The 72,089-nt window shown below is 44.0% G+C and overlaps 1 protein-coding gene across 1 annotated transcript; it reads left to right on the top strand.

Moving 5' to 3' along the window:
- Positions 1 to 23,423: 23,423 nt before the first annotated feature.
- On the top strand, positions 23,424 to 40,282 carry TENT5B (terminal nucleotidyltransferase 5B). The gene is made up of 2 exons (XM_061596819.1): positions 23,424 to 23,958; positions 36,768 to 40,282. Exons 1-2 carry the CDS (start codon positions 23,734 to 23,736, stop codon positions 37,785 to 37,787), a joined length of 1,245 nt encoding a protein of 414 aa, XP_061452803.1. The 5' UTR covers positions 23,424 to 23,733; the 3' UTR covers positions 37,788 to 40,282.
- The last annotated feature ends 31,807 nt before the right edge of the window (positions 40,283 to 72,089 follow it).

Genomic DNA, 72,089 nt, shown 5'->3' with positions numbered 1-72,089 from the left:
AGGGCTGTAGCCAGTGGTGGCTGGTGCTCACTAGACTTGATAGGGCTGCTATGGGGGTGTGGCCAGTGAGCCATAGGGGAGTGGCCAAGTTTTGGGTTTCTGCCCATCCTCTTCCCTTGAAAACAACCTGTGGATACTTAAGCATTCCAGTTTTGCATATAGCACCACCTAACTAAACTGTAAAGTATCTTACTTTGGTTCAGTAGAGATTCCAGCTACTGTCACAGTTCCTTCTCTGATGGAGAAAAAGTTGTGTGGCCTGGATCTTTCCCTGTACTCCTGCTTTACAAAGAAATAGCAGACACTTAAAACGCTGCAGTTTTAGTAACACTTAGCATCTAACAGACCTGTAGTCCTCTGCTTGTGCTCATGAATGTACACACAGTTAAGTCATATTTCCTCATTAGTGAAGAGAAAATTAGATTTCTCCTCATTAAGTAATAATCTTTCAAGCTTGTTTTTTTAAAACAAACACATACGCAGAGTGAGGGAGTCACTGGAAACTCACATTTAGTAGGCACTAGCTCCACAGAATACAGTGAGATTTACTTACTTCTGAATAAGATTAAAATGACTGTGTTAGTAACCAGCAGTGCTTGGAAACTTCATTTTACAAAGGAACAAAATAGTTCAAGCTCATCCAAACGCACTTTTAATTCATAATAATTTCTGCCCGCCACACAACTGTACAAGAGTGCTACTCTCCTCCTATGCCAACCCTAAACAATACAAAGAGCTCTAGTGAAGAGTAAAAAGAAAAGAAAAAACACATTTGGGCAACTTGATAATATATTTTTAAATTAACGCTTATTTAAAACAAGCATCTGCAATTGTATAAATGTAACGGATAGGATATTGGACTAGGACCTGGAAGATGGGGGTTCAATTCTACAGCTACTTAAATAAACACAGTGGGGCTTACTTCTAAGTAAAAATAATAGGATTATTTATTACTACAGCTAAATCATACGTCCTCCTTGGTATAATTAAGCAATATACATGTGAGGCAATGTGTCACCCCTATGGAGAAAAACAGCAAATATTACTTTCAGGATTATGTTTTATTTAAGCTACGCCTGGAGTATTCTCTGGTACAAAGAAAGAACCTCCCTGACCTGGAGCAGTGTATTTAAGTATCATGGATAATACTTATTGCCTAAAGATCTCCAGAGTTTCGTTTTTAAAAAATAAAATCAATTCTGCAAATTGTAAGTTCCTATCGCTCAGAGAAAAAGTTATAGCAGGTGGGGAAAAACAGGAAAGCAAAATGTTAGGGAAAAAAGCCTTTCACACCATATGATCGGTTCTGAATGCTGTAGCAGAATGTTCCACAAGTTCCTCCAGTATTCCACTGGTGTGGGGACTCAGACATTCACAAAATATATTTAAGTCTCTTGGCTTTTATGTATATATTTGGGGCTTTTTAGTTTAGAGAAAAGGCGAGTCAGAGAAGACATGATAGAAGTGTGTAAAATTATGCATGGCATTGAGAAAGTGGATAGAGAAAAGTTCTTCTCCCTCTCTCATAATACTAGAACTCGTGGACATTCAAAGAAGCTGAATGTTGGAAGATTCAGGACAGACAAAAGGAAGTACTTCTTTACTCAGCGCATAGTTAAACTATGGAAATTGCTCCCACAAGACGCAGTAATGGCCACCAGCTTGGATGGCTTTAAAAGATTAGACAAATTCATGGACGACAGGGCTATCAAGTTGGTGACAAAGAATCTCCTCTTCCCCCTAGTCTGACAATAAAAAGGCCTATTTTGGCCCATGAAGAAACCAGATCCCCCCCCCCCAATGACACTAGCCAAACATTTTTAGGGGCAGTTTGCCACCAAGAACAATCTCCTCTCCCCAACCCCTACAATAAACAGTCTGACAAGCAGGCAGACCAAGGAGAGGGACCTCTTTGCCATAGCTACATTAGCTCCGAGGGAAGCTCAGAGGATGGCAACAAGGGAGAGGGCCTTCTCAGTGGTGGCCCCCAAATTATGGAATGATCTCTCTGATGAGGTGCGCCTGACGCCAACACTGTAATTTTTTTGGCACCAGGTCAAGACTTTCCTCTTCTCCCAGGAATTTTAGCATGTGTTTTTAAATTGTTTTTTTTTTAAATGTGTTTTTACATTTGTATATTTGTTTTTAATGTTTTTAATTGTTGTAAACCGCCCAGAGAGCTTCGGCTATGGAGAGGTATAGAAATACAATGAATGAATAAATAAATTTTTGGATTAGGATTGGCCAAGTAATGCACAGAGCTGATTGGCCAAAGAACTGTAGATTGACACAAATGTTTGTAGAACTTCTCTGAATTCAAATAGAAGAATAAAGTGTGTGTATGGAACAAGAAAGAGTGTGTGGCTTTGAGATTTTTTTTGCGGGGGGATTTTACAAATGACTTGACCTTCTCATTGGGAGGGCTGTGCCCAAGTAGACAGAACGAACTAGCCTCCACTGGCTGTAGCTCATTGGTAGAGCATCTCCTTTGCATGCAGAAGGTCCCAGGTTCAATCCCCATAATCTCCAGGTAGGGCTGGGAGAGACTCCTGACTGAAAGCCCTAAAGGACTGGGTGGGAAAGATGATAGGAAAGACCTCCCGCCTGAGACCCCGGAGAGCCTCTACCAGTCAGAAAAAATAATATTGGCTTAAATGGCCAAACAGGCTGACCTAGTATAAGGCGGCTTCCAATGGAAGGATTTAAAAATATGATCCTGAAATGAAGTCTGGGCCAAAATTTTATTTCTACTTTTCTGATAAAAATCACCCACATCTGAAAATGGGGATCTGCTTTCTTTAGGAAAGGGAGACATTTCCCTGAAGTTCTCAGCAGAGGGAGGGGCTGCCTTTTATCAGGAAGTGCAGCTGGCAGGAGCTGTGGAGGGAGCCTTCTGCCACTTCCCATTGTCCACTCTTCCCAGAAGGCTTAGGGCAGGAGTGGCAACAGATGGGCAAATCTGTCCATTTGGGTTTCTCTCCGTTTCTCATTTTCCCAATCTTGTTCAGTTCTCCGCATGTCTATTTCAGTTCGCAATTATAAAAAAAAAAAGTCCTCAGGAAAACTCATCACCATTTTCCTGCAAATTTCTCCTACTATGCACATTTTATATGCACTTTGGCCTAATAGACACATTTTGCAAGGCCATTTCCCCTAATATCATGCATTTTTGTAATTTTCAGCAATACATGCATTGATATGCACACTTTAATGTATACATTTTTGTAAACATTACTTGGCTGGGGAAACTGCATTGCAAATTTCGAAGGATGCGAATTTCGAAGAACGGCTGTGTTTCAGTTTGCACAGTGTTTTCAAAAGTTTGACTTAGGTAAGTTCACTTTTAAATGCAAACTGAATCAAATTTCTCCTCCATCCCTAGGGATGACTAACATTTTTTGGCCCGAGGGCTGCATTCACCCTCTGGGGGCCAGATGCCAGTGGTGGGTGTGGCCAAGAGTGGGCATGGCCAACCCCACATTCTCACACACAGGACACATGCACACATATCATGTACACCCAGGCACACAGCTTTCCTCCTCAGCTGATCATAGCAGCTCTGCTGGACCTAGAAAGAGGGGGATTATCACCCCCTCTCTAACTCATCAAATGAACGATCTGAGGACCAGGGATGAGGGAGCGATCTGCATCTTGACCAGGGTGCTGGGCTGTGCCTGTCCCAGCACTATGGCGACTTTATGTTATTTTCCTTTTGTCACCACCAAATTCAGTGAGGTCTCGGAAGCCAGAAGCATTTGCTGGGGGGCGGGGGGGCAGAGGAGCTGAATCAGGCACATGAATTGGGGGGGGAGGGTAGCCACTCCGGGAAGTGTGGCTGGTGGAAAGTTGCAGAGGGAGCCTTGCCACACTATGAGCAGCACAGGACAGTTTAAAAGTTTTTAAAAGGGAGGAAACGGAATCCTTGGCCACTTCATAAGGTTAAATTAAGAAGTAACAGCTTCCCAAAAAATCTAGAGAAAATTTGTCTTCCTCCCCCCCCCCAAAAAATGATCTTTTGGGAGGGATTTGATTCTCCCCTCACTCATCCAACAATGATCAAAAAGAAGCATTCGACATTTCAAATGCTGGATGTGCATTCTCTATCCATTTGGCTGGATGTGCATTCTAGAGACAGCTTATTTGATACTTCTCTTTCCACTGAGTGAGATATTAAAGTTCAAAGGGAAAAAAATCAACAGCAGCTTGCCTCAGAGGCATGGCTGTTCTCAAGGGTAGAAAACATCTAGCCGCCACTTGTAGAAACACGCACAGCGGAAAGCGAGGAAATTCTATGCTGAGAACACTCACAAAGGAAGGAAGGTTCTTGTAGCCCAATTAAACTGATCACACAAGTTAGAAGAAAGGGGGCCACTAGTGTGGTGTAGTGGCGAGAGTGTTGGAGTAGGACCGGGGAGACCAGGGTTCAAATCCCCACTCAGCTGTGAAGCTTGCCAGATGATCTTGGGCCATTCACATTCTATCAGCTTAACCTGCCTCACAGGGTTGTTATGAGAATAAAATAGAGGGGGGGAACCAAGTATGTCACCTTGAGTTCCTTGGAGGAAAGTGGGATACAAATATGAGGAGGAGGAGAGAGATCACTGAATCCACGAGCAATCCAGATACAGAGGCAGAGGTTACAGAAGCACCAAATAAGAGCCAGATCAAATTCATGGCTCTGAGGTGACTGATGGTGATAAAGGGACTATAGCACTTGATGCTGTTCGACAGGACCCTCCAGAAGAACCTCCCGGACCACCAGGGCCTGTAGGCCCAAAGCCCAGACCTGCAAGGGCACCTTCCCCTAACCCTGATGTACCAGACGCCTCCCACTGCACATTGCCGGCCCAACAGTGCAGGGGGCGCACCAGGAAGGAGGCTATGGAATGAAGAGGAATGCCGTCTTCAGGCCAGAGGATTGGCCCTTTAAGACTCTGTTGTTCTCTACAAGGGGAAGAGTCTGGAGGAGGTAATCTGGAGACAGAGGTTTAAAAGGCCTCAGTATGCTTCCAGTCTTTGCTGGAGCAAGTTAATCACTCAGAGCTATCCTTGGTCTGGGAAGCCTCTGCCTCACTTTTTTTTTTATGTGCAATCCTTGAACTAGTTTATGACCGCCTCCTTCCATGTGGGCCTCCTGGTCACTCAGGTGAGCTTCAGAGACTCTACTCTATACCCCCAACACCATCTGGAACTTGTTAAATGACCCGACGTCACTGGGCCTTTTCAGGGGTGGCTCGTAGGCTTTGGAATGACTTTGTCACTGCTTGCTTTGCGTCACCCTGCTGAACACCCTGGCTATTCTAAAGAACTTTTGAAAGAAGTTGAAATGAAATCATGTCCAGACCTACAGTTGTTGACTGATCAGACTGCTTTCTGCTGTGGACGGACAGAGACGGACACGCACGCACGTGCACACACACACACACACACAGAGGACTTTGCACGCCAACCCCCCTGGCACCCCCTTTTCAACCAAAATCATTCGTGAAACAACCCAATATTGAGCAGGAGTGGCTGGCAGGGAGGTGAGGTGCCACACGCCTGGAGCTAATCAGTGCACCCACACAGTGCCAACCTCCCTGCTGCATTGCCCATTCTCCTCCTGGTAAGCAACAGAGACACTGCTGCTGCCAAGAGGCCATGTGTGTTGCGCCACCCCTGATGACAGCCAGTCCTGCTACCAAGGCATCTAGGCCTGGTACTTTTGGTGTGGGAAGGCCAGGGTAAATGGACGGATCTGTTGGTGAAAGAACCCCACCTAATTTCCCTAGGGGAAGCATTCCACATAGTGAGCAGTACACAATATGTTGTTTTATATTGCTTTACAGTGTTTTATTTATTTATTTATTCTTTAAATCCACACTGTAATTTTAACACGTTTCAAAACGAAGAAGTCAAAAACCATAAAACAATCATTACAATCAGCCAAATAAAATAAATGGTCATACATTTTCTTGAACTTTTTGCTCCAGTATGTAACAAACTCCATTTCTGTATAAACAAATTATTCTGCCTCCTACCTTCTCTGACCCTTACAATGTTACTCAATTTACCCACATACGCAACATCCCATAATTTAACAATCCACTCCTCTACAGCTGGAACTTTTGCTTGTTTCCAGCACTCGTGCTGTCGTTAGGAAATGTGTCAACATGTCTCTATCAACAGGGTGTATTAAGCCTTTAACAGATACAGAAAGTGCAATTAAAGGGTCATATGGAAGACTGTATCCTGTTATTATATCAATCTCGTCTGATATTTTTATCCAAAATTTAATTACAGTGTTCTATACGGGTTTTTAAATAGTCATGAGGTGACTGGGGGGCGGGGGGTCTTATTAGACAGCAAAGTGCAATGCAAAGAGTTTAAACAGTCTGTTCAGTAACATTCATGAAATGATCATCTGGAGAAGGGTTAGTTGTTTAACAAGATGTGAACTGAGCAACCATGCTCATTGGCATATAGATCCAATCCATTCTAGCTGGATATAGCACAAAAAACATGCACAAAGTAGGATCTGCTGTGCATTCAAGCATTCAAGGTGGCCTCCCTGAGAGTCACAACCCATGTTTGGAATGAAGCTGGTGTAATGGAAAGACAATGCATGCTTATCACAGATCTTCAAATGCAATCTTAATGAGGCCAGTTTATGAAGGGTGCCTTTCAGGTGCAAGAGCCCTCTGCCTCCTTGGTCTACATTTGTAGGCCTGGAGGCAGCTGTGTTTATGTCGTCATGGTTGACCACTCCTAGTTGAGCGCATGGGGAATACCATCTGGTGCTGAAAAGGAGCAGAAATCCATTATTTTCTTGACAGGTTGCCTGAAGTGGAAGATACACAAAGCCAGAAAAGAGGGGGGGGGAATCTGGTACAATCATTCTTGCCATTAATGTGCATTGTGCATGCATGAGTTCTCTTAGCACAAGCATGTTTGCAAAGGCATTGCGTGGGTGGGAGCAGCTGCACTTAACATAGTGTCCGCAACATGGCGTTTTGCTTCTTTAACAACAAGATCGTGGAGGTACCTATTCTAGCACAGTTTTGCAGGATGGATCCAGTGAGATTGCTTGCATCTGCCTTGTTCTCCCAGCCTCAACCAGGGAGTCCTGAGTAGAGTGTGAACACTTCTTTCCCTCGTTGCTATGACTAAGGACTGGCAAATATGTCGTTTTCATTTTCTCTCAGTTTTTCATTTTTCTGTTCTTATCAGTTCATAATATATATTTTTTAAAACGTCCTCATGAAAATTGATTAGCATTTAGTTTGAATTCTTCCCAATAAAAACATTTTGTATGCAATTTTGCCTAATATGGATATTTTTAGAAAGCATATTTTCTTTAATATTTATATTTTCCCTAATATAATGTATTTTTGTATTTTTCACTTATACATGAATTTTTATGCACACTTTACCTTAGTATGTGCATTTTTTAACCCAGTACTTGGCTGGAGAGGTGCATTGCAAAATTTGGAGAAGTGTGAATTTTGGAGGATGGCTGTAGTTTGGATTACATATTGAATGAGCGCCAATGATTTCAGTGTGCTCCACAGACATTAAAGCTGGAATACTTGGATTTAGGCTAGGGCTCAGCCCAAACTGTTTGATGAGTGTCAAATGCTACCTTCTCTTTCCCCCCCCTTGGCAAAAAAGCATTGTTTTCTTGCCTGTATTTGTCACTTGTAGCACTGTTTCCGTTCTGCTGCAGTTCATCTTCTGCCAAAACCAACACTATTCATCTTGCTGTCTTTTGTGACAAAATTACATGATTTATGTAATTTACGTAATTTATTACGTCAATTACGTTGTCAGTAGATTATTCCATCCTGTTCATTTCAATCCAAAGGAAACACAATGCAAATGGAGCGGGGAGTAATCAATTATATATCATTTGTAGACTGAAAGGAACAACAGGGAAAACTGATCATATTCGCTGGATTGATTTCCATCCTGGACATGGAACAAATAAGCAAATACAGTATCAGCAATTTCTATTCCTATTTCCATTTTCATCAGAATTTGCCAACACATCTATTGGCAACCTTCTACATTCATACTGAGCATATTTACATTGTTTTGATGCTGTTCTGATGCTGTTCTGTGCCATTTCCTTTTTTCTCCTCCCTGCCTTCTTCTTCTCCTTCTTTTTTGCCCTCACTGTCCTTGGCCTCATTTGCCTTGTATCCCAATCAGCTATGGTAGTTCATGCAATTTTTGAGAATGATGTCATGGATGCCCATTAACAAAGCCACATGGGTGTCCACAGCCAATTGTGTTAAATGGCAGTGTGGCCAAATGAGAGCAAAGACAGTGAGGGCAAGGCAGAAGAAGGGAAATGATGCCAAGAAGATGCAGCATCGAAACAATGTGAATGTTTGGCGAGGTGAGTATTTGGGAGGAATCATCTGTTTGGCCCCATCAAATGTGTTAGTTTGAACTGAATGTTGAAATTAGAAGATATTCAGCATTTCTGTTATTATAGTCAGTTTAGCCCCCTAATATGGTCCTCTCAATTCTAACATTTACACCAAGGCACCCGCAATGCTGCCATATCACAGTCACAAAAACACCATCATAGCATGTTTTGTAATATTTAACTAGTGCAGCTCTCAGCTTGTCATGTCCCGAGGAGGAAGTCATGCAACTCAGTCCTACCTACTGCATGTTTACTCAGAAGTAAGCCCCAAGTTCAGCTGGATTTACTCCCAAGTTAGGGTGCATAAGAGGATGATTGCAGCCTTAGTACCAGGAGGTCGACTGAATCACAGCGCAATTCCTATGCATGATTGCTCAGAAGTAAATTCAGCTTGTTTCAGTGGGGCTAACAGCACAGGCCTATACTTGTAAACTCAGAAATATGTTCCACTCAGTTCAATGAGGCTTACTGTCAGGTAAGGAGAGTCTAGGATTTATTTACTTATTTATTTATTATTTGATTTATATCCCGCCCTTCCTCCTGGCAGGAGCCCAGGACGGCAAACAAAAGTACTAAAAACTTTAAAACATAATAAAAACAAACTTTAAAACACATTGAAACAAAACATCTTTAAAAACGTTTCTTTAGAAAAGCTTTAAAAATATTGTCTAAGATTTAAAACTTTTTTTAGAAAAGGTTTAAGAACATATTAAAAAGCGAGGATTGCAACCTTAAATAGATGCATGTGATGAAGGGGACTCCAGTTCTTGAAAATGCATGCCATAATAAAACTGTTTGAGGTCCTTCAAGACACTGTTTTCACTTTCAAGGATTTGTGGCTAGGATTATCAGTGGGTACAGCAAATCACAGGTTTTCAACATATTCATTTGAGCCACATTGTTACTGCCTCCTCATGATTTGCCTCAATTGCAATTAACTGGAGAGGGAAACTGAACTCTGATCTATTTTTTGTCTCTCAATCTTCCTATCACTGCCTCTTTTAAATAATGGCCTTTGATAAATACTAACCACAAAGTGCTTTTCCATCAGCAAGGGTGTTTGCTTTGGCGCTGGGAGTACCTCTCCAAAGCAGATAGCGACCTATATACCTTATGTAAAAACAGACACCGCCTTCCCCTCTGGGAATTTGCACCGCCCTGCTCTCCTCGCTGATCATTTTCTTGCCCTTCTTACTTGCAGATGTCTGCTTCATCTTCCTAGAAGGATTCAGGGGGGAAAGTGTCCAAAATGAACTTCCAAAGCTGACTTATTACTGGGGGGGGGGGGAGCCAAGACCTGAGACCAGTGCAGTGGTTTATAGGATCTGAGTTGTGTTTTTGTGCTTGTAAACATAGATTCACACCCATTGGCTTTCAGCTGAGATTGACAGGAGAAATATTCAAGCTAGGGTTGCCATTGCTTACCCCAGATACTATACATCTGTAACAACAAGGGATGGATGTATCAGTCAATTTTGATTTCTTTCAGTTTCTTATTTTTCCACTTTTAAGTTCAGTTCTCCACATTTCCACAGCAGCTTATATAATGCATGTTGTATGTTACCTGCACTGATACATGCATTTTTATGTGTGCTTTGTCCTAGTATATGAGTTTTTGTACACATGGCTGGAAAACTGCATTGCAAAATTCAGAAAGAGCACATTTCAAAGAAGGACTGTTTCAGTTCCCATATTGTTCTGGAAAGCGCAAACATGAATGGTTGATTCTAATATAAATGTGGAGTCAAATTTCACACCCAGCTCTAGTAGGAATTCCTCCTCTCACTCATTCTCTCCACAGTCTGCCACTGGCTCCCCTCTCTCGTGTGCCATCTTGCACACACCACTCTCTCTCTCTCTCTCTCTCTCAACCAAACTAACCTCAAAGGGTTGTTGTGAGGATTTATTATTTATACATCATGCCATCTGCATACATGCCACGGCCCACTTTACAGATTACAAGAGAACAGGTCCCTACCCCACGGAGCTTACAGTCTAAGATCCAACACAGAAAACATAATAATAGAAAGGGAGGAAAGTGGATGCAGCTGGGAAACACTAGTAAGTGGCAATTTCTAAAGCTGACTTTCCTTTTCCTAATAAATACAGATGGGCACTTTAGAATTCATGGAATCCTTCACATTTCCAGTGTTCATGATGTGACTGTTATGCAGTGGAGATGGATGGCTCTGATGTCAGTGGGCAGTGAATCCACTCTGGGTTTAGTCCATACTTTCAAGGTGCTGTCACAGCTCCTTGAAAGTATGGACTAAAACCCAAAGTGGATTCACTGCCCCACTGACAATGGAACCACCCATCCCCATTGCTGCTATGTATGTATTTTTAATTTGTAATACAAAATGTCCATTGACTGAAATGGATTCTATTTTCTATACCAAATACTAGAGAAGTTCTTCAGTAAGTGCAAACCATGCCTGTTGGTCATTTCCACTGTCAGTATTTTGCAAGCGGGATACAAGCCCATACCAGAAATCAATGTTTGTGCTATTAAAGTGGATTAAAGAGCTCTGTTAAGTGGCGCAACAAATCCCTTAAAACAAAAACAGAAACCTGGACTTCTTGCAGTTCAGAAATACACTGGAAAGTGTGAGATGAATGAATATATAATTGGAAGACATTTAACCACCACAGAAGCAAATCAGGAAGAATGAACCAGTGTGGTGTTGTAGTTAGAGCATTGGACTAGGACCTGGGAGACAAGCATTTAAATCCCTACTGAGCCATGACGCTTACTGGGTGACCTTGGCCAGTAACAGCCTCTCAGCCTAACCTATCTCACAGTGTTGTTGTTAGGTTAAAATAGAGAGGGAGAAGAACTAAGTAAGCCACCTTGAGCCCCTTGGAGGAAAAGTGAGATATAAAAGTAAATAAATAAATAAATAAATAAAATCAGAATGAATGCTCAGTAAAGAACAGGCACATCCACCTGACAGATTTAAGGTAGATTAATGATCTATCCTTCTCCCAGAGAGCTCTGGGAATTGGTAGTTATGTGAGAGTGGTAAGAGGGATCTCCTAACAATTCTCAGCACCCTGAACAAATTATAATTCCCAGGATTCTTGGGGGGAGGGAAGGAGATCCTGATAATTAAATTGCTTTAAATGCATATTGTGGATAAGCCCATAGTCTAACCTCTGTCAGTAAACCAGGATGGATGCTCAATGGAAAGGTCTATCTATTAGGTTTATATCCTGCCCTTCCTCCCAGTAGGAGCCCAGAGGAGCTCTAAGGTAATTCAAAATGTCCATGAATTTCTACGGCTCATTTGGGAAGGACTCAAAGCTTAGTAGCAAAGCCTACACCAAAAATCTAGTCCTGTCTACTCTGAAGTAAGCCCTGTTGAATTTATTGGGCCTTACTCCCAGGTAAGTCAAGCTAGGATTTCAACCTTAGGTGCTATGTGTAGAAGATTTTTGGTTCAATCCCCAGCAATTCCAATTGTGGCCTGGCTTGCCATGGATCTACCCATAAGGGCAATTCTTGGAAAATACATATGACCCCAGCTAAAGGGACTTGCAATTTGTTTTTGTGTTTGAGAAAGAACCCTGTATAGTTGGAAGCCTTGCCCTTTTTTTCAACAGGTGCAGGGGATCCAACAGTATTTTCTCTTTTGACTGAGGTACCATAGCTTTAGCACACATCAGGCCTGATGTTCACAGTGAAGCACTCGCTTGCTTAGCTGACACTTCAGAAGCCAAGTTGTGCCGCACAAGCAAGTGCCATACCATGGCTGAAATTGCAGTGTATGCATAACACAGGCCTTTTTCGGCTGCGTGTTCTGCAAGGTCTGGAATGTGCCTTCCTTTGTGTCGCCACATGTACCGGCTTTATTGCAGTAGGCAAACAGCAGCTGGGTATTGTTATAGTCTGTTGTTAATGCTCGGCGATTATATAAATGGCTTGCATTCCTTGAGGAGGCTAATTAAGGGTTCCATTCAGCAGCAAGCTCATCTAAGCAAGTGCCATGAATGAAATGAATGGCACCTGAACGTGTTGTGCTACTTTCATGTCCGTGGGCCCAATGCAGGAGAGTTCTTTGCTGGATTATGTCCTATAAATTTATTTAAAACAGCATCATGCCGCTTGAAACAGTCATGGCTTCCAAAATAAGTACATAAATCCTGAGAACTGTTGTTTGTGAAGGATGCTAGAAGCCGTTAGGAGACCCCTATTCCCTTCACAGAGCTGCAGTTCCCAGAGTTCCCTGGGAAAAGGGGCTGACTGTTAAACCACCATGGGAATTGTAGCTCTGTGAAGGGTCTCCTAACAGCTCTCAGCACCCTTCACAAACTACAGTGCCCATGATTCTTTGGAGGAAGCCATGATAGGAAAAGAGGCTTCATCATGTTTTAAAGGTAGAGTGTGGATGTGGCCAGAATTGGTGAGAAGGGATTTAACAGAAGATAAAGGAAGTCCCGTTAATATTAACTGGGGCCGAGAGCCCTTGTAAGGTAGTGGTTAGCATGTCGGACTGGGGGTACCTCCAGACTGTCAGTTTGGGAGGGATTCAAGCAGATACCGGGAAATGTAGGTTTGCACAGTTAGGGTGAATTAAAGTGCACACAATTGCTCTAGCACAACAATTTCACTTTCAAAAGACAACAAGTGGACTTTTGCTGTTAAGAAAGTGACAGGGAAATGCATTGAAAAGTGTGGGGTGAACAAATGATTACTGGTAATGGAGAGGGAAGGATCTGTCAGTTTCAGCTCTCTCAGTTTCTCCTTTATCCCCTCTCAAATTCAGTTCACATTTCTCCAGCTATTTGCAATTTTTTAAAAAGAAACACCCTCATGAAAATTCTTCAGCATTTTTGTGCAGATTTCTCCCAATGAACACATTTTTATGCAGTTTGGACTAATGCACACATTTTTGCAAGCCATTTCTCCTAATGTGATGTATTTTTGTATGTTATTTTCACTAATATACTAATGCTTATGCACACTTGCCCCTAATATATGCATTTTGGTAAACACTGCATGGTTGGAGAACTGCACCGCAAAATTTGGTTAAGTGCAAATTCCAGAGGATGGCTGTGTCAGTTCTTTTTTTGGGGGGGGGGAGGAGTGCAAATTTGATAGACTGGGCTTGAAATGTGAACTGAATCAAATTTCCCCCCCATACCTAACTGGGAAAGACACGTAAATACTTTGCAAGCAAATCAGGACAAATGATCATTGTCATATAAAGTGCCCTGTAAACAAATCAAGTTCCCCTAATAAATTAATTTTTGTGTGTTCTTTTCACTAATACATGTTTAGGCACACTTTATGCACTTTCGTACCCATTACTTGGCTGGTGAAGTGCACTGCAGTACTCAGAGAAGTGTGAATTTCAAAGAATGGCTGTGTTTCGGTTCTTGTTTCAGAAAGTGGGAATTTGGCCTTTAAATGCAAACTGAATGGGATTTTCCCTAGGAACCCAGATTAGATTAGAGCCTATGAGCACATTTGCATACTGGAAAAACTACGGGGGGCACCATGTTAACACCACAACCATGCACACATGCATGCATGATAACCACATGTGCTCTCTCTCACACACACACACAGAGCTAGAAATTGGACTTTAAAAATGTGTTTTGCTTTTTTCAAGCCTGATGGTGGTGGTATGTATTTTTGTAAACATTGGTTGGTTGGCAAACTGCATGGCAAAATTCGAATAAGTGTGAATTTTGAAGGATGGCTGTGTTTCGGTTCTCATACTGTTTAGACAAATGTGAATTTGATAGATTCGACTTGCTCACTCATCACTACCTCTTATGCACCAAGTTGGTGACTCATGGACTAGATCGCGGTAGCCAACATGGGTGCCTTCGAGGTGTTGTTGGACTGCAACTCCCATCATCCCCAGCCAGAATGGCCAATGGTCAGGGATGATGAGAACTATAGTCCAATAACATCTGTAGGGCATCGCATTCATTATCTCTGGACTAGATGCTGATTTTGTTGAGTGATGACTAGAGAAGGAAGCAAGGGAGAAAAAACTGGGATGGAGAACAGGAATGCTGAAGCTAGGAATCCTCTAAATCAGCCTTTCCCAGCCTTCCCAGATCTTAAGCTGTATTTTCATGCTTTCCAATTGAAACAACTTATCATGTAGCTTTAAAGTTGACAATGAGGACACTGAACTTGTCAAGGACTATCAATACCTTGGCACAGTCATTAACCAAAATGGAGACAACAGTCAAGAAATCAGAAGAAGGCTAGGATTGGGTAGGGCAGCTATGAGAGAACTAGAAAAGGTCCTCAAATGCAAAGATGTATCACCAATCTCTATGTATGGATGTGAAAGTTGCACAGTGAAAAAAGCGGCTAAGAGAAAAATCAACTCATTTGAAATGTGGTGTTGGGGACAGCTTTGCGCATACCATGGACTGCAAAATAGACAAATAATTGGGTGTTAGAACAAATTAAACCAGAACTGTCACTAGAAGCTGAAATGATGAAACTGAGGTTATCATACTTTGGACACATAATGAGACCTGATTCACTAGAAAAGGCAATAATGCTGGAAAAAACAGGAGGGAGTAAAAAAATGAGGAAGGCCAAACAAGAGATGGATTGATTCCATCAAGGAAGTCACAGACCTGAACTTACAAGATCTGAACAGGTTGGTTCACGACAGATGCTATTGGAGGTCATTGATTCATAGGGTCACCGTAAGTTGTAATCGACTTGGAGGCACATAACAACAACAACAACTATCAATATCCCCTGGGTGCAACTAGAACGAGATGAAACAGTACCTAGACCGCAAGCACTTCCATTATTATCTCCCTCATGGCCAAAAATTCATAAATTGCAAAATCCATTTTTGAAGACAACACTCATTATATGGAAGCACTGGAGTAAAGTTTTGGCTCCCCCCAAATCCCCCCTCATACCCATTCTTGATCATCCGGACTTCTGTCATGAGATAGATATAAACAGTTCCAAGACTGGGACTCGAAAGGGATCTCTAGAATCAGAGATCTCATGGTTAAAGAACAACCTTTGACAGAACTTTTATTAAAGGAGAAATTAAAAAGCATCAGAAGCAATTGGTTTCAAATGGCTCAGATGGTGATATCTGCAAAGTCCCTTGTGAGAAAAGGAGAATGCCTTCACTCTCTCACAATATAAGAACATATGTGTGTGAGACTGAGTGAGGCTCTACAGGGGGCAGGGGCAGAAATATAAAAATTGCTGGTTGTAAAAGAAATGGGGAATACAGAAGGCTTATGGAATGTGTAGGAGGGTGATCTCAGGATAAAATTTGAGGAGGGTGAATGGGAAAATATTTGGACAAATACTCCTTTTAAAACCATCTCCTCAAGGTTCCCGGAGGCTATGTTAAAACTCCAGTTATGGTGGCACTGGACCATAATGTGATTATAATGAGTGCTGAAGGATTTCTTGCCATGGTGTTGGAGGGGGTACATAATAAAGGGACTTTCTACTATACATGGTGGAAATGTGGAGATATACAGGACTTCTGGCAGAAGGTGTTTGAAGCTCTGGCACTCATGACAGCCCAATCTTTAACTCTTGACCCAGTACTGGCGTTGCTGTCCCTTGAAAGCCACAAAAATCCAAAGGTGGCACAAAAAGATCTTATTGCCTTGCTCCTAGCATCAGCTCGCATGGAGATAGTGAGCCATTGGAAGGGCAACACCCCAACCCCCACTCAGGCAGGGTGGCTTGACAAGGTGTGGAATGTAGCCCTTTCAGAAAAATTGACACAGTACAGGAAAGTAGTCACTGGGACTTCTAAGCATGATCTTTTTGATGAAGTATGGGTTCCCTTCTTTAGTTATATCAATGGTCAGAGGTCAGGGAAATGTCCTCCAGCTACTATAACTCTCTGTGGCTGGACATAGACATACGCAAGTCTTGAGCGATGTGATCTATAAGTATTCTTTTTATTCTTGATTGTACCTCGACTTTGTTTAAACAGACGAGTTGATTGTTAATGTTTGTATATGTACCACAAAACAGAAGACTTTAAAAACATGTGTGTACTGGGGAAATAGCATACAAAAATATATATTGGGAGATATTCGCACTAAAATTCTGATATGTTTTGTCTAAAAATCACAAACTGATGTGGAAATATGGAAAAATGAAAAGCTGAGAGAAACCAAAACTGACTAATTTGGCCATCCCTAATAATCAGTTAGCATCTGTGCAGCAGACTAAGCAGGCGCACAGATCACAATTTTACCATTATGGTGAAATCGATTCTATTTAAATTATAGCAATCACTTCTATATTTACAGCTATTTGCAGAGATAGACAGACAGACAGATACAGGGTATGCAAATATAAATTAACATATTATGCAAATATGTGGCCTTTTTTAAAAAGCAATGTATAGGTGGTCATCCTATAGGTGGAGGAAGGAAATCCTCCTGAGGCCAGACTCCAGACGGCAAAAACTGAAGCACGGTGAACAACAGTTGGCCTCATTGCCCTGATGCATTTTGTCTGTGTAGAATTAAGGACAGCAGGAGCAATCTGGATGAATAAAATCTCCTAATTGCCAGGACAGATAAAACTGTAAAACCAATAAAAGTAAAGAGTTTCAATAGGCATGTCTACTTTACAATCACTGTTCCCTTCACCCTACATCCTCCCACTGGAAGAAATGAAAAAGGCTGAAGAAAATAAGAATGAAACAATCCAGCAGTCGGCTGCTCATAAGGGCAACAGCTGGGAGCCTTTGGTTTCAGGATTTTCAAAGACACTACTGAGAAAGGAACACTGTGTTTGAAGTGAGCACATTCAACTGATTTTGATGTAGTACTAAACCGTAGTTTAGCATCATGAGGATGAACCACAGTGAGCCTTGGGCTCACATGCTCCCCTTTGCAAAGGGGTTGCAAACAGGAATTTGGAAGCTTTCTCTTCCATTTTAGATGAACTGTAGTTTGACCTTGTCATCTGAATCAAACTGTGGTTAATCTTAACTATACTTTGTTGAAACAAGTAATCTTCAATTCATAGTTTAACCATATCGCTTGTTTCAACAAACCATGTTTGGATTTATCATAGTTTACAGTTTTGGATGTAACCCTAACCTGTGGCTAATCTAAAATTAACCTCCTTGCAGCCAGAGAAGGAGAATCAAAGGCTCACTGCAGGTTGGCTTTGTAATGCTAGCCCAGAGTTTAGCTGCTAGCTCAGAGTTTAATGTGATGCGTGAACCAGGACACTGAAAGGCAGAACATTCTGGCTACAACAGTGGCCTTGATGGCACCTGCTTAAAACATAAGACAAGAAGAATTACTTTCCTGGGAATGCCAAAATATCCAGCTTATCCAGAATTTGGGTTTTGGTTTTGTTTTGTTTTAAAAAGCAATCTTTGCCAATATTGCTTTTTAAATGTATTTTTTAATGTTATGTATTTAGTGCTATATTTCTTTCTGAATTTACCTCTATTTTATTGTATTGTGTGATTTTAAATTGTTGCAAGCCATCCTGAGTGCCGCATGGTCTCTAAAAGGGTAGGACAGAAATGTATAGAGAGGGAGGGCGAAGTGCAACGCCCATCCACACCCACAGAGTTTTGAAAGCAACGAACAGAACTTTCACCCAAGCTTGCTGGATCCCTATAAGGATTCAATTAATCACCTAAAACATAGGTAATTGTAAACATAATTGTGATGAACAAAATAGGAGTTTTTATTGTATTACCAAAATGTTTCGGCTTCTGCCTTCATCAGCTACTAACCTACACTTCCCTCACAGCACTACAGTTCCCAGAGTTCCTGGAAAGAGGGATCAGACAAACTGTAGCTCTGCGAGGGGAACACAGGCGTCCTAACAACTCACAAGAGCCTTAACTACAGTTCCCAGGATTTTGTAGGGAAGCCATGACTGCTTTAAATGTATAATGCAGATGGTGCCTTGGATTGATCAGTGAGAGATACAAGAACCTGAAGGTTTCCTGAGTTATGCAAACAGCAACTGTGGTAAACAGTGCACCACAATGTATTTAGAACATTCCGCTCAAATGCAAGGTATTATTATGACAACAATGGAAGCCATGGGTTTTAAAAAACAACACCACCACTTCCGGGACTGTTGGATGTTTACAGCCAAGGAGCAAACGAGCAAGGTTTCACGATGTTCCCTTACAAACAAATCACCCTACTACAAAGACTTGCCTACACAAGTTTTTCTGCAGAATTAGCAAGCCTCTGTGTACTACGTTCACACCCCTTAAATGCTAGTTAATTAACTGCACGGCCACCTCTCTATCCTTCTTCAAACTTGTTTCTTTTATTGATTCAAGGACTGTCAGTATTTTGCAGGAGGGATTCAATTGAGTATAGGAAATTTAACTCTGTGCCATTAAAGGGGATGAAAGTGCTCTGTGACAACAAATCCCCTTATTTAAAAACCCCCAGACTTTTTGCTGTTAGGAAAGTGATAGGAAAATGTGCTACAAAGTGTGGGATTAACTATTGATCAGTGGAAAGACATATAACCATTGTGCCAGGAAATCAGGATGAAATCAGGTTCAATGGTCATATAACCTCCCTACAAACAAATGCTCAATATCAACTGGGCATTGTCTGATCTTCACATAAGCTTTCTGCAAGCCGATCAGGATAAATGCTCAATAACCAGGATAAATGCTTAATTGGAGCCCCAATACAAGTCAATGCAACATTTAAACTAGAATGTGTCATAGTCACACACAAGCCCACAACCATAAGTACAGTCACTGTTTTATTTAAGACATTTGTATTAGTCATTTGCATTTCTAAGTGGTGCACATAAAAACAAGCCATGCATACAGTAAAACACTACCTTAAAGTGCCTGTTGGAACAAGAAAGTTTTATCATGCCCCTGAAGTTCATCAAAGAGAGTGCTTCTTTAATCTCAGTTGGGAGGGAGTTCCACAGGCTTGGGCCCACTACATGGAATGAATGGTTTCTAGTCGTTACAAGCCATATATCTTAGCCATGGGGGACCACCAACAGAGACTCCTAAAAAACTGACAGCAATGGATTCTCCTAAGTCAAGTGATCTGCTTCCTCAAAGCTCTTGTGGTCAGCCCAGTCTCCATTAACTGACAGAAGACATTCAATGATGGAGTTAGGCGGGGGACTGTCTAGCAGGGTTTTTCACAAAAAAGGATGCTACAACTCAACAGGCCCTGACTCCTGTTCCCACCTGCCAAACTTCAGTGCAATAGGATGGATCTCTGATGTTAACGTTCCATTCATTAAGCATAATAAAAATGTATGGTTTGAGAGTGGCCTGTTCTATGAACCCCCAAACTGTGTGCCATGAGAAATAATTAAAGAAGGCTGAAATCCTATACCCTCTAAGCCCTGCTGGATATACTTCTTAATAGACATGTACAGGATTCAGTGGAGACTAGTGGCTCCAATATCAGTGGGGCAGTGAATCTGCTCTGGGTTTTAGTCAAAACTTTCAAGGAGCTGTCCAAAGTGCAACACTAAAATCTGGAGCGGATTCACTTCCCTACCGAGAACAGTGATACCAGTCTCCACTGATAGGATTGTACAGTTACTATTTATTTTAAAGTCTGGATCAATGATACATCCAAATGTGGGATGTGTGTTCTTCAAAGGGCACATAGTTCTTAACTTGTATACACTCTCAAAGTAAACCTTTTCAGCTATAAGCGATAAGAGTGAAGGTCAAGAGGCCTCCAGGTTTAATATGTGCCCCTCCGCTATCCAAACAAGGGTCTATACACTATATACACTATTAAACAGCTTGATGGGGTCTTGAGTCCACATTTACATGCAGGAATTGTAAGCACACCCACACAGAAGTTGGTCCATATAATAGTTCAATTGTACTTCGCTCAGTGGTACAGTATCTGCCTTGCATGCAGATGGTCCCAAGTTCAATCCCCAGCATCTCCAGGTAGGGATGGGAAGGACTCCTGCCTGAAACCCTTGCGAGCCGCTGCCAGCCAATATTGACAGTACTGAGCTAGTTGGATCAATGGTCTGACTCCGTCTAAGGCAAACTTCTTATGGTCCCTATGTTTGGCATGCACAGGTACCAGCACCTGTGGTATGAGGCTGCTTCACAATTCGTTCTGGCGTACACTTCCCCGATACCTGCTTCATTGCCACAAACATTTTGCTGAATCAAGGGACTACACAAGCAACTCAAGCAATCAGACCAGCCCTGCCTGACAAGATCTCTGAAGTTTACCTCGAGCTTGTGAGTCTGAAGACAGATGAGCCCCACTTCACACATTCCTCTTGCTACAGAAGATCAGAAGCATATGATGCTGGCACTGTTAAACTGATGAGTGAACCGGTTCTGTTGAACTCAGTGGGGCTGGCTTCTGTACAATTTGTTAAGCTGCATACACACCAGCACATTTAAAGCACATTTCCCCCCCCCAAAGAATCCTGGAAACTGTAGTTTACTCCTCCCAGAGCTACAATTACCAGCCCAGCACCCTTAACAAGCTACTGTTTCAAAGATTCTTTGTGGGGGAGGGAATGTGCTTTAAATGTATGGTGTGTACACAGCCTTAGGATCAGGGTGCCGGTCTCCAAAGGGAAACCAGTCCTGTAAGCATTAATACTGAACAATGAGACATAAATAAATAGCCTGTCAAAGCACCACATCAGCAGAAGCCCCTCAAGGAAATGTATTACATAAATAAATGCACTCACAGAGAGACATTTGCTAATTGATGCTCAGGGCACTTTACTTATTACACTAGAATACAATGACACCAAATCCAATTAAGACAATTTTGAAAGATAGGAAGAGGAAGCTACGCTAAAGAAGAACCAACAATGGCTCTTTTCAAAGCTCTTGGAAATGTAAATGAGTAAACTGTTTCCAATTAAACCTTTTTTAAAGCATGCAGTCCATGCAGAAGGTGGCAAGCAGGTGGGAATAGGAAAAAGTGGATGGCAGAAAGAGAGAGAAGGGATAACAGAAAGAAAGAAGTGACAGAAAAAGAGGGGGCTCCATTCACCTTTGGCTCTGAGCCCACCCACCTTTCGCTCCTGCCTCACCCGCTGCTGATATGCCACTCTTCTTGACAGATTACCCCCCAAATGGAATGCGACCTTCCAAAGAAATGTTGCCCACCCTCGTTTTAAAGGTTGGCTGTAGCAAAACACTTGAAACATTAATATATTTATTGTGTCTGACGTGCCATGGGTAGGAGCACAATTTGACGGATGCGTTAGAAGCCATTGTGGCGTAGTGGTTAGTATGTAGGGATAGGACTAGGAAGAGGCCATGTTCTAATCCCCATTCAGCTGGGTGACCTTGGGCCAGTCACTCTCTCTCAGTTATATTGTTGCAACCTGCCCTGGGACCTACTGGTGAAGAGCAGGTAATACATTTAATAATAAGCTCCAGCACAGATAATAAAATGGGGCTGTGTATGTGTGTGCATGAGTGAAAGAGAACCATGTATGGTCACATTCCACAACGTACAGTACATTGAAAGCACGTGGCTTCCCCCAAAGAATCCTGGGAACTATAGTTTGTTAAGGGTTCTGGGAAGTGAAGCTCTGTGAGGGGTAAACTACAGCTGCCAGGATTCTTTGGAGGGAGCCATGCACTTTAATGCTTTAAATGTATGGTTAGGATGTGACCTACTCAAGCCATGGGTTCCTTAGAGGAAAAGCCAAATATAACTAAAGATAGGAGAGGCTGCATTTGTTTTTACTTATGGTGCCTTCTAATCCATCAAATTGTCCCACCATCTCAATAATCTCCAAAAGTGATTTCCCAGAGCAATGCCCTCCACCCGTCCATCCTTCAAGCTTCTCCATCCCTCCATTGTGACCATAGCCACGGATGAGTGGGTCTGGTCCCCTCTGCAAGGTTCAAGGCCCTTTAGCTGGTTTTTTAGCGTTTTGTTTTGTTTTGTTTTTAAGTCACATCTCTTGGCTTTCTAAGTCCTGAGGTTGACAGAAACAAACAAACAAAAATATGCAAGCAACATTCCATCAGTTGCTCAGTAAAATCTGTCTGCGGTATTCTGGTCAACACTCCAAGACAGATTTAGGCAGTCTTAAACTCATTGAAATCAGTGGGGTTAATTCTGTGCTGGATTGTGACTGGTGAGTGCAAAGGTACGGGTATGATTGACGATCAACTGCCACTTATTTTGTCATGCATTTTTAATAAATTACATAACTTTAGACATAGTAGAGAACTTACATTGAGGCTGTTGTTATCTCTCATTGTCTTAAGATACCCCACCTGCAATGTACCTGGGAGGCTTCAACAACAAACCTGCAGTGCAGCAGCACCAAACCACTTTCCCTCCCTTATATCCACCCCCTACATTCACTGCACCCCCATATTCTTCTCCCTCCACTTAAAAACCAAAAACCAAAACTCTTTTACACACATCTCTGTAAAATCCCCATACCTCACAATTCCTTCTATGTTCCCACATCCATTTTTCATAAAGACCAGCCAGTCTGTCTCGTTCTCCTCCACACTATCTCCCATTTGCACGGTTCGATTTGGGCCAAGGCTAGACTCTGGATCCTGAGAAGCATGAAGGCGAGAGTACTTCTAAGCATGTGCAAAGTACCGTCCTCCTCTTCTCCCCCCCCTTCGAATAATCACAATAAGCCATGCGCATCGGCGCTTTCAAGATGAAGGACGTGAAATTCAGACCGGTTTTCAGCCCCGTTCGCGTAGACTAGACTAATTTTTGTTAACCTTCCACGGTTGCTTTTGACAGCCTCCTGTCTCTTTAACTATAGGCTTCTCTCCACTGACCAATCAAAGACAGGATTCCCTCCGACGTCCGAGCCAAGACATATCTGTCCTTTTCCAATACTTCATTCTCCCCCCTCTCTCCTCCACCTATTTCCATTCTAATTGATTAAGGAGCGGGGCGCTATTGCGAGGTTCTGTGCTTCCAATGACAACGAGCTTAGCTCCCTAAGTTCGCCGAGGATTGGTTGGCCGAGCCGAACCAATGGCATCGCGTCGCCGTCGGGATATATAAGACAGCTGCTCGCTTACAGACGCTCGCAGTGCTGGAGTGTTGCTAGCATAGTCGGAGGAGGGGACTGGTAGGAGAAAGGGACTTGGCTATTGTACGCGACGAGGTTACGCCTCCCTTGTCCCCACCTCCTCCAGTCCCCTCAGATATATACTTGCTTCCCTCAGGGTTGTGGGGTGGCGTTTTTATCCCCCCGCTCCTTCTGGAATTTTCCTTCGGGTTTTAAAAAATTAATCCGGCTTGGTTTCCTCAGTGACTCAGACCAATATATATATATTTGTCTCCTCCTCCTTCAGCGTTTCCTCTTCATTTTTCTTCTCACCATGCGCGCGGCAGGGTCGGCGGCTGCGGGGACGGGCGCCGGGCCCTCTGGCGCTGCTGCTGGTGCGAACTCTGGGAAACAGCAGCCGGGCGGCGGGTATGGGCGCTTCAGCGTCCTCAGCTGGGAGCAGGTGCAGCGGCTCGACCACATCCTCGAGGAGGCCGTCCCCATCCACGGCCGAGGCAACTTCCCTACCTTATCAGTGCGGCCGCGCAGGATCGTGCAGGTGCGTGACGGGGCCGGTGAGAAGTGGTTGGTGGGTTGGTGGGCGGGCGGCGTGCCTCATTTGTCTCAAAGGCATTCTTAAAAGTTTCCATCCTACGAGCACCTTTGTATGGGAGTAATCCCCCCTGGTTTAAAGGATTTGGCTGTAAATCACAAAAGGGAGGCGGGGGGACCAAGTGTTGAGGCTAAGCTTCTTGTCTCCAGGAGTAATAACTATGGTAGCAGTCTTATGGGCGCATATTTGGGCTCTCGTTTTTATTAAAACTTCGTGGCCCGCCCTTTCTGCTAGCAGCAGCTGGAATGCAATACAGCTTAATAAAACACGCTCTTTAAAGGAGCAGCATTAAAATATTGATTACTTTGCAGGTCAGCATGTGTAAGATTACACTCTTCCTCCAAGTTTAGTATTATGCGTGGTAAAAAGTCCAAGAGCTTCCCTTCTGACAAGGGAGAATTCTGAAAAACAAATCTTGCAGCCTGCTCTAGTCATGTTTACTTGAATGTAAGCCTTGTTGAGTTCAGTGGGTCATACTCCCAAGGAAGCCGCCCTAGGGTTGTAGCCATAGTAAGCAACATAGCTGTCACCTGTCATTAAGTCTCTCTGCAGGCTTCTCTAGCTATTACAAAATGTTAAGTAATTTGACTCATCCTGAGTTAGAATGCCAGCATAAAGCCTGTGTCAGTCAGTTTTGTTCTTCTTACAATGTCATATGACACTATTGATACATTGAAGGGCTCTTCTGTAACTGTTGTTCTTTAGTGGAAAGAGTAGTTGTAGCTAAATCATGACTTTAGTGTGGAATTTGGTCCTCATGACTCCCCCTGCAAAAGCCAAAGAAGCATACTAGCTGTTAGTACTTAGCCTTATATAGTATATTCTGAGAATATAAAGGTTTTTGAGTCATCACACATCCTAATCCCCATTAAATTAAATGTTAACTCCATATCATGGAGTGGAGGCCGAATTTATGGCAAAGGCAACCTTTGGATGCCTCAACTGGCCGCTCAGTCTTTGCTAGCCGTTGTGCCACACTGGCTAGCTGTAGCTGTGACAAATGGAAATTACTTTGGCAGAGGACAACTCAGACCTGTTCTGTGTGTGCTGTGTATGTGAGGCTAGTAATCACAGCAGCCGTGATACTGCTATTCCTAATTACAAATGGGACCCAAGAATAGTGGTTTGCAGCAATATTACACCAGATCTGTAGTCCCTTTTTAATACAATACAATTTCCAAATTCTTAATTGAGTTGAAGAGGGAAAACCTGTGATTGGTAGGATACTGAGAAGTATTCCAATATAGTGGGTATTGCCCTTTTTAAAAGAAATTTACATACCGGCCTTTCTCAAAAGATCACACATGGTTGTTTAACATAAACATAATGCAAAAATAAGTGTAGGCAGCCCATGTTTCAGGGTGGCCTTCTAGATGCTTTGGATTAGAAAAAGGCCCTGGCCCTGAAGCAGAAGGGGGGTGGAAGGCTGCATAAATGACTTCCCTTGGGGTAGCCATGTTAGTCTGTCTCTGCAAAAACAGGAGCTTTGTAACATCTTAAGATGTGTCAGTCCACAGAAGCTTATGGACTATTTGAAGTAGGATCTAAACCATGAAAACTTGTGCCATAATAAATTAAGTCTTTATGGTACTGTGGGGTAAGTGTTGCAGTCTGGTGATGACATCTCAGTTACCAGCTGCAAGGCAATGCTGAACTTAACACGGGATATCAGAACTGACAACCAAAGAAGATAGGTTAGTGTGCAAGTGGAGTTCTTGGATTACAGTAGCAGTAGAGCTGCAGCCCCTGGTAATAAAAGTGGCTTGAGAGGCAAGAGGGACAAAAATTCAGTTGCAAAGGCGGGTGTCTGAATTGAAGGGAGTTTCCATGCACAATACGTGCATTTCATGGAATTTAGAGGGATGGGGAGGGCGTGACAGAACCATCTCAGATCCAGATAGAAAGACGTTTGTAACCTCCTTTCATATCTGAGCAGCTCTTCAGAACTTGCATTCTCTTGAGAGGTGGAAACCCACAACTGAATACTGAACACACTGTGTTCGGGTGCCCTATTTGAAGGCAACCTTGACCTAAAAAGAGCAATTAGGTTAAATGGAGTTGAAAGTATCGGGAGACTTTAGTCATGGGTGTGTGAATGCAATGGGGTGTTGAAGAGGCAACCTCAGGCTTGTAAGCAACAGAGTGAATATGGTGAGCAGAGAAGGCTGGTTGTTCAGGGGAAGTAACCTGTTCCTTTGCTTCCCAACCACCTCTGTGTGTTTCACTATCATATTTCTGGCAACAGTTGGGCTCTAGGCCAATCTTTTGAAGATGGACTGTTGGGAAAGCTTACCAAACCAATGCATGCCAAAATCTATCTGGATACTAGTGCAGAAGAAGAAATTATTCCTTGAGCAGAAGTGTCTGGAGTTGGCCACAGCAAAATCCCATACTGCTGCAGTCCAGCTAGTCCTGCATGAACCAGCTGCCCTGACACTGGGGCAGGTACAGGGAAGGTGGGGTGGAAATAAAAGATGTGGAAGAGGGAGAGGGATTCTTCCCCTTCCCAGAGCTGGGGGTTGTTTTGGTCATGGAGTATTCTTTGCCCAGGTAAATGGTTACCAATATTGTGAAAGTGCGTGGGGCAGAAGAGTCCATGAGACTAAGGTGGGCTACTGCTTCAGAACTAACTTGTGCTGCACCTTCACTTGATCATTCCAATATTTGTCTACTGCCATCCCCCCATACTTCCCAGCTTGAAACATCAGCAGTGTGTTTGAAGTCAATTTTAAGCTGTTTTAAATTGTGTATTGTGTTGAACTGAGATGGTGTATGGATGGCCTGGGTTCTTTTGGGGAAAACAATGGGATTAAAATCTAAATAGCTTGGTTCCTTGAAACAGCTTCTTTGGTAAGGTTGCTTGCTTGGCATGATGGGATTAAAGGCAGGTATCCATGTACCAAGGAAAGTGTAAAACCACAGGATTTCTAAGGCTACAGGGATAAAAGAACACAAATTGGCAGAGATGCCTCTTTATGCCAAGCTGTGTTTGAACAGCTCTTGCTTGATATCTCTTGGGGAGGGAAGAAACCAAGATGTGCAAAGTACCTGGTATCTGTCAAGGGTGTCTCCTTTATAGGAGCAGGATTTCATTTAGCTTTCTCATAAAGCAAGAGGCTTGTTGAAACAAGAGCAATAGATATGGCATTCTTCTGGAGAGGCTCGCGGAGTTGGGAGTTGGAGGTACTGCTTGGCAGTGGTTCCGCTCCTACTTGGCGGGTCGTCTCCAGAAGGTAGTGCTTGGGGAACACTGCTCGACACCGTGGGCACTCCAATATGGAGTCCCGCAGGGGTCAGTTCTGTCCCCCATGCTTTTCAACATCTATATGAAGCCGTTGGGTGCGGTCATCAGGAGATTTGGAGTGCTTTGCCATCAGTACGCTGATGACATGCAGCTCTATTTCTCCTTTTCATCTTCTTCAGGTGAGGCTGTCAATGTGCTGAACCGTTGCCTGGCTGCGATAATGGACTGGATGGGAGCTAACAAACTGAGGCTCAATCCAGACAAGACTGAGATGCTGCTTGTGGGAGGTTTCTCTGACCAGATAGTGGACATACATCCTGTCCTGGACGGGGTTACACTCCCCCTAAAGGAACAGGTTCGTAGTTTGGGAGTTGTTTTAGATCCTTCCTTGTCACTTGAGGCTCAAGTAGCCTCGGTGGCACGGAATGCGTTCTACCAACTTCGGTTGGTAGCCCAGCTACGTCCCTATCTGAGCAGGGAAGACCTAACATCAGTGGTACATGCTCTGGTAACCTCGCGATTGGATTACTGCAATGCGCTCTACGTAGGGCTACCTTTGAAGACAGTTCGGAAGCTGCAGCTCGTGCAAAACGCAGCGGCAAGACTGATAACGAAGACCAAGCGGTCCGAACACATAACACCTGTTCTGGCTCGCTTGACTGGCTGCCAATATGCTTCCGGGCCAGATTCAAAGTGTTGGTTTTGACTTATAAAGCCTTACACGGTGCGGGACCACAATATCTGCTGGAACGCCTCTCCCGATATGAACCTGCTCATACACTACGCTCTACATCGAAGGCCCTCCTCCGAGTTCCGACTCAGAGAGAGGCTCGGAGGGTGGTGACAAGAACTAGGGCCTTCTCGGTGGTGGCCCCTGAACTGTGGAATAGTCTCCCCGATGAGGTGCGCTTGGCGCCGACTCTGTTATCTTTTCGGCGCCAAGTTAAAACCTTCCTCTTTTCTAAGGCATTTTAATCTAATTTTAATCTTAATTTAGTTTTAAACTTCTTATAACTGATTTTAGATTTTCATTTTTATGTGTTTCTTGTTTTATTATGATGGGTTTACTGTATGTATCTGTATTTTGCTGTACACCGCCCAGAGAGCTATGCTAGTCTGGTGGTATAAAAATCTAACAAATAAATAAATAAAATAAATATTGGTGCTTCTGTGTATATCAGCAGCATAGCTACGTCCTCTTTCATGGGCTTGTGGCTTCCTTGATCAGGGAGACAAGGCATCCTTTCACACTCCATCTTTAGCACACTTAATGCATTGCTTTTTCCACAATCAGTTGGGTCTCTTAGCGTGGCTCCATGTGGCATTGAACAGGGTGCTGGATTTCCCATTACAGTCCTTTAGTGCCCCTCCGCTCAAAGCAAAGGCAGAAGCTCAAAGTGCGTTACTGTGCCAGTCAAAGCTCTCAAACAAAAAAGTTTGCAAGTCTACTTATATTTTTTTGTGTTAGTGCAAACCAGGAGGTAAATGCCAGGTATTAAAGTTAATAGAGAGTGGACTGTATGGTTAGGCACATCCCTTTTGCTGGGAAGCAGCTGATCGGCAGGATTTTAAACTGCGTTGGCTGCTTGTGCTTCTGGTTAAAATTAGCTGCTTCCCAACAAAGGGGTGTGTGTCTATTTCCTTGGTTCCTCTGCATAACAGCTGTCAGACTTGCAGCATCATTGAAAGAGACCTATGGAACCACAGCAGAGCAGGCAATACAGAAAGGTGAGTCTTCACCAGCTGCCTCAGACTACTCCACCACACCAGGTGACTCAATAGTACTTTGCCAGACCACATGTGAAGGCTGGTGCTCTAGTTGTGCTGAAAATCTGAAATCTCCATATGCCGTGTCTATGACAAGAGAACAGGGACAACATAGAATGCAATACCGAATCATTGTCTGCATTCTCTAGGAAATTAGTAAAATGTAATTTCTTCAGAACAGTGAGTGTGTGTATGTGTAGAAGCACCCAAGGTCACTCAGCATTAGATGCCACCACTGACTAATCTGACTAAACCAGTTCATGTCAAATGTAGGACTTTATCCTGATGATCTTGCATGCTGGCTGGCCCTTCACTTGGCACTCCACTGTCAGCTTATATGGAGTTTGGAATCTGCTAGCAGAAAATAAATCTGCTGAGGCAGTGATATCTGGTCTCTTGGTCTTGGCTCTGTGCCATCAGGGCTCAGGATTCTCTGGTTGGAAGGAAACTCCTGTTTGGTAGCTGTAGCTAGCTATGGAGTAGGAATGGGAAAGTCTGTGCAAGCTTCCTAGTCCATATGGCTGGGAGATATGGGCATCTGACAGAAGGGGGTTTAAAATATTTTGAACTTCTTCCAAGGGGCATGAAGTACATTCTATTCTTGATGTCAAGTATGGCAGGTGGCCCCTATCCAGTAAGACTGCATTGCAAGTAAACTGGATAGAAATGGATTATCGGCTTTGATAAGCAGTAAAAAGGTTTAAGCAATGGCAGGCTGTACAGATGTGTGGACAAGGAAAAAGTCTACAGAATCTGTTGATGTACTTCAAGAAGTGTAGGTTTACATACATGGGTTTATTGCAACAGCCCGGTGAAGTAGGTTAGGCTGAAATAATGGTGACTTGCCCAAGGCCACTTTGCTAAATGTCATGGGTTCAGATCTCTACTTGATGTGCTCAAGAGAACTGTTGTAAAACTGACCTACAGATGGTGGGAGGAACAAAAGGGTTAAGTGGGAAACTTAATGATAGATGATCACATATGGGGAGGGTAGTAACAAAGACAGTGCTCATGCTGAATGAGCCAAATTTTTACTGTTGACAATAGATTGTCATCAAGACAATATTCAACAAGAAATTGCCAAGGTTCAGTAATATGATAGGCTGACATGTTCTAGATTTGTATAGAAACCTAAACCTTACAGCAATATCCAGTTTAGCATCAGCTGATATTGCAGTTCTCATATCTGCAGCACACTCTGACTTGTTCCTGTTCTTTGCCTGCTGTGCCTTCTGAGTTCATTAACCCTACAAGTTTAACAGACATAAAGCAACTTGCTGTACCAAACTTGACCAAGAACGTGGACTTCTTGGAAAGGTAAAACTGTACAACTCCATTACTTAATAACATGGTGGATTTTTAGTACTCTAACTGGAACATGGTGACCCTATTGTAGACATCTAAGCACAATATAATAGGCTGAATGGCAGCTGAAATAGGGACAACTGGAGACAGGTAACTGCACAGTCAGTTTAGCTTAGCCTTGCACTGACTTCCAAAACATGACCTTTATAATCTTGGTGCTTGTTGCCAAACAGATTTGGTCTTTTGAAAGTGAATCTTAACACATTAGATCACTTCTAAGCAGAAATTAGATTTCATTTTTACTTGACATGTAATTATGTAGATTAGGGTTCCCAAACCACCATTGGTCCACAGGCTTCATTCAGGTGGTTTGTGGCACATGTAGGGATTTGTGGTTGAAGATGGCAGGTGGCCCATCCATTGCATTCAATATCCATGTTGATTTTTAATTGCATTGTTATTGCTGCTTTCATTATATTGTAATTGTACTACAACTTGAATTCCATAGAATTCAAGTAGTGATACAATAAAACACAATCTAATAAAAGTAGCAATAAAAATACAATTAAAAATCATACAGCAGCTGCAACATGCAGAAAAATTGTGAAGTGGTCTGCCAAGACCCTTAGCTATTTTCAAGTGGTCCACGGGGGAAAAATATTTGGGGACTGTTCATATAGATGATATCTGTAAGTGGAAGAGTGTTTTCTACAGTGTTAGATGACAAATCTTTTCTCCCATGTGGAAGAAAGATTCTACATTTTAAACCGAAGCATGCACAAGGCTCAAGCTGTAGGAGAAATCAGAGCCCTGACTTGTATGTACCCAAAGTGAGTCAAATTGGTGTATGTAAAGTAACAACAAGCTATGCAAGACATTGATAAGCTTTAAAAGTAGGCAGATTACTCTTCTAATTTTTTATCCTATCCATCATCCAAAGATCTTGAGGTTCTCCCCCTCACCCATTTTATCCTAACTTCCCTGTGAGGTAAACTAGGCTGAGAGAAATCACCAGCCCAAAGTGACCCAGGAAACTTAATGGCTAGGGTGGGGATTTGAACCTGGGTCTCGCTGATGCTAGTCTAACCACCAAACCACACTGGCTGTTGTACATTATATTTCTTTACCTGGAGATTTTATTCATTGTGGGTGGTAGAGAACCTGTGCTGGTATCAGCATGTACATGGCAGAAAAATATTCTTGCTGTGTGTCACACAAACATACATCTGTTTAGGGACACTGAAATCTCAAAGCCATAAAGCTGCCTGGTGCTTGTTGACTCTTCCAGTGAAACTAGATAACACTGAAGGCTGTTTCCAATACAGCCCTTTTGCCCTGAAATAGCCTGCTCTGTGTTATAATTGCCACAAATTACTGGGGATTTGTTTATCCATAAAGTAGCAACAGTGTGCTTAGTAGGCACTAATGCTGTGCCAATAAGCTGCTGCATATTCATTTTGTATGGGAGGTGACTTCATTCCTCTGCAGTGACTCATTAATATAAAATAAGGCACATTGGTTTCTATTTTTTAAAAAAAGCATTGTAACGCTGGCTGCTGTTCACAACTGTAATTATCAGGAGTTGCAGGTTTTCATGAGGTGCATGTTTGTATTCATATAGTGTGTGAATTCAAAATTCTGTGTTAAATGCACTACAGAATTTGGGCCCTATCGCACTAAGCAGCATACTGAATTGCATTTCCTAACTCTGTACCTTGAACTATAGATGCCTAAAACTAAAGTTAAAACTGTACTTGCCTAGGTAGAAAATAAATGTGTATTCCGGAAGATGACATTTTGCCAGAAGTTCTTGCTTGGGATAGGTCTGGGGTCCCAATGCGTGATGCCCCTGGACACTATGGCACCCTCAGACACGCCCCTTGGATAACTGCTTCTGCTGTTCCTAAAGTAGCAGCACAGGTCGCCAAGAATTATGGAGAGCATAGGAGTGGTGCATTGAGGGTGAACCGGTTAATATGGCACCTATGGTGGCGGTGGGGTCACAGGCAGTGGGGCAGCTAGTGGAGAAGGGTCTGCTTGCACAGAGGATAAGGAAGTGCTGATCTGACTGGCATTTTAAAAGAGGATTTTGGAGGGTGAGCGCTAGCATGTAAGAAACAGGCTTGCGTGGTAAGGGATTGCAATTGGAGGGAGCCACAGCGCTGATGTTAGCAGACAAGATAAAGAAGGGTGACATGCTAGAATTGGATGGTGAGGCCTAGGTTTAGATCACTGATTCTTACTGGTCCATTCCCTCATTAAAAAAAAGTTTAAAACAATTAAAACTATTGTATAGCCTCTGGGTAAGCAGTTTACCTTTTCAATCCATTTTGAGTGATACTTGAGAATATTATGGTTGGTTTGTGAAGTTGTAGCATGGGTAGTAAATGGCCATGGCAGCAACTACACATGGGTTGCCAAGTATCTGTGTCTTGTACCTACACAAGAAGCAAAAGCACCCTGTATTCTCTCCAGTTCTGTGGATTGATGCAACCTGTATACAAAAGCAAATCCACTCTTTCAAAAATTCTATGAAGATGCAGAGAAATGGAGCGTTGCCTGTTAGGAAGAATCTCTCTGTTTGCATCAGTCAAAAGGGAGACTAATTAATAGAATGCCTTGAATGCTGAGGAATCTGGTGCAGCCATGGAGCTAGTAGCAATAGTTGGTGGGCACATGCTGTCAATGAAATATAAGGCTTGTTGGCTAGTTTGAGTTGCATTGCATGCAGCTTGGCATACTTCTGCTTTCATTCTTTGCAGGGTGGGGGCACAGATAGAAATAGAGCAGTGGGACAGAGCCCCTGAAGTAAATGCAACAATTGCAGTTTCTAATGAATACAAAGCAGGGGCGTCACTACCGGGGTGCGGAGGGTGCGGCCCGCACCCGGGTGTCACCATAAGGGGGGTGACACCCAGAGCCGCCCTGCAAGGCTGCTCCAACTCCTCCTCGGAGGCGGGCGGGTGGGCGGGCAAGACCAGGAGCAGCGTCGGCAGGGTGAGGAAGGCGCGCTGGCATTCCCAGGCCTTCTCTGGCTGGGTGCCCCTTCGGCACGCGCCCTCCCAGGGGCATGGACGGGGTAGCTGTCCTCGAGTGCGCGCACATGCAAGCCCAGCCACCTCGTCCATGCCCCCGGGAGGGCGCGCACCGGAGGTCCGCACCCGCCGCACTCCAGCTAGTGATGCCACTGATACAAAGAGAGGCCAACAGTGGTCCTATCTGATTATGTTTAGTGTGCTGCAATCTAGGTTAATATATTGACTGGCTAGAAAGAAATTGCAAGCCTGAGTTGTTTAAGCTCCCTTTGTGCAGATGGGTCACTGCAAAGCAACTTGTTTCAGGTAGGATAGAGACAATTTTGTAAAAAGCCTTTCATGTTCTCTAGTAAGTTTATAACCTACTTGACTACTCTGTAAAACTTGCATGTCATCTACATGTTTCAAAAGCTGTTGCCATTAAGTAGCATTTGGAATACTCTTCACTAAACAGTGCCTGAATATTATAGTAAGTACAACACTTCTCTACGACTGCATTTGCACTTCTAGTAAACCCCTGGTCTACCATGAGAGTGCAGGTGGTTTCTACTCCGCTCCTCACAGGAGTAACAAACCACAATCCCTGGCTTAGCATTGCATCCATACAAAAGGATCATGATTTGTTTTGCTCCATACCACTCACTATGTGAAGCCAAAGTTTGTTGGCTTACCAGTCATGGTCAGTCTGAGCAAAACAAACCACAGTCTGAGCCAGGGACCGTAGTTTGATGCTCATGCTAGAGGAGGAGTGAAGCTGGAACCATCTGAATAGTTTACCATGATGTGCAAAGTGTGCCAATCTGACTGAAGCAGTTTGATTTAATGACAGGTACAATCACTTTTCAAAAGTGGCAGGAGTGGGGGTATCCTTGGGAGTAAACATAGCTGTGTTGGCTTCATCCCTTTTTAGCCATTAAAGTATAATCCACAAGGCAGGTCTGGGGAACCTTTGGCCCTCCAGATGTTGCTGAATGACATCAGCCCTAGCAAGCATGGCCAATGGATGATGGAAGCTGTAGTTCAGCAACATCTGGAGGGCCAAAGGTTCCCCACACCTGCCACAAAGAAACATGCAATTGGGCCAGGATCTATATTCAGACAGACCTGGAGGAGCCAACAAGCAGACACAAACCTCACAGATTCAACAGTGCCAAAGCATGGAGGGCTTTAAGAAGGGCCTCTTGATGCCCAGACCATAGCTAGCCCATCCACCTAAACAACTGGATCCCATGTGTCTGCCTGCAACTCTTCCTTTTGTAAGAAACCTCACCCTCTTGTAGTTTTCCGTAGTACTACCTTGTAGCATTAAATGGCAGATATTCTTAAAGGGAAGCTAATGCTTTTAAAACCATAGCAGTGCACTAAAACAGCTCGCTGCAATTTTCTGTAAACAAAAGGTGAATGACTCTGACCAGATAAACATTAGTCAGTCCTAAATGCAGAGACTGCCAGTCTTGAGCAAGTAACCTAAAAAGGCAGTCACTTCTGTAAAGGCTCAGTGTGTGTTGCCTCCAAACCGAAAGAGGTAAAGAACACTGGATGAAAAGGCAGTTGAGTAAACTACTATGTCTGGCCTACCAAGGGGGTAGGTGGTAATACTGTTGCTCTACGTACTGACAAGTGTTCCCAAAAAGAGGGTGTGCAGCCCATTTCTACTATATTTCTGCCAACAAATGGTCTGAATTTCTAGTAGACAATTGGTAGTGGCATGTCAGACAAAATCTTTTCCATTGCTTATACCCAAACTGAAGTGTTGAATTTTGTCAGGGATAAAACTGATAACACTACTAACTCAGGCCTTGCCAAGCTCCTAAATATTAAAACTCTCCCCCCTTACCATACAGTTGGGGTAACTTCTTTGCTAATATGCTCAGAGCAAAGTCATCTCTGCCCTGCTGGATTTTAGAGGTTTGACTCAACGATACTCATGCTATATTCTGCAGCTCTGTTTATTAATCTTGTGCTGATGTTGTAGCTATGTTAAAAAAGCATCCCTTCGTTATATAAATGTCTCCAAATAATTCATATTTGTCCTTCACCCTGACTTAGCGTGCACTTTGTATGGCTTGTATGGTTCAGCAGTCCTCTTAATGCTTCCAGATACCTGGCTGTACTCAGCCTGCACCCTATCATCCATGCTGGTGCATTAAAGTTATGGTAATTACTCTAGAAGATCCACTAGCAACATTGTTTTAAATCAATTAGTTCTCAACAAGTGGCATTCAACACTTGGAGCTGCTCCTTTGTCTTGATGCTGGGATGTTAAATCTCTAAAATCACACAGCCTGCTAGCCCAAGACTCAGACATGTAAATGGCCAGGGTCAGGTTCTGGTGCGGCTTCTTTTGCCACTGAGCTGTGTGAGAGCAGCTCCAGAAACAGACAAACTTACTATCAGTATTTTTAGCCATCTTATGTCAGTTAAACGTGTTTGGTGTGGTAGGCCTCTCCCTTGACCCCTAATGTTGCGACTTTGCACGTCAAAGGAAAGTTCTAGGAATCTCCTGGCCTAAGAATAAAGGCTGTAGGAGGAGGCACAGTTCCTTGCATCGAGCATGTCCAGACAGCTGCTGCCTTAGGGTAGGGAACAGCAACAGAGCTCCAGCTCCCAACATGGAAGATCTGAACATCAATTCTCATGTAAGCCTATTTGTGCTTTGTGAAGTCTTGTTGAAGTCAAATTATGAGGAAAGATTATAGCTCAATGGTAGAGCGTCTGACTTGCATACAGAACATCCCAGGTTCCATCCCTGGCATCTCCAGGTAGGGCTGGGGAGACTCCTGTCTGAATCCCTGGAGAGCCGCTGCCAGTCAGCGTAGGCAGTACTGAGCTAGATGGACCAATGGTCTGACTCGGTATAAGGCTGCATCCTATATTCCTATGTGACGTCAGCAGATAGGTGATCCCCAGTTGTATTTTTTTTTAGAAAAACTGATAGTTGCTGGAGTAGATGTTAATCCTTTTCCCATGCCACTTCATAGTTTAAAATTGCTATGCCAAAGCTATTTGCCCCATAGAGAAACATACAGGTACCTATGTGCTGGGCTCCCCTTTGAGTCACAGAACAGCTGTGGGGAGGTGCTGGCAAATTAGAAAGGGCTAAACTGTCAGCATCAGCATGGCTGCAGTCAGATTTGTTCTCCCTGCAGCTGCTGTTGAACCTTAGGGAAAACCAAAAGATGTGATTACTGATCTGGCACTCAATCTAGTTGCATCCATAGAAACAAAGATTTGCATTTAGCTCTTAGAGGTGTGCTCTTGCTTTTCACGCACTGGGTCCAAGGACATTAACACAGGCCACCTATTTAAACACACCAGCTGGATGTTTGCTGAAGCTGTCTGAAGTTTCCTTCTGTTTCACTAGCACTCAGTACTCACAGCAGTGTGCCTTCCTTCTGTTACAGGTGGTTCGTAGCCGTCTAGAGAAGCAGGGGATTGCTGTCCACAGTGTGAGACTGAATGGCTCGGCAGCTAGCCACGTGCTACATCAGGACAGTGGTCTGGGATATAAAGATCTGGATCTCATTTTTGGTGTCGATCTGAAAAACGAGGATGTCTTCCAGCTAGTGAAAGATGTAGTGATGGATTGTCTCCTGGACTTCCTCCCAGAAGGGGTAAACAAAGATAAGATCACTCCCATGACTCTGAAGGAGGCCTATGTGCAGAAGCTAGTGAAAGTGTGCAACGAAACAGACCGCTGGAGCCTTATATCCCTTTCAAACAACAGTGGGAAGAATGTGGAGCTCAAATTTGTAGACTCTCTCCGGCGGCAGTTTGAGTTTAGTGTAGATTCCTTCCAGATAATATTGGACTCGCTACTGCTTTTTGGAGAGTGTTCAGAGAACCCAATGTCTGCAAACTTCCACCCTACTGTCACTGGGGAGAGCATGTATGGGGACTTTGAGGAGGCAATGGACCACCTGAGGAACCGGATCATTGCCACCAGGAATCCAGAGGAAATCAGAGGTGGTGGGCTTCTGAAGTACTGCAACCTCCTAGTGAGGGGATTTAAGCCCAAATCAGAAGTTGAAATGAAGGCACTACAGAGATACATGTGCTCCAGGTTTTTTATAGACTTTCCTGACATTGGGGAACAGCAGCGGAAGCTAGAGTCTTACCTCCAGAGCCACTTTGTTGGGATGAAGAATAAGCGGTATGATTGCCTGATGACTCTACACAGGGTGGTGAATGAGAGTACAGTGTGCCTGATGGGACACGAAAGGAGGCAGACACTGAACCTCATTGCCATGTTGGCTGTGCGGGTCCTGGCAGAACAGAACATAATCCCAACTGTCACAAATGTGACCTGCTATTATCAGCCAGCACCATATGTCAGTGAAATGAATGTCAACTACTACGTAACCCACATGCAACCTCTTCTGCCTTGCAGTCACTCCTACCCAACTTGGCTTCCCTGCAACTGACCACCGAAATGGCTCCAGTCCTTGTCCTCTGGGGAGCAGAGGCTGTGTGTTCAGAAGAAAAATGAGTCTCTTTCTCAGAGTGTCTTCCTCCTACATTGGAACTAAGTCTGCTGTATATTGTGGGCAGTTGTGCAGTGTTATGAGTAGTTACCAGAAATGTTTACAGTAAGAAAATGCTTGAGTTTATGTATGGGATGGGTGGATAGGATTAGGTTAAAGAGGTAGAGCTGCACTATCTGAGATGCAAGTTGATTTTTTTTTTTTTAGTATGCAAAGCATCAAGGGCTGTGCAGACTCTGTTTCTGAAGATATGCCAGAGTGGCTGATTCCTTTTAGGGGACCAAAGATATCCTAATCAAGTGCCTGCAACAATAACAAAAAATGTACTGTAACCTTAATTTTTTTTGTAGGGGTAGAACTCCCTATTGGTTGTTCAGTTTGGGATGTCTGTGATGAATGTTTGGGGCTAGGGTCACCTTATCATTTCTGTTGAGGGAACCGAAGTGGGCAGGGGTTTGCAACAGGAGCCAGTGTACCATGGCTTGCTGTCTGTTGGACCAGCAGTATTCATTAGCAGTCAGAACAGAGTCCTAAGGGCAGGGTGAGGTGTGGGGGAGGGGAGAAGATGGGGTTGCATTCATAGCAGCTGATGTTTTGACAAGATGGGTTGATGTACATATGATCATGAAGGCTAATAGAACAGGAACCTTCCCCCGATGTATTTTGTATAGTACTAAAATGTGCAGTGCCAAAAACCTAAGATGTGACTTCATGAAGGAAAGGATCTAGATGAGTGTTTGCTATATCAGTACACCAGGGAAAAGAGCAAACGTGGGAGTTCTATAGGGTGTTTAAAAGGCTGCCTAACTTGTGTTGGAGTAAAATGAGCTGGACGTGGCACACAAATATGGGCAGACAAGTCTGTTCTTGGTATCAGTAGCAGAGCTGAGGTTAGGTCTTGAGCCAAGAGCCCTGGTCCTCTTAATGAAGAGTAGCAGGTGCTAACATTTATAGCCCTGAGAGCTGCTGTTCTCTTCCTCTTTGGATGCCTATGTCCAGCTGCTCAGCTGTACATCAGAGTAAGATAGCATTTTTTGTAGCCTAGCAATAGGCTTCTCGTTTGACAGAGGATTGATGTGGAGATTCCCAAGATTGATACTTCTCTGTGAACCGTGGAAGAGGGGTGGGAGAGAGCTGTTTGTAGCCAAACCTCTGTACCCAAGAGGCTTTTGGTGTCTTGTTCAAATACAAGAGGGATAGCCCACACAGTGCCCTCCAGATAGTGCTGGACTACAACTCCAATCAGCCCTAGCCAGCATGGCCCAATGGTCAGTAATGCTGGGGGTTAGTCCAGCAGCATCTGGAAAGCACCATGTTGCCTACTGAAATACACAAGCTTCTAAAGTAGCTAACGTATGCAGCACAATAGTCCTTTTTCCTGATGTTTTTTGGATTGCCTAGCAATTCCTTGTGCAATGTGTCAGTTCAGGTTAATTTTTTTATGCGTTTTTAGGAAGCTGAGGCAGTGAACACTAGCTTTTTGGCAGGCCTGCTTAGAAAGGGCTACATGAAGATGCTTCATGGGGTATCCTTGAAGGTCGACTTATTTACTAATCTGTTTCTTTGCAAAAAAAAGAAGCTGTACCATATTTGGGCAGGCTGAAAAAAATGAAATAAAATATAATACTTGGGTTGTGTCTAGGTAAAATTCTGCCTCTTCCTGGGAAATGTGAGCTGGGTTGGCAAGACCAAGCTGGTGGTGTTTTTTTAAAGTATGCTACCATATTGACAAATGCCTGCTCCAGCTTTGCCCACTTCTGTCTTTCAGAACTCTTACCAGCTGAGAAGGGAAAACTGCTCATTTCTTAAGAGGTCCAATACTATGTAAACGAGAGTTGTCCTGAAAAATGGCTCTCAAAGATATTTCCTTACATACCAGTAAATTCTTCCATGCGTCAAAACTTGTGGCTGCAGTGTCTTATGTAAGGGGCTTTACCAAGTTTTTCCTTTTTCACTTGAGGAAAAGACTGCTTCTTGATTGCCTCCTTTGATAGCTGTTTGGTATTTCACATTTAAAAGGGGAGAACTGGGTTTGGACTAAAAGAGCACGGTTGGCTAGCAGCACTTTTTTTGGCAGAAATATGAATGAGAAACGTAAGCTATAGAACTGCCTCTTTAAAAACGTAAATACTGTGTTTAAAAAAACAACTTTCCCTATAACCCAAGGGTTTCCTGGAGGACTTTTTTAATGCACTTTTGTGGCATGGGGATGTGTGTGGTGGAATTCTTATAAATGGCTGCATCAGACAAATGCTGTGATCATGCTGTTCCTTTGTATGCGTGGTGTTACCTGAAAGATTTGAAAGAGCTTTGACACTTCCAGACTTGTGTTTGAATGTGTTCTGCAGCTATCAAACCTGTCATGCAGTAGGCCTGACATAACTTGCTAGATTCTTTAGAATCTGTCACCATAAATAAATACAATGTATTGAACACTTCTGGGTTATTCTTCTTACTTCATCACATGAGGATGCCATGGTTACTTGCCACCCTTCCTTTCTGCCCTTTGAGATGACTTGTCTGAAAGAAGATGGAATTGGACAAAAATAGATTGTTTGCATTCCTTATCCCCTAAGATGACTTTCAAATTACCACTCCTCTCTCCTGTCTTGCATCTCTCCTAGGCATTTCAAAAACAATACTGGTTTCACAGTTAAGTTTAGCACAGGGCACCACCTCATCAAAAGTCTTGCAGCAGAGCTGATGGCAACCACTGTAACAAGATACAGAGAACTCAGCACACATTTAGGTCTCCCTTTTAACTGAAAGCTGGTGGAAGGAATGCTTCTCCCTGTGTTATGTTAACTGCCACGGATGCTGGTGCTTGTAATCCAAGGCTTGCTCAGGTTTTTTTGGCCTGTTTCTGGAGTGTGAGTAGTTGAACTTGAAGATGGAACTGGGTGTGGAAGCTGAACCTGAAGGAGCTTTCCCCAGTCTGATGCCCTCTAGAGACTGTTGGGCTCTGAATCCCATTAGCCCCAGCCAGCAGGGAGGGTAGGAGGTGCAGTCCAACAGCTGAAGGGCACTTGGTTGGAGAAAGCTGATTTGTGATGAGGAATTCTGGTCACAACTGGATAAAGGGACCGGATAAATTAGTTTCAAGGCTAAGAGGCATTATACTTTGTATAAGTGTTATATAAGCAGAGGGTCAAGCTGGAACAACCTTCCCCAGCCTGCAGCCTCCCAAATACTGTTGGTCTCCAACTCCCAGCAGACCCAGACAGCGGGATCAGTGGTGGGGATTATGACATGTATGACGTGTAGGGAAACATTATTTCTTATTTTGGTGGGAAACTGGTCTGATCCCAGATGTTGTGGGGGGTGGGAATTACGTGGGCTCAGACAACGCCAAATGGTAGCTACTTTCATATGCTTCTGCCCTAATCCTGTTTCAGCAATCAATATTTACTTCTCTCCAAGCATCAAAGCGGAACTAAAGATGACCTCATGTTAGGATACATTTGCCCTTATGTATAGTATGGTTAGGTTTTCCCTGCCAAGGTCTTATCTCTTCTGCCATTCCAGTAGCATGATCTATCCTTTACATCCTGCAGCTGGCAGTTGTCCCTTTGAATCTGACTAGAGCAGCAGAAAACACCTGACATGGCTGGCTTTTTCCATTGTTCAGCCTGATCTGCTTCAACAAAAGGATGCTAGTGGAAAACACTAGTTTTGATCTGAAAGGTGCTTCCAATTTTTTTTAGTGATCTTTTTCAAATAAAAACACCTGTTTTCTCAGAAGGTGGTCTCATTTTTCTTGGGTTAGCAGAATACCAAAATGCAAAAAGGCAGTGGCGTGTTGATGTGTCTAGAAATAAAAGCTGAAACTCTTCACTTAGTCGCCAAGTCTTATGGTACCTTTGCAGGAGGAGCAAGGAACTCTCAGTTAATAACACTGTTTAATTCATACATGGAGGCTTGTTTGAGGCATGGAGTTAGACTTTCTGGCTTCAAATCTGTTGCTTTCCATAAATATATTTGCTTTGAAAGAGTTCTTCAATTTTAGGTCTTGGATGTTGCTGGACTACAACTCTCATCATTCCCGGGCAGTGTAGCCTGCCTTGAGACCCCTGTCTGAAACCTTGGGGAGCCTCTGCTAGTCTGTAGAGAATACTGAAGTAGATGGACCAATGGTCTGACTTGGTATAAGGCAGCTTCCTGTATTAAGTGATCACAGATGATGGGAGTTGTAGTCCAGCAACATCTAGGGACCAAAGGTTGCAGAAAGCCCGTATAGGAAATATGTTGGGCCGTGTTATTAGGTGACCCAAGTTGACTCTTTACATCCAAGCTGTCAGGGTGACTCTGGCATATGTTCTGATTCCTTTGAAGAAATTACTTTTAGGTATAATTTCTCTGATGTGATCTCTAACTATAAAATCTGACAGCAGATAGTCCTTCACCTATCACAGTCTAGGTTTGTGAGGGTGGGCTAGCCATTTGAAGAGAACTATTGAACATCGGGACTATATTAAAGAACTGATTATAAAAAGAATTGGCCCTAAAACAGAATTAATAGGCTTAAAGGTTACCAGCACTAGATCAATATACATACACAATCCAAAGTGTCTTAAAATGACAGAACTCCAACTAAAGGCATTTTACACCCCTAGAGGTGGGACCTCTCATATTGCGAAGAGAAGACCCGATGATTTCCCCTGCACTTACATATCCTTTCCAATTGCCCTGGCCAGATCCACTGTAGCATCACCAATGAGGTAGGTTCAAACGGCTGAGAGATGATGGCCCAATGTTACCCAATGAACTTCATGGCCAAGCAGGGATTTTAATCCAGCAGCATCTGAAGGGCCACTGGTTTCCCAATCACTGTTACGAAGACACATTACTTCATGCAACCAGCAGAGTCTTTATAAGGATCAGTTGATTATAGGAATAGGCAAGCTGTGGCTCTTTAGCTGTTGTTGAATAATTATTAGTATTAGTATTTAATTTGTATCCCACTCCTCCCCCCAGCACGAGCCCAGGGCGGCAACACTTAAAACACTTTAAACACTTTAAAACATCATAAAAACAGATCTTAAAATACATTAAAACAAAACAGCATTAAAAACATTTTTTTAAAAAAACAACTTTAAAAAAGGGTTAAAAACATTATTAAAAAACATATTAAACAATTCTAACACAGATGCCGACTGGGATAGGTCTCAACCTAAAAGGCTTGTTGAAAGAGGAAAGTCTTCAAAAGGCGCCGAAAAGATAGCAGAGAAACTCCTGCCATCCCTGGCCATTGACTATGCTTGCTGGGCCCAGCTTATGGGAGCTGTAGTTCAGCAACATCCAGAGGGCCAAATGTTCCCTACTCCTGCTACATCATGTGCCTTTAACTCTTGTGCTAGGAGCCTAGTCATAAACCTACTTACTCAGAAATAAGCCCCCCTGGTCAGCCTTGCCAGCCTTCTGCTCTCCAGATGTTTGGGATTACAACTCCCATTAGCTCCAGCTGACATGGCTAGGGTTGATGGGAGTTGTAGTCCAAAACATCTGGAGGGCACCAGGTTGGCTAAGGCTTTACTAGGTGCAATAGGACTTGTAGCCAAACACAACCTTATTTTGCCCTTTGGCCTCTAGCGGCTGGCCAACTGCTGCTGTCCAGCTGTGATTTTAAGTTGCAGCTAATTTCCATAAATGGCATTTCAGGATTTCCCAGCATCGCTTTTGGGAGCAGTTCATAAAATGTTTGGCCCACATGCTGAGAAAATATGTGTCTCAATGTGATAGCCAGGATGTTGTGGGAGAGAGTGTTATGGGACTTGGAGCAGGGACAGCTGTGTTTGATCCTGCTTAAGTCACTGAAGCTCAGTGGGTGACCGTTAGCCAGTCACTACCTCTCAGCTAAATCTACCCCACAGGGGTGTTGTGAGGGTAAACTGCAAGGGCAAAATGATGTGTGAGCTTTCTGGAGGAAAGGCAGCATTAAAATGTAATAATATAATGGTTGCTTCTCTCATGCTATGCCTTTTACACAAAGAGATTTCCTCACACACACACACACCCAAAAAACCCTGCGCTTGACCAGGTTTGCTTTTTTAGTAATTGGGAACTGTTCCTGGACTCTCAACTTCCACCAGTCTTAGCCAGCATAGCCAATAACTGGGGCTATGGGAGATGTCCAAAAACAGCTGGAGGGCCACTGGTTCCCCCTCCCTGATTTTTATCCTGCTGGGGGAAAAAGGCTTCCAGAGACGCTTATAAATATAAATAATAAAACAGTCCCTACCTGTAGGCTTATAACTGAAAGGCACATCAGTTGAAAGTCAGAGGCAGCATACCAAGGTGGCTTTCTCTGAAATGCTACCGGTTCCACGCGCAGGACCAGCCAGACAGGCCCAGCTTCGCAGTCTCAATGCGTGGATGAGACGATGGTGTCAGGTGGAAGGGTTTGGATTTGTTAGGCACTGGGGAACATTTTGGGACAAGCCGGGCCTGTACAAAAGGGACGGGCTCCACTTGAACCAGTTTGATGAGAGCCAGTGTGGTGTAGTGGTTAAGGTGTTGGACTATGACCTGGGAGACCAGGGTTTGAATCCCCACACAGCCATGAAGCTCATTGGGTGACCTTGGGCCAGTCACTGCCTCTCAGCCTCAGAGGGAGGCAGTGGTAACGCACCTCTGAATACCGCTTACCATGAAAACCCTATTCATAGGGTCGCCATAAGTTAGAATCAACTTGAAGGCAATTCATTTTTTTTTTAATGCATTTTGATACGTGTTTTACTTTTTGCTTGTGATTTTATTGTTGTAATTTATATGAACCGCTTAGAGATTTGGTTATATTAAATGTCATATAAATAAAATAAACAGTGTGGGCAGGGTGGATGTGCAAAGCTAAGCCACCATCCTGTTGCTTTGGGGAAAAAAAGATCAGTGCTTTTTTAACTATTCTGATGAGTATTTTCATTTACTGTTAGAGAACAGAGAACAGGATATAGAAGGCATTTTATTTCTTCACCCTGAATGGAGAAATTGCTCAAAGACAAACATGTATGTGGTATTGTCCTAACACAGCCTTCTCCAGCCTGGTTCTCGCAGGATATTTTGGACTACAACTCCCATCATCCATGACCATTGGCCATGCTGGCTGGGATTGATGGAACATCTGGAGGGCACCAGGTTGGGGAAAGCTGTCCTAACATGGAAATGCTTTGATAAAGTCCATCTGAAGTGAGAGGGACCATGATGTGCACTCTGCAGTGAGTGCAAGTATGGTTGCTCCCCCACAATTCCTTCTCTGCTGGCTGTTATGACTGATTCCAGAAGTTGGGCATGGATCAGGGAACTGGTTGTTTGGCTGCTGTAGGTCTGAAAGAAGGAGCAAGCAACTGGATCCCTTGTCCCCTTCCAGAGTGAAGCAGGGCTATTAAGAAGTTCAGTTCTGTTGCCTGTGTCCTGAATTGAGATAATGGGTTTTTATTCCACTATGGTTGTTAATTAACTATCAATGCCAAGAGGTCTGTATTATCAACACAGTTTTATGAACAGTCATTATACTTCTAAGCTTCAACATTATTGTCTGCTGTCTGTAGTTTACACATTTAATTTCCCTCTCAATGGCTTACACTTTCCCCCTATATACCCATAATGGCACAATAAGTTTATGGCATAATAAGTGTGTTAGTCTTTAAGGTGCCACAGGACTGTTTTAATTTTTGCTGCAGCTGACGTAACACAACTACACCTTCGGAAATTTGGAGATTACGGTGCTCAGTGACATAGGGCTACTGGTTGCCTCTTTGCTTTCCCTTCATCCTCTTATTGAGCCATGTTCTAGCTTATCTGGGCAGATAGCAGTAGCACAAGCCGTCTGTCCAGATTGAGCCAGGCCTCTGCTTCCTTTGGGGTGAGTAGCAGAAGCTCTGTATTCTGAGAGGCAGAGCAGTTGCCACTGCAGAGGGTGGCAGAGTGGGCTTGAGCTGGGGTAAGCCTGGGTGACTCCTGCCAGCCTTTCTTAGAATGTCGCAAGAAGCCAGCTTGGTAGGTGGTGCTGCCAGCAGCAGGCCCTTAGCTAGTCATGGCAAGACAGAGCCAAGAGTAGTGAGAATTTCTAATATTGCTGCAAATTACATGCCTTGCCCAGTATTTTGCAATTAGCTTTTTAAAAATGTAGGGATCCTTGAAGGGTTAAGAAGAAACAAGCTGTGGAGGGTGGCTGCTTGAGGAAGGGATCCATATCCAGCGTTCCCGGAGGAGGGGGGGGAGGTAGAGGAGAATGTTGGCTCTCTTGCATGGTGGGTTTTTCCTCCAGCGACATCTTGTTGAGTGCATGAATCATGATGCTTTTTTCCTCCTTACTTTGAGCCTCCAACCACAAGCTTAGTGTTCCCTTTTAAAAAGGAAGGGAAAGGACATGAGACTGATCAGTCTCTACTTACTGTTGGTGCTTTGAGGATATATTTTAATATGTATTTCTTTAAAAAAACTGGAGAGGGAGGAATGGGGGAGAGGAGGTGGAATGGTGTTGAGCAGAAGCAGTGGATGTGATTAACGCGCCTACTGAGCAGATCTGTGGGAGTGGAGTATCGACCTCTGAAAAATCAATGGCTGCTGCAGTAGCAGTGCTGCCCCCCCGCCGCCTTTTTATTTTTCAAGGTCTTTAGTTGAAGGAGTGTGTGGTAAACCAGCAGCTCTTCTCCCTTCCCTTTTCTGTCCCTAGTTTCACCAAAACAGCTGAAGAGCCCGTTCTTTCTCTCTTCCCCCTACAATAACTTGCTTAGATGGATTATGTTTTGCAATTAGAGTGAAATTTCTCGGCACACACCAAGCTCCTCCTCTACAGAGGCTTCTTTTCCAAGCCCTTCTTCCCTGCACTGCAGATACAGCAAGCAGCTCCTACCAGGTTGTCTAAACCCTGACTTAGAAGAAGCTGTTGCTTCCTTTTTCAGCCTGAAGACTCTCTGTGTTCTGGTTACCATCCTGAAGTGAGTGTCAGCACAGATGTACTGTAGACCAGCTGGAAACTCCTGTTGGGTGGAGAAATGGAGAGTTCCCGCTATCAAATGAGAGAGACCAAATTTAAATGCTCCTTCGATCATTTGTGCCCTTTAAAAAAAATATTAATGCATGTATAAGCTAGATGGTGATGCTGCTAAAGAGTGCTCAGTGTATTATTACTTTGCATTCAGATCCTAGGGATCTTTTTTAAAAAAAAAATCCAAAGGACGCTGTGTGCATTTTAAGGAGGAACTTGAAAAGTGACCTCCTTCATGCTGGCTTGAGCATAGTTTTTGGATTAGTGGATTTCATTGGGAAATTTAAAGTGTAATATAATTTATGTATATATACATGTGCACACTCACAAGTGTTTGTATAGAAAAATATGAAAAGTTATTGTGAAGAGATGAAGAAGGAAGAAATGAATTAAGCCTTTGCAGGTGTGAGCTGTATGTTGTAGGGCAGGGATTCTTTTTGGACCCAAGGACACATTTGGAAATTTAAGAAATTGTTGTGGGCACTACAAAATACCCAACACAGAGAAGAAAAACGTGTAATGCTCAGCCCTCAAGCAGGCAAAACACCTACACAATTATAAAAACAAAACAGACAAAAGAGCAAGCAACACTCTCCAAAAAGCAGGCAACCCCCCCCTAAAAAGGGACCACCAAAAAACTCATGTAAAAACAAAGATTGGCAGGAGAGGGAAGCTTTGCTGGGTTCCAAGGGTGGTCTCTGAGGGCAGTATTGTGCCCACAGACACCACATTGGGGATCCCAGGCATCGGTTAAAGTAGGCAAATTGCTTGGCACAACAGGCAGAATCACAACTAATTTGAAACTGTGTATAATTTTGTATATTGCCTGCATGAATATTTATTTATTCCCTTCTTCAGTTTGTAAACTGCCCTTCATGATGTTATGATCATAGGGTGGTTTTTCAACAATACTCAAAATACTGTAATACATGAAATACTAGAGTCATTAAAAACAATCCAATTAATAAAAGCAAGCAATAGAGCATCAGCATGAGAACAATAAAACCCAAGAGTGATTACTAATTTATTTCAAAAGTCAAAGGTGTACTAAAGAACGATAAGGAGATTGCAGAGAAGCTAAATGAATTCTTTGCATCTGTCTTCACAGTGGAAGATATAGGGCAGATCCCTGAACCTGAACTAACATTTGCAGGAAGGGATTCTGAGGAACTGAGACAAATAGTGGTAACGAGAGAGGAAGTTCTAAGCTTAATGGACAATATAAAAACTGACAAATCACCGGGCCCGGATGGCATCCACCCGAGAGTTCTCAAAGAACTCAAAGGTGAAATTGCTGATCTGCTAACTAAAATATGTAACTTGTCCCTCAGGTCCTCCTCCGTGCCTGAGGACTGGAAAGTGGCAAATGTAACGCCAATCTTCAAAAAGGGATCCAGAGGGGATCCCGGAAATTACAGGCCAGTTAGCTTAACTTCTGTCCCTGGAAAACTGGTAGAAAGTATTATTAAAGCTAGATTAACTAAGCACATAGAAGAACAAGCCTTGCTGAAGCAGAGCCAGCATGGCTTCTGCAAGGGAAAGTCCTGTCTCAGTAACCTATTAGAATTCTTTGAGAGTGTCAACAAGCATATAGATAGAGGGGATCCAGTGGACATAGTGTACTTAGACTTTCAAAAAGCGTTTGACAAGGTACCTCACCAAAGGCTTCTGAGGAAGCTTAGCAGTCATGGAATAAGAGGAGAGGTCCTCTTGTGGATAAGAAATTGGTTAAGAAGCAGAAAGCAGAGAGTAGGAATAAACAGACAGTTCTCCCAATGGAGGGCTGTAGAAAGTGGAGTCCCTCAAGGATCGATATTGGGACCTGTACTTTTCAACTTGTTCATTAATGACCTAGAATTAGGAGTGAGCAGTGAAGTGGCCAAGTTTGCTGACGACACTAAATTGTTCAGGGTTGTTAAAACAAAAAGGGATTGTGAAGAGCTCCAAAAAGACCTCTCCAAACTGAGTGAATGGGCGGAAAAATGGCAAATGCAATTCAATATAAACAAGTGTAAAATTATGCATATTGGAGCAAAAAATCTTAATTTCACATATACGCTCATGGGGTCTGAACTGGCGGTGACCGACCAGGAGAGAGACCTCGGGGTTGTAGTGGACAGCACGATGAAAATGTCGACCCAGTGTGCGGCAGCTGTGAAAAAGGCAAATTCCATGCTAGCGATAATTAGGAAAGGTATTGAAAATAAAACAGCCAATATCATAATGCCGTTGTATAAATCTATGGTGCGGCCGCATTTGGAATACTGTGTACAGTTCTGGTCGCCTCATCTCAAAAAGGATATTATAGAGTTGGAAAAGGTTCAGAAGAGGGCAACCAGAATGATCAAGGGGATGGAGCGACTCCCTTACGAGGAAAGGTTGCAGCATTTGGGGCTTTTTAGTTTAGAGAAAAGGCGGGTCAGAGGAGACATGATAGAAGTGTATAAAATTATGCATGGCATTGAGAAAGTGGATAGAGAAAAGTTCTTCTCCCTCTCTCATAATACTAGAACTCGTGGACATTCAAAGAAGCTGAATGTTGGAAGATTCAGGACAGACAAAAGGAAGTACTTCTTTACTCAGCGCATAGTTAAACTATGGAATTTGCTCCCACAAGATGCAGTAATGGCCACCAGCTTGGACGGCTTTAAAAGAAGATTAGACAAATTCATGGAGGACAGGGCTATCAATGGCTACTAGCCATGATGGCTGTGCTCTGCCACCCTAGTCAGAGGCAGCATGCTTCTGAAAACCAGTTGCCGGAAGCCTCAGGAGGGGAGAGCGTTCTTGCACTCGGGTGCTGCTTGCGGGCTTCCCCCAGGTACCTGGTTGGCCACTGTGAGAACAGGATGCTGGACTAGATGGGCCACTGGCCTGATCCAGCAGGCTCTTCTTATGTTCTTATGTTCTTATGTACTTCTGAAAAGCAGTTGCCGGTAGCCGCAGGAGGGGAGAGTGCTCTTGCGCTCAGGTCTTGCTTGCGGGCTTCCCATAAGAGGCATCTGATTGGCCACTGCGAGAACTGGAGTAGATGGGCATTGGCCTCATCCAGCAGGCTGTTCTTATGTGGTACAACACAAAAGGGAAAAGGTGATGGGAGGAAGAAGGAAAACAAAACTATTCACACTGTACCTTGAAAGCACCCCCCCCAAAGAATCTTGGGAACTGTAGTTAAGGCTGCTGTGAACTGTAGCTCTGTGAAGTGTAAACTACAGTTCCCAGGATTGTTTTTTGGGGGTAACACGTATGGTGTGTGTGCAGCCTTAGTTATAGAGTTCTTGTAATGACCACCTAGAATGGGAAAAGTTCAAGGAAAGGGGAGGGTGTGTGAAAATTTGCTGGTTTCTCAGCTGAGCCTATGGGGTTAGTCTACCCCTCCAAAAACAATTTCTGTGCTATATAGGCTGAGGCTGGTGGCTGCTACTGTACATGTAAGGAGAGGGAGGAGCCTGATGGAGTTGGTCTTTCAGCAGAGCTGTTGGGCTAAAGGAGAGCAGCCCCTCTGGGACACCACTGAGCCAATGACAGCCAGCAGGGCCATGACCTCCCTGTGGCATCAGAGAAGTCCATCCAATGGTGTCAAAGGTGGGAGCAGAGGGGAGAGAAGCAAAGGAGCAGGGCTATGAAAGCCCATGATAACATGACAAGAAGGACAGGATGGACTCAACCACTTTTATAATTTGTCATAATGATAGGGTCCTTTGCTGATCTTATATGATAGAGATATGGGAGCTGCCCCTGCCAAAATATACAGCCCCTGGGATCTAAATCGCTCTGGCTCCACCCATTCTTGATGGCCACAGTGGCAGCAGAGTGGAAAGTGCCTCCAGGATAGTAGGCAAGGATTCTAAGCAAAGGGTTCATCGAGACGTTGCTCTAAAGCAGCTGCAGGGAACCTTTGGATCTCCAGATGTTGCTGAACTACAACTCCCATCATCCCTGGGCATTGGCCATGCTTGCTGGGATGGATGGAAGTTGTAGTGCAGCAACAGCTGGAGGCCCAAAAGTTTCCCATCCCTTCTCTACAACACTGCAAAGTTGTGACAGCCTGTGGTAGCAAAAAAGCTTAAGGTTAGTTTTGCCCAAACGTCTTGTTCTGGGGCTCTTGCATGCACCCTGAATCACAGGACCTGTCCTGGGAAATGGCAGGCACGCCCCCTGCCCTCAAATCCCACCGCCGCCACTGCTCCACTCCTTAAGGAAGGAGTGGGGAACCTTTGGCCCTCCAGGTATTGCTGAACCACATCTTCCCTGGCCATTGGCCATACTGGCTGGAGCTGATGGAAGTTGTAGTCCCAATAACATCTGGAGGGCAAAGATCCTCCGCACCTGCTCTAAGAGTTGCTAGCTCAGCCTTTCCCAACCAGTGTGCCTCCAGATGTTGTTGGACCACAACTCCCATCAGCCTCAGCCAGCATTGCCAATGGTCAGGAAAGATGGGAGTTGTGGTCCAACAGCATCTGGAGGCACACTGGTTGGGAAAGGCTTTGCTAGCTCTTATACGAAGCTGGCTTATACTGAGTCAGGCCATTGATGCATCTCGCTCAGTTTGGTCTGCACCAAAACTGGTGAAGGAATCTGGGCTTCTCCAGATGTTGCTGGACTACAATTCCCATCATCCCTTACCACTAGCCATGCCAGCTGGGGCGGATGGAAGTCAAGTCCAACAACATCTGGAGGGCCACAGGTTTCCTATCCCTGGTGTACACTAGCCTTTCCCAACCTTTGGGTCCCCAGATGTTGCTGGACTACAACGCCCGTCAGCACCAGCAAGCATGGCCAATGGGAATTCTGGGAATTCTGGCAGGGGGTCTCCAGGATTTCAGGAAAGGGTCTCTCTCTCTCTCACTCACTCACTCACACAGTCTTACCCAGATTGAAGCTGGGACCTTTCACATACAAAGCTGGTGCTCAACCACTGAGCCACGACCCTTCCTTCCAGGGTCCATTTTGGACCGCACACAGGCTGCGCAAGCTAAACCAATCCTGTCGTCACCCCCACCCATCGCATTGCATTCCAGTAGGGTGGGAGAGCCACTGTGGAGTGGGCTGCGAGGGCCAGACAGGTCACATCCACCTTATAATTTAAATCATTCATACCACTTTAAACAGGCATGGCTTCCCCCAAAGAATCCTGGGAACTGTAGTTTGTTAAGGGTGCAGAGAGTTGTTAGGAGACTCCCTCACAGAGCCACAGTTCCCGGCCCCCTTAACAAACTACAGCTCCCAGAATTCTTTTTGGGGAAGTCATGATTGTTAAAGCGACATAAGAGTGTTTCAAATGTGTGTGGATGTGATCTATACTGCAAATCCAGAGCTATCTGAACATGATCTTCAGTGCTAGATTAAGCTGCTGTAATGTGCTCTATAGAGGGCTGTCTTTAAAGAGAGTTGAAAACCAGGACATTGCGTAGCTGCTACGTTTGGGGGGGAGGGGCTTGCATCTAGTTCATGTTAACACCACTTCTGAGCAGTTAAGAACATAAAAAGAGCCCTGCTGGATCAGGCCAAAGGCCCATCTAGCCCAGCACTCTGTTCTCACAGGGGGCAACTAGATGCCCATGGGAAGCCTGCAAGCAGGACCACAGCACAACAGCCCTAACCCCACTTGCGATCTCTGGCAACTGATATTCTGAAGTTGCCTATTCATTTTGAGGCTCAATTTGAAATGGTGGTTAATAAGGCGAGCAAAGGTTTCATACGATGGTCATTAATAACCCACTTGTTTTTGGATCTCATCTTCTATTAAAGCAAAACAGATACACTAGACTTCTGGTTCTGCCGGTCAATTGGTGCTGTACACTCTACAGAATGTTCATAGTCGATGTTTCCATAAAACACAGAAGGCACATTTTCAGTTTTATTTTCCCCAGCCATTTAAAAATGTCTAGCCACATTTAATCAGCATGAGTTTAGGCAGCTCATGCTATAGCAATTAGAAACAAAACACTGCCAAGTAAGAAAACATGACGTTAAAAAAAAAATCACAAAACCACAGAATATAAAGACAGCAAATATGAGCAGGCATTCTGTGCTCATTAGAATGTCAGCCTGTAAACTGGTTTCCACTATCAATTCCTGTAGGAATTGTGGAATTCCATAATGCTTTGTCAGGGCTAGGCAAACTGTGGCCCTACACAGGGCCTTCAACTCCCATCATCCCCAGCTAACATCCCTTAGTTTGGCGGCACTCCTGGATCCAACATTTGTCACATGAGAGGCCCAGGTTGCTAGGAGTGTCTATTTATAACTCTGGCTGGTTCACCAGCTACAGCCTCTTTTGGACAGGGATGACTTGGCCACTGTACTTCATGCTCTGGTAACTTCCAGGCTGGATTGTTGCAAAGCACTCTACATCCAAAATGCAGCTGCCAGATTACTGGCAGGGGTTCCATGTAGAACTCATATAACTCCTGTCCTAAAACTATTGAATTAGTTGTCAGTTTGTTTTCGGGCTCAGTTCTGCCTCAATTTAAACACACTACAGTAGGGCCCCACTCATACGGTGGGTTACGTTCCAGACCCCCACTGTAAAGCGAAAACCGCTTTAAAGCGGAACCCATTGAAAAGAATGGTGCGTGATGCCTGAAAACCGCCATAAAAGCGGAACAAGCGCCATATGAGTGGGGCTTTAGTCTAATTGCGTCTAATTGAGACCGCTGTATTAGCAAATCGCCGTAAAGCGGGGCCGTACTGTATTGTTTAAAGCCCTAAATTACTTTGGCTCCAAATATCGGAGAGACCACCACCTTCCCTACAGATCCTCTCTGGTGTTGATCAGCAGAGGGGTCCTTCTTGGTACTCTTAGTACTCTTCTTGGTACTTCTTGGTACTCTGCCACTCTTAGTAATTTGGGGGAGGGGGCAGAGGGCATTCTCTGCGGAATTCTCTCCCCACAGAGATGCACTTGGCATCTTCATTGTACAATTTTTGGTGAATGCTAAAGACAGCTCTCTTTGCCCTGGCTTTTGACACCTGAAGTGTGTGTTTTCAGAAATCACCCTATTCTTGCGACTGTAATTAGTTTTAACTATTTTTAATAATTGAATTTTAAACTGGTGTAACCCACCATGGGACCAGCTGGTGAAGGGCAGGTACGAATATGAATACGAATACCAATACAAATACCAATACAAATACCAATACTAGTCAGGGATGATGTGGAAACAGTAGTCCAACACAATCTGGAGGTGAGCCCTGGCCTTTGATGATACAGCCAATGCCATAGCCACCATGTTGTGCAGACAGGCAGAGAGGGCAGGGCACAATGGTGATCAGACAGGTTGCATGTGATGCTCATTGAAAGGCCAGGTTCCTGCTCTCCATTCCAATGGGCCCCATGTGGGAGGAAAGGCAGATTGCACCTCTTTAACCAAGACCAGCACAGTGTGGGGACAACCGGTGCTGACTGTTCCTTTTACCAGAGCTTGGAAAAGTTACTTTTTTGAACTACAACTCCCATCAGCCCAATTCAGTGCCCATGCTGGCTGGGTCTGATGGGAGTTGTAGTTCAAAAAAGTAACTTTTCCAAGCTCTGCTTTTAACAATGCAGCCACTGCCACTGTGCCCATCTGTTGTGCAGACAGGAGTGGAGAGGGTGGGGCACAGTGATGATGAGGCAAGTCACTTGCTCAGGGACCCACACCCAGTGAGCAACAGCCCTATTGTGCTTGCCTTGTGCGTCATGCAGGTGTGCATATACACAGCAAGACAGACACGCACACATAGATGCACATCTATATATTCCAATGCTGTAAAAGTACTCGCTCTCAAACTATTAACAAGATCATTTTCAAATGTCAGGCGGACACACCAGCAAAGCTTGTGAAATGCAGTTTCCTCGTAAAACGGGCGGCTTGTCCCAGCTAAATAGCTACAGTCAGCAGATAGATAACATCTCTTTATGTGTTTTCCTGCATTGCTGAAATGTCTTGGCTTTGCTGTCTTGTTCACGGGCATCACTTCTTTGCTTCCTTTGCAGAGTTTGGTATTTTTGAGGGCAAAAGAACCCCATCTAAATATCTTCTTGTAGGTAGGCATGTGTGCGTGTATGTGTGTGAGTGTTGGTAATGAACCAAAGTGTGCAGAAGCATTGGGAAAGCGATCAGTTTTTTTTAAAAAAAAACTAATAATTTTCCTACTTTGAGGAAAGTGTCACACCCGCTCCTGCTCCTCATTTTTGAAAAAGCCTGTGCTTGGTAAGTGGTACTAGGGTGGCCACTTATACAACACCAAAAAAGGGGGGGGACACAGATGGAGAGGAGATAGCAATTGCATAGACTAATTTACATGGATAGGTACAAATTTAGAAATCATTACTCTCCAATGCTAGTCCTACTCAGAGTAGACCCACTGAAGTTAATGGACATGACTAACACCAGTCCATTAACTTCAGTGGGTCTACTCTGAGTAGGATTTGGTTGGCTACAGCTGTATCATTGACATTAGAAGCACAATCCATCTCACCATGCGAGGAAGGAGACTGAACAGCCCCTAAACTTCCTCCAGACAGAGCAGGGCTGGGGAACCTTTCTGGTCCAGCAACAAGATCTTTATCTCTTCCCCACCCTCACGGACCAGCTTTGACAGGTGAGCAGGACTACCCACCTGTCAATCACCTGAGAGCTCATAGGCTGAACAAAATGATGTCAGATGATTAACAGGAGGGTGGTCCCGCCCACCTCTGACCTTTGGGGATGAGGGGGATAGTGGCCAAGCAGGACTGAGCTCCCTGCTCTGCTGATGAGCAGGGAGTTCAATCCTGCTTATCGTTATATTGTTGTTAAATTTATTACTGCACCAGCAGCTAATCCAACAACATATCTGCCTGCCCTGCACCTGACATCAAAAATGACATCAAGTGTGAAGTACTTGGGCATGGTTTGGGGGAAATGGCTGCACAGGGGAGGCTTAACAGGCCAAATTTGGCCCGTGGGCTAGAGGTTCCCCACCCATAAAACAGGGAGACTGACAATCCTTCAAATAAAGAGCTGTCTTCTGTGAAGTAGGCCATCTTAAGGGATGTGCATGACCAGACCACTGGTGGACTGAAAGCCAATGTCCACAAGCATTTATGCTGCAAACACATACCCAGATAGTTATATTATTATATACCAGCTATATCTAATGTTAGGGCAACTCCATGTTAATGGTGCAATACAGATCAATAAAAGAAAAAATATCGGTGTAAACTATCCAACATTACTCTTCCATTCCATTCTTGTGTTCTTATAAGAAGAGCCCTGCAAGATCAGGCCAAAGGCCTATCTCTTCCAGCATCCCATGCTCACAGTGGCCAACCAAATGCCTCTTATGGGAAGTCTGCAAGCAGGACCTGAGCATGACAGCACTCTTTCCAGCTGTGACTCCCAGCAACTGGTCATCTGAGTCATCCTGCCTCTGACAGTGGAGGGAGATACATAGCCATTGTGGCTAGTCCCTTCATCTCACTCTCAAGGGCCTCCTCTGCACATTGCTTTGTCTCCACGCCAGTGCAGACACAATCCAAAACCCAATCTTCCTCTCTTTCACAGTGCTCACTTCCAGAGGACCCATTTATTGAGCATTCTTCCTGATTTGTGTGTGCAGAGGTGCTACAACTTCCTGCCACTCAACCCTACACTTTCAAGTGTATTTCCCCGTCATTTTCCTTTCCACAAAAAGTTTGATTTGTTTTTCAAAGGGGGTTTGTTGCACATGAGCACCTGCAAGCACTTTAATCCCCTTTTATTGCACAAACCTAAATTTGCAGGCATTGGATCCCTCTCACAAAACAGCCTGGATGCAACCAGGATCTCCCCTTCTTCCATCTCTCCAGTGTTCCCAAAAGAGCCACTGCCATAATACAATGGCAGGACCTTTTTCAACACACCACAAAATCAATGGCTCACTTTTGTCCTGCTAAACCAATTAAGCCTTTCTGTGCAGAGCCTGGGCTCCTACTGGGAGAAAGGGTGGGATATAAATCTAATAAATAAAATAAAAGTTTTCCCTTAGTAGGTCAAGGTGATGGTGGAGGGTTATTTCTGGGCAGAAAGGGAGGCTTCTCCCAGAACACCATCTGCATCTGAAGATTGCCTATTGCTTTGTTCCTAGACATTCTCCATGTGGGGGTGTATAACTATAGCCACATCCACTGTAGTTTGTTAAGAGTTCTGGGAACTGAAGCTCTGTGATGGGTAAACTGCAGTTCCCAGGATTCTTGAGAGGGAAGCCATATGCTTTGAATGTGCTTTAAATATTATGGTTTGGATGTGACCTATACTGCCTTGGGTTCTTTAGAGGAAAGACCAGATATAAGTAAAGAAAGTACATTAGTCTTTCCAGATTAAGATAGGAGAAACTGCATTGGTTTTACTTATGGTGCTTTTTAATCCATCAATAATCTCTAGAAATTATTTCCAAAATCAATCCCCTCCACCTGTCCATCCTTCAAGCTTCTCTGTCACACCATTGTGACAATAGCCAAAGAGAAAGTGGGGCAGGGATGAGAGGGTCTGGGCCCCTCCGTGATGTTCAAGGCCCTTTATCTGAATTTTTTGTTTTTTAAAGTCACATTTCTTGTCTTTCTACATCCTTGGATACACAGAAACAAACCAAAATGTGCAAGCAGTATTCCATTAATTGCTCAGTAAATCTGCCTGTAGGGTTCTAGTTAACAGCCACAATCCGATTTAGGCAGTCTTAAACTCATTGAAATCAGTGAGGTTAACTCTATGCTGGATTGTGACCAGTAACTACAAAGGTACTGATATGATTGACAAGCAATTGCCACTTATTTTATTAAGCTAATTTAATAAATTCCATAACTTTAGACATAGTGGGTCTGGTCCCTTCATGAGTGCTCAAGGCCCTTTTACTGACTGGATTATGAAACACAGAATACAACCAATCACAAAGCCAACACACACCCTCCCTCAACCCAACACAATCACTGGATGCAATAGACCAGAATGATATTAATAACCAAATAAAGGATCAAAAATTACTCTATGAATAAAGGGATGAAAACCATGTCAATAACTTTTTTTAAAAGTCACATTTCTCATCTTTCTACGTCCTGAGATACACAGAAACCAGTGTATGTATATGTGTGCAAGCAACACTCCATCAGTTGCTCACTGCAACTGTATGCAAAAGAGTGGATTCCTGGATTGTATCCAGTCCAGTCCTTCCTTCTTCACCAAACTCCTCCTCCTTAATCAAAAGTGAGCCCTTTGCAAGTCACTGCCAGTGAATTCACCCCTAGTGATGTCCCCGAAGGGGTCCCTTTGACCCCACATTCCAGTTCAGGCATTAATCCTTGCCCCAAGAGCTGCCACTAGTGCATGTTTACCCATCTTATCTCTGCCCACTATCACAATGGAGTTTCAGCGAGAACAGTGTCACCCTGGCTTCAAAGCAAAGGCGAAGCACTTTGGTGCATTCCAAGAGGTGTTTATAGCATGTCCTACATTTGGCTTCTTAATGCGAGGAGGAGTCAGTGGTAAGGACACACCCATCTCTTCTTCCCTTACACACAAATAAGGCGGTGGAGTTTGGAACATCTGATTACTTTAAAGCATCTTCCCTGCTCAATATACAATTAGCAGTTGCTTGAATCAGGTGCTCGCTCTGCAAGGTTGCTGGGTGATTCATGTAACTACTGCTCTGCTGATGGACGCTCACTAAATTCATTGGCAACCGGACAGAATGATAGCATGTATTCTGCTATCCACTCTCCCATCATCTTCTTTTTAAAAATCATTAGAGTACAGGCAGAGCCAGTTTTTCCATATCAACAACAATTGACGGTTCATCTTGCAAAAATACCCAGATACTACTAACCTAGAAATGGTAAATTGTATCGCAAAGGGTATAATTAAGGCTCAGCAAAGGGTTTTTCCTCTATAGCAACTGCCAAGGGTTCATCCTGTGGCAAAGCTGTGTGGCAGAGTTTCCCCTGGGGTTCCTAGAGTGTCATGTGTTTATCATCATCATTCATAGTAGCAGTGGCATTTGCTGAAAGAATTTTTACCCCACTCTTTAGCCAAAAAGGCTTCCAGAGTGGCTTACAAAGATCAAGAAAAAGAAGACATTCCCCACTCAGCCACAATGCTCACTGAGTAATTTTGGACCAGACAGCCTACCTTACCTCACAAGTTTTTTTTTAATTTATTCTGAAAAATATTAAGGTGGATTGACCTTGCAAAATGTTTAAAACAGATACAGGTCTTCAGCATTATACATAGTTCAATCCAACAACAAAAAATAAAGGAAGGAAGAAAAAACAAGTATTATACAAATTAATAATTGGAGTCCTTTTAAACTGTTTCTTCTTTTTTATGAGGTTTAGCAAATGCAGTTGAGAATACTTAGGGCATGGAAGCTCTGTTACTGCTATGGCAAATTCCTTATACTCGCATATCTAGCTGCGGTTACTGGAGCCTCAATTCCTTCATTGATAAATTTAATAAAATCATGCCATGTCAAATAAAACATAGGTTTGTTGCGAAGACAAAATGGACTACAACACCTACCATCCCTGACTACTGGCCGCACTGGCAGGAACTGACCGGAGTTAGAGTCCAACAGCATCTAGAGGGCCACAGGTTTCCCCATCCATGGATTAAACCATGGATCTCCTGCATCTCATGTGTCTGTTGGACTTGGACGTTCAAAAAGGTTTTGACAAAGTCTTTAACCAAAAGCTCCTGAATAAGTGTGGTAGCCATGGGATTAAATGACAGGACATGTGGATTGGTAACTGCTGGAAGAAGGGGAAGAAGAGCAGAAAGTACTTCAAGTACTTGAAAGGTAGTTACACAGAGGAGGACCAGGATCTCTTCTTGATTGTTCCAGAGTGCAGGACACAGAATAATGAGCTCAAGTGACAAGAAGCCAGATTTCGGCTGAACATCAGGAAAAAAACTTCCCAATTGTTAGAGCAGTACAGCGATGAAACCAATGACCTAGGGAGGTGGTGGGCTCTCCAATACTAGAGGCACTCAAGAGGCAGCTGGACAGCCACCTGTTGGGTATGCGTTAGTTGGATTCCTGCACTGAGCAGGGGTCTGGACTCAATAGCCATATAAGCCTCTTCCAACTCTAGCAGTTGGGCTCCTGCTGGGAGGAAGGGCGGGATATAAATCAAATAATAAATAAATAAATTCTACTATTCTATGATACTACAAAATAAATAGGGAGTCCTCACAAAAGAGGTCTATAAGAACCAGGATTCCCCCAAGGATCAGAGTTGGGAACAGAGTTTATTTATAAATGATCAAGAGTTAAGAGGTGGACAGTGAGATGACCATGTTTGCTGACCACACCATATTATTCAGGCTGGTAAAAACAAAAGGGGATAGTGAAGTGCTCCAAAATGATCTCTCCAAACTTGGTGAAAGGGCAACAATATGGGAAATGCAGTTTAATGTCAGCAACTGTAAAGTGAATGATGCACACTGGGGCAAAACTAGCTAACTAAATCCTAACTTCACATGTACACTGATGGGGTCTGGGCTGGCAGTGAGTGACCGGGAAAGGGTTTTTAGGTTGTGGTGAACAGTTCAATGAAAATATTGATCCAGCGTGTGCAGTACTTGTGTGGGAAAAGGTGTGTTTCATGTTAAGGATCAATAGGAAAGGGACTGAAAATAAAAGTTCTAATATCGTAATGCCTTAATACAAATCAATGGCACAGCCGCAGTTAGAATACTGTGCATTCCTCAGGGTACCAGAGAGGTTGAAAAGGGTAATCAAAAGGATTAGGGAGCAGCAGCTGGAGAACCTCCCCCATGAGAAAGGATTACAGCATTTCCGTGTAGAAAACAAGGTTAGTAAGGGATAGAGATGGGGAAGAAATTTGATCCATTTGCCTTCAAAGTGGAATTTATCAAATTTGCACTTTCCAAAACTGTATGAGAACCAATAGAGAGCCATCCTTTGAAATTCATATCCGAATTTTGTGATGCAGTTCCTCAGCCAAGCAGTATTTACAAAAATGCATCTGTTAGGAGAAAGTGTGCATAAAAATGAATATATTTGTGCAAATAACATACAAAAATGCATTATATTAGAAGAAATCGCTTGCCAAAATATGAACATTAGTGAAAAGTGCATATCAAAATGTGTTTATTAAAAGTAGTTCACACTATAACACTGAACAATTTTCATAAGAATTTTTTAAAAACCACAAATTGCCACGGAAATGTGGAGAACAAAATTTAAGATTTGCAAAATGAGAAATTGAGAGAACTGACATTGACAGATTCCTCCATCTCTACCCCTACAGAAAGGTTACAACATTTGCGGCTATTTTAGTTCAGAAAAAAAGGTTAGGAAGGAAGGATAAGATAGAGATGTATACAATCATGCATGGTGTGGAGAAAGTGGACTATGGATTTACTTCATGATATGCCCAGTTGTAAGGCAAAGCCTTTGATAGTGTAGATTACAAAAAACTGTGGAATGCTTTAAAAGAAATGGGAGTGCCACAGCATCTGATTGTCCTGATGCACAACCTATACTCTGGACAAGAGGCTACTGTAAGGACAGAATATGGAGAAACTGATTGGTTCCGCATCGGAAAGGGTGTGAGACAGGGGTGTATTTTATCACCCTGTTTATTTAATCTATACACAGAACATATCATACAGAAAGCAGGATTGGACCAAGATGGAGGTGTGAAAACTGGAGTGAGAAATATCAGTAATTTAATATATGCAGACAATACCATACTACTAGCAGAAACTAGTAATGATCTGAAATGAATTCTGATGAAGGTTAAAGAGGAAAGCACAAAAACAGGACTAGAGCTGAACGTCAAGAAGACTAAAGTAATAACAACAGAATTTATTTATTTATTTAAAAATATTTCTATTCTACCCTATAATAGGGCGCTCAGGGCAGCTAACAAAAATAAAATCAAACATGTACATAATAAAATTGTAAACAGTAAAATCACAAAAACATTAAAATAAATTAAAATACCTAAAATACAATAGAAAACAATAAAATACAATATATATATTGATTTACGTAACGTTAAAATTGACAATGAGGACATTGAACTTGTCAAGGATTATCAATACCTTGACACAGTCATTAGCCAAAATGGAGACAATAGTCAAGAAATCAGAAGAAGGCTAGGACTGAAGGCAGCTATGAGAGAACTAGAAAAGGTCCTCAAATGGAAAGATGTGTCACTGAACACCAGGATCATTCAGAGCATGGTATTCCCGATCTCTATGTATGGATGTGAAAGTTGGAAAGTAAAAAAAGTGGATAAGAGAAAAATCAACTCATTTGAAATGTGCTGTTAGAAGAGAGTTTTGCAGATACTATGGACTGCGAAAAGGACAAATAATTGGGTGTTAGAACAAATTAAACCAGAACTGTCACTAGAAGTTGAAATGATGAAACTGAGGTTATCATACTTCGGACATATAATGAGAAGGCATGATTCACTAGAAAAGACAATAATGCTGGGAAAACAGAAGGGAGTAGAAAAAGAGGAAGGCCAAACAAGATGGATTGATTCCATAAAGGAAGCCACAGACCTAAACTTACAAGATCTGAACAGGGTGGTTTACAACAGTTGCAATTGGAGGTTGCTGATTCATAGGATCGCCATAGGTAGTAATCGACTTGAAGGCACATAACACACACAAACAAGGACTGGGGGAGAAATTCAATCCAGTTCATATGTAAAGGCAAATCTACCGAATTCACACTTTCCAAAATAATACTCAAACTGAAATACAGCCATCTTTAAATACAGAGCAGAAAGGAAAGTGGTCCCTTCTTATATCCCTAGTAACAACAAGGGAAGCCCAGGGTTTCAGTTTTAGTTATTTTCATTTAGTACATAAATATATCCTAAGACCATCCAGTTCAGACACTTATGATACTTCCATACATGTGGCTTAGCCATTCTTGCTTCAGTGGGTTTTCTAACATGATCATAAAACTTAAGGGTGCTCCTTCACATTACAAATGCCTCTCTTCTGCCCAAGGAAAATCAGATGCTGACATAAATAGCACAAGACAGGCTCAAAGGCAATGTAAGTCTCATTTGCAAACACTCCTTTAATTCAGTAGCAGATGGCATAGTAAGGTGGTGGTGCTTACCTGACCTCTTGGCAGGTGAGTCTCAGCTGCGTAATGGGAAGGGGAGAAGGGAGGTAACAGGGATGGCAGCATGGTGCACATCTGCTGGAAGGAGTACTGGATTGGCTCTGCTGGTGCATTTGTACCTGTACAGGCCTCCCAACCACCTTGCCCCTTCTGGAAAGCAGCAGCGACTCACCTGCCAGGATGTCAGGTAAGAATTTCCTCTCCATCATGCCATCTGGATGCTAAGAACATAAGAAGAGCCCAGTTGTATTACAGATAGACCGCTGATCTTCCTATGTTCGTATTTGTGTTGTCAAAATCCTAAAGGTTTTTTAAGGTGTTATTATAACACAGTGCTGTAATAGAATACATTTTAAAGTGGGGATATAAAATAATAGACAAGTAAATGAACTCAGAAACCTACATTGGCCAAAACAATTATGCCCATGGCAAATACCTGGCTCCCATAGAAGCAAACCATTCATTCTTTATCAAGCTGTGTTGAGCCACTATATTGAGCCATATATTTTCAATCTAGCAAACACTCTGCAACTGCCTCTTTGTTTGGCTGAGCTCAGGCCAGACAGAAAGTCCAGGTCAAAAGAGGCTCCCCACCATGCATTCAAGCTGAGTCCTCATCCAGACGACTGCAAAATGTGTGACACGTGCGCTATGTGTGTTTATTATTTTTCAGTCGTCCAAATGACGTTGCGCGGTGTTACGCATTTTTGTGGGTTAAATCCACTCCTTCCAATTCCCGCAAAAATGCGATCTGCTGTTTGAAATCGGGAATCTCACTGTGCCACAAAAAAAGTGTTTTTTCCAATGGGAAACAGCGGGGGGGGGGGAGGAAGGCAAAGTGAGGACTATCAGCTGACAACCCGAATAGGAAACAATGGATTATCCCGCTCCGTTTGGAGAAGCCCTTAGAGTCCACCGTGTCCTTTAAGCTAGCTGTCTGACCAACTCGCTTCTGTCATTTATGCAGGCTTCCAGTATTTCTGTGACTGCTGTGAGTGGATGCCTAGTTAACTAGTCACTGACAGGGCCTGAAGCCCCAGTAGCAGCAGGTAACTGGATCTCTCCAGATCTGCAACGTGCTGCCAAGCTGGGAAAATACTAGAGCACTTCTGACAAATGATCCATGACAAGAGACATCATCATCCCGCATAGCAGGATTTGGAGCTTAAAGTTCCGCCCATCAGCAACCAGCATATGGCTGCCCTGGAACAGGCTGTGAAGGGTCAACAAAGAAAACAAGAGCTGCATTTGCGGGCTCTGATTATTACATGCTCCGCCGTGTAGGACACTCCTGAGCTGCTGCTTCCTCGTGTTTTACCAGTAACAAGAAATGGACAGAGGCCAAAATCTAAAGTTTGCACAGCCAACAACAAGCCAAAACAGAGGCAGCTGGGTGATAGTTGCACAATCTCTTCCAGGGCCCTTGTTTGCAAAATGAGAAAGTAGAGGGCATTTCACAATCTTTTGAAAGGACTGTTGGGGGTTCTATAGGTGCATTCATCTGCCCAGCAGACTTCTCCGACAAACTTATCTCTGTCCCTCTCACCTCAAAAAGGATATTGTAGAGCTGGAAAAGGTTCAGAAAATGATCAAAGGGATGGAGAGACTCCCCTATGAGGAAAGGTTGCAACATTCTGGGCTTTTTAGTTTAGAGAAATGTCAAGTCAGAGGTGATAGTATGCATGGCATAGAAAAAGTGGAGACAGAAAAGTTTTTCTCCCTCTCTCCTAACACTACAATTTGTGGACATCTGATGAAGCTGAATGTTGGAAGATTCAGGGCAGACGAAGCAAAGTACTTCTTTATACAGCGCATAGTTAAACTATGGAATTTGTTCCCACAAGAGGCAGGGATGGCCAGGGCGGGCTCCAGGCATGTGGGGGCCCTTGGGCATCAGCTTGCCCTGGGCCCCCGGTCGGTGGATGGGTGTGCACACATGACCCCCACATGCCCCCCCACGGCCCCCCTACCTGTCTAGTCTTTACTATTGCCCTTAATGAAAATGGCGGCCACGGTTTCCCTAAGGGAATGAAGCCTCCGCCGTCATCTTTGTTGATGGCACACGTGCATGCTATGCGCGCACATCTCTGCCATCAACTAAGATGGCGGCAGCGGCTTCAGTACATTAGGGAAGCTGTGGCTGTCATCTTCATTAAGGGCAATGCTAAAAAGCCGGCTGGCAGGTAAGTGGGGTGTGTGGGGGCACAGATTGCGGAAGGGGAGCGGAGGGCCCCTCAGGGGCCCCTCAGGGGTTCCTGTAGCTCTGGGGCCCTTGGGCCAGTGCCCAACCTGGCCGTCCTTTAGAACCGGCCCTGGGGATGGCCACCAACTTGGATGGCTTGAAAAGAGGATTAGACAAATTCATGGAGGATAAAGCTATTGGTGACGACTAGCCATGATGGCTGTGCTCTGCCACCATAGTCAGGAGCAGTATGCTTCTGAAAACCAGTTGCCAGAAGCCACATGAGGGGAGAGTGCTCTTGCATTCAGATCCTGCTTGCGGGCTTCCCATGGGCGTCTGGCTAGCCATGGTGAGAACAGGGTACTGGCCCAGATGGGCTATTGGCTGATCCAGCAGGGCTCTTCTTATCATAGAATCATAGAGTTGGAAGGGGCCTTGTAGGCCATCGAGTCCAACCCCCTGCTCACAGCAGGAAATCCACAGCTAGAACATCTCCCGCAGATAGCTGTCCAGCCTCTGCTTGAAGACATCCAGCGAAGGGGATCCCACCACCTCCCTAGGCAGTCGGTTCCATTGCTGAACTGCCCTTACTGTCAAGAAGTGCCTTCTAATGTCCAATCTGAATCTACGCTCCTGCAACTTAAAACCATTAGACCTAGTCCTACCCTCTGGGGCAACAGAGAACAAATCTGTACCCTCCTCTATGTGACAGCCCTTCAGGTACTTAAAGAGTGCAATCATGTCACCCCTCAGCCTTCTCTTCACCAGACTGAACATGCCAAGTTCCTTTAACCTTTCCTCATAAGACTTGTTCTCCATACCGGCTATCATCCTCGTCGCCCTCTTCTGTCTTCTATCTGTTCTTCTATCTATTTTATTTATTAAATTTGTTAATTGCTTTTCTCCAGAAATATGTGCACTCAAAGCGACTTACAGTTAATAAAAAGTAAAAGTAAAAGATTAATATATATATAATGTTTTTTTTTAAAAAAAACCCAGTATATAAGGTACATATTCTTATGTTCTCCCACTCCCCTCCAATTAGATAAAACAAGTGAGAACCCACAATTAATTGTGGGAGGAAGCAAAGCTTTTCTGCCTTCTGCAGTGGACTGATCGTTGGAAGAGGCGTTAGGCTCAGAATTAGGAAGGAGGGAGAAATTTAATTGTTTGCATTTAAAGGTGAATCTACCTAACTCATACTTTCTGTAACAATTATTATTATTATTATTATTATTATTATTTATTATTATTTATTAAATTTATATACCGCCCGACTAGCAATAGCTCTCTGGGCGGTGAACATAAAATAGTATAAAAATACAATGAATAACAAAATAATATTAAAATACAATCAACAATACAATAAACATTATTAAAATTAGATCAATGTAACTTAAAATGCTTCAGAGAATAGGAAGGTTTTGACCTGGCGCCGGAAGGAAAGCAGAGTCGGCGCCAGGCGTACTTCCTCAGGGAGACTGTTCCATAGTTCGGGGGCCACCACTGAGAAGGCCCTAGATCTTGTCATCACCCTCCGGGCCTCCCTGTGAGTTGGAACCCGGAGGAGGGCCTTCGTAGCAGAACGTAGTGCACGGGCCGGTTCATATCGGAAGAGGCGTTCCGCAAGGTATCGTGGTCCCGCACCGTATAAGGCTTTATAGGTTAATACCAACACTTTGAATCTAGCCCGGAAACATATTGGCAACCAGTGCAAGCTGGCCAGAACAGGTGTTATATGCTCGGACCGCTTGGTCCTTGTCAGCAATCTGGCCGCCGCATTTTGCACTAGTTGTAGCTTCCGAACTGTCTTCAAAGGTAGCCCTACGTAAAGCGCATTACAGTAATCCAAACGTGAGGTTACCAGAGCATGTACCACTGATGTAAGGTCCTCTTTACTCAAATAGGGACGTAGCTGGGCTACCAACCGAAGTTGGTAAAACACATTCCTAACCACCGAGGCTACTTGAGCCTCAAGTGAGAGGGAAGAGTCTAAAAAGACTCCCAGACTACGAACCCGGTCCTTTAGGGGGAGTGTAACCCCGTCCAGGACAGGGTATATATCCACCATCCGATCAGAGAACCCGTCCACCAACAGCATCTCAGTCTTGTCTGGATTGAGCTTCAGTTTGTTAACTCTCATCCAGTCCATTGTCGAGGCCAGGCAACGGTTCAGCAAATCGACAGCCTCACCTGAAGAAGATGAAAAGGAGAAGTAGAGCTGCGTGTCATCAGCATACTGATGACAACGCACTCCAAAACTCCTGATGACCTCTCCCAACGGCTTCATGTAAATATTAAAAAGCAGGGGGGACAAAACTGACCCCTGCGGGACCCCATATTGGAGAGCCCGCGGTGTCGAGCAATGTTCCCCAAGCACTACCTTCTGGAGACGACCCGCCAAGTAGGAGCAGAACCACTGCCAAGCAGTACCTCCAACTCCCAACTCCGCAAGCCTCTCCAGAAGGATACCATGGTCGATGGTATCAAAAGCCGCTGAGAGATCAAGGAGAATCAACAGAGTTACACTCCCTCTGTCTCTTTCCCGACATAGGTCATCGTACAGGGCGACCAAGGCTGTCTCAGTGCCAAAACCGGGCCTAAAACCCGATTGAAATGGATCTAGATAATCAGTTTCATCCAATAGCGCCTGGAGCTGGCCAGCAACCACCCGTTCCAAGACCTTGCCCAGGAATGGAACATTCGCCACTGGCCTGTAGCTGTTAAAATTGTCTGGGTCCAAGGAAGGCTTTTTCAGGAGTGGTCTCACCACTGCCTCTTTCAGACAGCCCGGGACCACTCCCTCTCGTAAAGAGGCATTTATCACTTCCTTGGCCCAGCTACCTGTTCCATTCCTGCTAGTTTTTATCAGCCAGGAGGGGCAAGGATCCAGTACCGAAGTGGTTGCACGTACCTGTCCAAGCACCTTGTCCACGTCCTCGAGTTGAACCAACTGAAGCTCATCCAACAAAACAGGACAAGACTGTGCTCCGGACACCTCACTAGGATCTACTGCTATAACTTGAGAGTCTAGGTCCCGGCGGATACATGAGATCTTATTCTGGAAGTGATCGGCAAACTGATTACAGCGGGCCTCCGATGATTCCACCCTGTCCGGAGGGTTTGAATGGAGAAGCCCCCGGACAACTCGAAAGAGCTCCGCTGGGCGGCAAAGAGATGATTTAATAGTGGCAGCAAAATGATGTTTTTTAGCTGCCTTCACTGCTCCTACATAGAGCTTAGTCGAAGCACTAACCAGCGCATAATTGTATCCGTCGGGAGTTCGTCTCCATTTCCGCTCAAGCCTCCTCCTATCTTGCTTCATCGCTCTCAGCTCCGGAGTATACCATGGAGCTGTATGAGCTCTACACAGGAGAGGGCGTGCAGGAGCGATCGTGTTTACAGCCCGGGTCATCTCCGTATTCCACAGAGCGACCAGGGCTTCAGCAGGAGCGCCAGTCCTATCAGCCGGAAAATCCCCCAGAGCCCTTTGAAAACCTTCAGGATCCATTAGTCTCCGGGGGCGGACCATTTTAATAAGTCCCCCACCCTTGCAGAGGGAAGAGGTTACTGAAAGTCTAAACTTCAGCAAGCAGTGGTCTGTCCATGACAAAGGGAGTGTTGTAAAACTCCCCACATCCAGATCACTTTCCCCATGCTCAGTAGCAAAAACAAGGTCTAGAGTGTGCCCCGATACATGTGTTGGACCACTAACATATTGAGACAGCCCCATGGCTGTCATGGAAGCCATGAAGTCCTGAGCCGCGCCAGACAAAGTGGTCTCGGCATGAATGTTGAAATCCCCCAGTACTATTAGTCTGGGGGACCTCAACAATATATCCGAGACCACTTCCGCCAGCTCAGTTAGGGAAGCCATTGGGCAGCAAGGTGGGCGGTACACCAAAAGGATTCCCAGCCTGTCCCTCTGGCCCAACACAAGGTGTAAACACTCCAGGCCAGTAACTGAATGAACATGGTGCTTGGTGAGTGAGATGGAACTCTTATAGACGACAGCGACCCCACCTCCCCGACCCTCAGATCTACCATGATGCTGGACCAGGTACCCCGGTGGGCAGAGCTGAGAGAGACCAACTCCTCCCTGCTCACCCACCCAGGTCTCGGTTATACATGCCAGATCGGCTGCCTCATCCACAATCAAATCGTGGACGAGGGAGGTTTTATTATATACCGATCTGGCATTTAATAACAGCAACTGGAGATCTGAGAGTTGGCTGATAGGACTACCAACGACCTTGCGGGTGTGGGAAGGACCGGAACAAGGCACAGCCACAACATGTCTGGACCGCGTTCCCCTTACCTGGCACGTCCTTCTCACAGCGCCATACCTTCCTTTGCCCGTCACTACGGCAATTGGGGCCCCCTCAAGTCTCCCCGCCTGATGGATAAAACTCTCTCTGAAGCACATAATACAACTAAAATATACAACAATTAAACATATAAAAACAGCTATATATACAGCCATATATACAGCATATAAACAAACATACATTCATATAATCAGGCACCCATTCATCTCAAATTGCATCAACACACCAACAAAAAGTAAAAAAAAAGAAAAAGAAAGGAGCAGCACAGCAGCAGCAGCCTCTCCTTCCCTTGGGGCGATGCTTTCTTTCTCCTGCAGGGCCTGGGTCTCCCAGGCCACCTCAGCCAGCCGGCTTATGTATCCCTCCAAAGAGGGACAGGTGGTAAGAATCAGTCCTGGCTGGCTGGGTACCTGGGGCCTGGTCCTGCCAGGCAGAAGTCCCCCTGGGAAGGGTGGTGGAGGTGGTGGTCCCGCAGCAGCAGCAGCACAGCAGCAGCAGCAGCACAGCAGCAGCAGCAGCCTCTCCTTCCCTTGGGGCGATGCTTTCTTTCTCCTGCAGGGCCTGGGTCTCCCAGGCCACCTCAGCCAGCCGGCTTATGTATCCCTCCAAAGAGGGACAGGTGGTACGAATCAGTCCTGGCTGGCTGGGTACCTGGGGCCTGGTCCTGCCAGGCAGAAGTCCCTCTGGGAAGGGTGGTGGAGGTGGTGGTCCCACAGCAGCAGCAGCAGCAGCACAGCAGCAGCAGCCTCTCCTTCCCTTGGGGCGATGCTTTCTTTCTCCTGCAGGGCCTGGGTCTCCCAGGCCACCTCAGCCAGCCGGCTTATGTATCCCTCCAAAGAGGGACAGGTGGTAAGAATCAGTCCTGGCTGGCTGGGTACCTGGGGCCTGGTCCTGCCAGGCAGAAGTCCCTCTGGGAAGGGTGGTGGAGGTGGTGGTCCCGCAGCAGCAGCAGCACAGCAGCAGCAGCCTCTCCTTCCCTTGGGGCGATGCTTTCTTTCTCCTGCAGGGCCTGGGTCTCACAACAGGTGAACCAAAACGCAGCCATCCTTCAAAACTTCAAATTTCTCTGAATTTTGCGATGCAGTTCTCCAGCCAAGTCATGCGTACAAAAATGCATATGCTAAGGTAAACTATGAATGAAAATGCATATATTAACATACAAAAATGCATTATATTAGGCAACATTAGGCAAAATCAGCTTAGCAAAAATGTGTATATCAGGCAAAATTGCATACAAACATGTACGTATTAGGAGAAATTTGCACTAAAATATTGATGACTTTTCATGAGGACTTACTAAAAAAATTCACAAACTAATGTGGAAATGTGGAGAACTGACCTTAAGACTGGGAAAATGAATAAGGGAAAGAACCTAAAATTGACAGATTTGCCCATCCTTAGGTATAATATCTTTTTTTATTATTTTGTTTAACATGAATTGTAAAGTTGCCTTGCAGACCAATCTTAATAGTAAGAGCAATAGAGTAGATTGTTGTTGTTGTTTAGATTCAACAAAAATGGGAAATGCCCAAATCACCCTTGGATCTCCATCCATGTGAGCCCTTTTAGCAAGGTTGCTTCAATGTGCATGTGTGGGGAGGGGGATCATTTACAAACCCCATTCCTGACCTACACATTTTCATTTCAAGGTTGCAATACACCCTGCGTGCATACAAATTGGAAACTGACGTGAGAGATTCGCCCATCCCTTGTCCACCCTGGGGGTGGTTGGAATTAAGTGGATATTCACCCACCCCACCTTGCAGCCTGTCTCTTGCCCTGCCATGTGGGGTAATGTGCTCTGGGTTTTAGTCCATACTTTCAGGGAGCTATACAAGGTGCTGAAACCTGTTCCCAAAATAGTTCAAACAAAAACCTGGATAGCATTCCCCTGCCCCACTGACATGGAGCCAGCAGCCTCTTCTGGCCCATTCTCTTCCTGTTCTTCTTCCTCCTCTGTGGTCTGGCCCTGCGGAGGCTGTTGTCGAGGCCTCTGCTCTATTGTTTGGCCCGGGGGGGAGCTCCTCTCCTGTCTCCTCCTTCTCCATGGTGGTGGCATACTGGCAGTGAATCTGTGGCTGCTGCTGATCCAATCACTAGCAGGTGTGCTTACTTACTGAAGGGGGGTTGCTCAAGTGGGGTGGGCTGGGCTGTGAGGGATGTGGCTGGGATGGGGCATAGCATGATACATGAAGGAACCCTGTCTAAATTTGCCACTACACTACTGACTGTAGGTGGTATCCAGTGTTAGTCCTACTTAGAGCAGACCCGTTGAAATTAATGCACATAACTAACACAGGTCCATGAATTAAACTGGGTCTACCCCAAGTAGAACATAGTTGGCTACAAGACTGTATATGGTTTTATTGTGTATTTTGAAGGTTTTAACATTTTCTTTTTTTAAAATTAAATTTGGTTAAACTTGGCAAACTTTGTTTGCTGCTCCGAGAACTGATAGGTGGGAAAGCAGTCCAGAAATAAGAATATGAACAAATATTTCATTTTTAAGATATCTAATGTAAACAAAAAAATGAATATAAACCATGCTGCTCCCATGATTCAAACAGCTGAATACATGAGATGTTCCCAAAGATTGCCAAGTTTGGTCTGGGGCAGGAATCCAGCACCCT

This window comes from Rhineura floridana, chromosome 15 (assembly GCF_030035675.1).
Source record: "Rhineura floridana isolate rRhiFlo1 chromosome 15, rRhiFlo1.hap2, whole genome shotgun sequence".
NCBI classification, from domain to species: Eukaryota; Metazoa; Chordata; class Lepidosauria; order Squamata; family Rhineuridae; genus Rhineura; species Rhineura floridana.
Note: the sequence above shows the minus strand (reverse complement) of the source record. Positions and strands in the feature narration are given on the sequence as shown.

Coding starts and splice junctions, on each gene's coding strand:
- TENT5B (XM_061596819.1), top strand. CDS start 23,734: ATGCGCGCGGCAGGGTCGGCGGCTGCGGGGACGGGCGCCGGGCCCTCT. Junction 23,959..36,767: donor GGCCGCGCAGGATCGTGCAG/GTGCGTGACGGG, acceptor CTTCTGTTACAG/GTGGTTCGTAGCCGTCTAGA.